Genomic DNA, 72,089 nt, shown 5'->3' with positions numbered 1-72,089 from the left:
ATATTGAGTTTGCATACACTTGGACTTCTTAAACAGTTAAACTTAGTCATATCAAACCCTCTCTCAGTACAGTGTTGTTGTTATTTATCTGCGCTAGTCCCATCAACACCAATTCTGTCACATTTATTGTACTCAGTAATTAAAGTGATTCTGATACTGAAATACGGTTCCCCTATCCATCTCATATAATTATCTGTGAAGCCTATTTTAAGTGCTGAGGTTATTAATCATGTCATGGTTGAAGTACCCCCGGGTCTCCGGCATGCTGGGAGATATTTCCATTGCTTTTCATAAGCAGGAGGCTGCAATAAATTGTCCATATCAAGACATCTCCAAAACACTTCACAGAAAGTTACCATCTGGCTTTTGTTGTCATGATTGAAAGGAGATCAAATCTTTCCAGCAAACTATTGTAATAACTTTGCATGAAAATTTATTCTGTGGCTCTTTTATGGAGAATTTTAGAGGGAGGAAGCGCAAATCAAAAGCGTTCCGGTGTTGAATTTGCAAGCCTGTGTTCAGGGGACGTTTTGCAGGAATGGCTCCTGCTTGAACCTTTTTCAAGATGACTTTTCCCTCTCTCATCTCCAGTATCAATCTGACACCTCAAACACCTCCGGCAATCATCTCTCCCGTCCTCAGAATGTCTTCACCGCGGCTCTTCCCTCGTGAAATGAAATCATCTCTCTTCATTCGCCTATCATTTGCACCCAAGCCGAAAGATGATAGAACTTGGTGTGTGACCCGGATCTCGCTTCATCAAATCCCCAGACTGGCTCTAAGAGGAAATCTGGATGCGGAAAGTGGATGGATAAAGGCTGTGTTCTCCCCCTTACTTCTGCATTTCCTGTTGTGGCAAAAGAGGCTCAGGCTGTAGCCACACCAATCCATCACGTCCGTCCATCAGCGCCTCTTTTTAATTGTTTGTCATTGATGTGTCTGTTTGATAACAGCATGTCCGTCTCCGTTGGGTTTGTGTCAGTTTTGACGGACAGAAACATACAGAGAGGCTGAACTTTTTGGAGCTGACAGAGGTGTCACCATCATTTGTCAACGGCTAGAAGTTCAGTGTGATCGCATTCTGACCACATCAAAGCTATTCCAAAACAAATAGACAGAGAGAAGGACTCTCAGATATTTATAATCAAATACACTACTCACAAAAAGTTAGGGATATTTGGCTTTTGGGTGAAATTTATGGAAAATGTAAAATGTTCACGCTACAGTGATGTTATATCATGAAAGTAGGGCATTTAAGTAGAAGCATACACTGGTGATTTCCTCATCTCAAACAGTTTCTTGAAACAAAAGCCAACAACAGTGGTGGATATACCACAACAAAAAATGTCAGTGTCAATAACTTGTCATGTGCCCTTGAGCATCAATTACAGCTTGACAATGACGTCTCATGCTGTTCACAAGTCGACTTATTGTCTGCTGAGGCATGGCATCCCACTCTTCTTGAAGGGCGGCCCTCAGGACATTGAGGTTCTGGGGTACAGAGCTCCGAGCCTCTACACGGCGACTCAGCTGATCCCATAGGTTTTCTATGGGATTCAGGTCTGAGAAAGTGCAGGCCACTCCATCTGAGGTAACCCAGTCTCCAGCAGCCGTTCCCTAATGATACGACCTCGATGAGCTGGAGCATCAAACACCTGATGTGAATTTTGCCGTTAAACTCCTTGTTAGAGAACAGCAACTTGTGCAAAAAGTACTGAAACATTGAACAGTTGGACATGTGCATTCAAAAGTTTACAGAAGGTCACATTAAGTTCACCTGTAAAGGTTATAATGCATTTTAGGTTCATCCTGAAATTTCACCCGAAAGCCGAATATCCCTAACTTTTTGTGAGTAGTATATGTATCCGTAAAGGGAGCCATGTCCGTGACTTGCAATGACGTCACTGTTTTGTTGACAGCATCACATTCCAAACAGCGTTCCATTATAACCGCACATTATTCTGCAAACGACCATGAACACACGCACGTCTCGCTCAGCTCTGAAAGGAAAGGGAAGCTATTTAAAAGAAAATATACGTCCTTGTAGGATGCAACCTTTACCGTCTGCCAGCAACTTTGCTGACACCACTGAAGTCTGCAGACAAACTCCATGACCGGACTTTTTCATGATATACACCTTTTATTTTATGCACAACCCATCTCTTTAGCTCATTGAACGGTGCACAAAAGCACTGATGCTGATTGGTGTTTGACCTTATGATCGATGAACTATCCAACACCGCCTCATTTTCAAATGAAAAAGTTGTTTCTGATTGCCAAGCAAATCAGATAATCTTGGCTTTATCAGTTGTACTCACTCTGTCTCATCTCTCTTTATCAGCGAGGCCAACTGAAATTTCAACCCCTCGATCCTGACAGGATTATTCCAGCCAACGGCACAGCGTATGACAGGCATTTTAATTGGTAAGTGAGCTATTTAATAAAGACGTGAGGCTAGAAACAACAGTGGCATCGCTACAAGTCATGGATAAAAACAATTCACCCCTAACCTTAACCCTAACCCCTGAAAATAAAGAAAAAAAAAAGTCAAGATGATGAACAAAGACAGGTGAAGTGGGCAGTAGAGAACAATCAAAACCCAACGTAGGAGAGAAAGATGCACAAACAAAAAAGTGCTCCCCTCCCTCAATTACTACCACTGAATGAGGCACAAAGCCTGCACGGGAATGAAAAATCTTGCTATGTTGTTAGCAAAGATCATAAAGACAGGTACAAACTTGGAAGCATTTTGTCAATGATCTCTACTTGAATGCCAGAAATCATCAACCAAAACATTTTTTTTTTTTTCAAATAGACATTGCAGAAAGAGAGGGACTTAGTGTCTGGAAAAAAAGTGGAATGACCACACCCACACTTTTATTGAGGAACTCAAAGCAATTTAATAGAACGCTGCGGCAAAATTACAATAACAAAAGGAATGAGCAGAACAAAGACATTGCAGTTTACTATTGTCAGTTTTTATTGTTTTTTTGTCGCTGCAGTTTTGTCCCTTCAGCACTCTAATTAAAATTCTGTGTGGACAATCTTTTTTTTTCTCTAACAGTATGTGGCTTCCTCTCCATTTTTCTGAAACATAAAATGAGATCCCTACCATTGGGATGACCTGCCCACACTGACAGTTATTGCACTTGGCACAAAGACAAAACTTAGTCCCTTTTTTTTTTTTGTCAGAGTGTGAAGCTTTCTGTCCTGTATTGAAACTGTGCACCGGTGGCTGAAAATTATATCGACTTTTGATGCGACAGTGTGCACTCCATCATTTCCGATGTCTAATTTTTGTATGAAACAATTTTTTTTTGGTCTCTGGCTTCATTCATTGCGTTTCATCGCTTAAAAGCCTCACGGTGATGTTTGCTGTCACCGTGTCCGAGACCCTCAGCGATGGATCTCATGACACAGGCTTAATGAGGGCAGTAGTTTTGCCACTTTGCCGCTCTGACAGAAGAGGTTGCCCTTCAAACAGATAGCGCCTCATCATCAGACCTCTGCGGTGCATGTTCGCCGTGGGAGGCTCGTCTCCGCCAGCTGACACGCCATGTTGTCCAAAGAGGGGAGCATGACGCAAATCACAATAAGTGGGTGGCGGAGTGGCCGGGTCGAGAAACAGCTTTAATTAAAGGGCTCCAGGTTTGATCACCTCCAATTCCTGTGTTTTTTTTTTTTTTTTCTAACAGCAAGTCTGGCTGTAGTGCAAACCAGGCTGTTTGCCCAGTTATAAAATCAGCTTTAAAGGACTATAACAGTGACTCTGCTTGTTTATCGTATCGTAATATCTATAAAAAGGTTTGTCCTTCATGTTTCTGCTCATCTTTTCCCAAAGCAAGCCGTTGTATTTTAGAACTGCTATATCATTTTTCCCCCCTTTTCCTCAACTGCTGGTTTCCATTCATTCCACTATGATATGATGATGAACTTTCAGAGACTTCAAACTTTCTTGAAATTGGGTGAAACAGTCCCTCCGCCGGTGAAAATAGTCCCCTGGGAAACATTTGATTCATACAGCCAATCATCAGCTCTGCAGAACAAGCAGAATATTGTAAGGCCAATGTTTCAACCCAAGACTCAAATTTGAAAAGTGAGTTATTTCTCCTATTGTTTTTAGTTTAATTTATTGTTTATTGTAGTGTCATGCATCACAAATGACTCCCAGCCCACTTGAGCTTACAAGACACTAACAAACATAATCGCGGGAAGTGTGAGGCCACAACATCCAGTAAACATTTCTTGCATTGATGACAAAAAACGTTTTGTGTGATTAGGAGGAAACCTTTGACTCTTTCGAATGCTGAACATGAATCTGTTCGAAATCTAACAAGCCACTAAAAGACAGAGCCATGCCAAAATTTGGATGCCGTGCTTCTTCGTGCTTGTCGTACATCTCAGTAGCCGCTGCCATCCTCAGTTTTACAGACACACAACCATCTAAACCTTACACAAACTGTATAAACCCATAAACAAGACAAGTGAATAAATTAAATGTTAAGCAAAGGCATTTAAAGAGCATAGCTTGCCGTCCTTTCAGGCTTTAGATAATTAGCAGTCTTGAAAGGATCGAGCTGAAAAAGCCGTTCAAGCTTAACAATGACCCCTGCCGCTTCACTCAAATTGGATAAACACAAGAATCAAACAGCTGAGTGTCGGTAGCACAGCCCTTACATACTTTGACCTTATTTATTATCATCTCTAATATGTTGCCAAAATAGTTGTAGCTTTTTATATGCTGTGAAATCTTTAGTACGTGCACATAATTTGCAAAACGGTTTGTAAAATGTGGGTAAATTGTAGCAGATGGGTTAAACAAACCAGGTACATGGTGACACCCACACACTGTGCACTTTGGGAGGAAATAATTCTCTTGATAGAGGTTCACATTAAAAAAAAAAAAAAAAAAAAAAGGTTTATTAAATCAGGAACACGCTCAAAGAATGGAGAGCAGTGTTGGACCATTTAAGTGTTCCAAACTTCGTTATGAAAAGTCACAGAGAAAATGTAATGGAAAATATCAGGACCACGGTGAGAATTATGTGCCCTGTGAACTCAAGTATCCACCCTGCTTAAACGTCATTGAAAAAATAAATCCCTGAATCCCTATCAGCTCCAAGCAGACGCTGCTGTGTGGGCGATCCTGACCTCTGACCTCCCCAGTGAGGAGATGAATGCCCTCTTCAGAGATCAATACAGCCTCCCAAGTACACCGAGCGGACACCGGGCTGCAAAAGTGTCTCTTATTAGGAAGGTTCATTGCAACTGGCCACGTCAGCCACTCAGGCCAATGCGAGATCCTTTTCATCGACATCATGATGATTAGCAGGTCAGGGCGTAGAAGAGGATTTTCCTTTAATCGGTAAAGGCCACAGTGGTCGCCTGAAGTGCAGGTGAGCTGGCATGTAGTGGGAAGAGAAGGAGAAAAGTCAGTTCAAGAGTTATTGAGCATGTAGCTCCTCTCTGTCTACAACTGCTGTCAGAGTGCTCTTGAATAAAGCAATGAACTTTAAAAAAAAAAAAAAAAAAAAAAAAAACAGTACCTAGCAGTATGGCTTGTAAGTGATTCAATATTATTACCTCTGTCTAGGTGGTAATCTGTTTGACTGTGAGTGAGATATCTCAAAAACTTTTGAACAGGTTTACATGAAACTTTGTAGAAAGTTTGGTCCTGAGCCAAGGACGGGTTGATTAAATTTTCAAAGATAAAGACAAACAGAAACGCAGCCATGACCTTGTTGCAATTCACCTCATTCACCTCGGCATCACGTTTGGTGACTGACATCATGCGGCGGATTGGAAGCACCATCGACTCCAATGTTAAAACTCTGCTGTAAAAATACTATTTCAGCAGCACTGGATGAAATGACATACAGGTGACACTTAAGTAATTTCAAACTCCTCATTAAAAGACTTCAAATGTGTTTAATCGTTGTTATTCCGTGATATAAAATGACTGGAGGTGAATAGCTGCTCTGCTGAGTGCACGAGCAAGCCCAAGCAAAATTGACAAGGGTGAGTTTTGAGATTTATCAGCAGATGAAGATTTTACAGGACCACTAATCATAGGTGTATAATCATAAATAATAACATACTGTGATACAAAATTCTTCTGTTTAAATTAATGATTAAAAATAATTAGCCTATGTCTTAAAATCTCTTATGAGAAAGATCCGAAGCAAAAAAGGAAATATTATTATAAAATCAAATGTGGTTCAATGCCGTGGCTGACAATTTATTTAACAGGATTTTGCACATTAGCAGGTGTTGTTATATCCTGTTCCAAAATCACAAGGTTTCCTCCTCTAGCTTTCATGAATTTGCACAACTAATAAGACTATATCCTCACACTTACATATCACCTTTTCTTTGATAATGGATGATGCAGAAGAATTGATAACACACCAGAGGTTTTCACAGATCCAGAAATTTGTGCCAGAAGCAAAAAAGATCTGTAAATCTACTACCCATAACCAAACGTGTCTGTGATTTTAAAGCTGGGATCAGGACCCATGCAGATCCGAGAAATGAACCCGAACCCGGCTGGGAGACATAGACCTGATCGACACCAATTTCACAGCTGATTGCTATAAAAAAGGTAATGTTAATTTACAAGTTGTCAAAGCAAAACTTTGTGTCTTTTACCTAATGTGAGATTAGTAGCCCTCTCGCCTGTGCCTGGCTGTGACACATATAATCCGTCCTCCCTGATGAGAAAGTTGGTAAAATTACATCCCTCAGGTTTTCTGTGATTCCTCTCTTCCTGCTTGCAACAGCGTGGCTAATCCACTTGTTATTTCAGATTAAAAGCCCACTTGTTGTCACGGTGATGGATGACAAACGCGACTCGTTTAGGATCAGCTTTACGGTTTTGTTGCGTCTAGTATAATAAGGATAGACTGTTAGACTTACTGTGTGTTCAGACCAGACAAAGGTTTTAACGTGGCACAATTACATACAAAGTCAGTGCAAAGATGCAAATAGATGCAAATTTTTGCCGGGTGATGTGAAAGATGTGAATTTCCGTGTCACGAATGATGCAAACACGTAAAATTTGTTGCCTTATTTGAGCGAGATGAACATGAACACTCTTTTGAACTATAGCAATTGCTTATTCGATGCCACACACACACACACACACACACGTAGACACATACACAGACACATTTCCTTTTTTTTTTTTTTTTTTTTGGATAATTCTTTTTATTGCAGAAGGGTGATGTACATTGTATTCCAATATTTACATTATATTCTGCAAGTTTTCAAAAATTACAGAATAACAAAAACAAAAAATAATAAATAAATAAATAAAAAAATCGGGATAACAAAAACAGTAAGTGATAACAGCAAGAGTACCGAACTCGTATACAAGTACAATTTAACATATAAGTATACACAATAAGTGGGATAATACATAATAAGCTAAAAAATAAAAATAAATAACTAAATAAATAAAAGTATAATAAGTAAATAAATAAATAAGTCAATAAAAAACAAATAAAAAAACAAATAGTAATAAAAAAAAAATAATAATAATTTTTTTAAAAATTATATAGACACATTTCCTTTATGATCACTACTGTCTGATCACAGCTGGGTCTTCTCAGATCCACTTGGGCGTTACACTCAATATTAAACAGATCCAGGACCCGTGGCGATAGAATGGGACCCAACTGGACCCAATAAAATGTGGATCAGAACTCATGCAGGTCCTGAGTCGGGTCCTCGGGTCCGGGTGGACCTGTGAAGACACACCCCTGGGGTCTCCATCATCTTTCACCTCATCCACTAACACCTCTGACCACGCCCGCCTCTGAGACCACCCACAGTTTGGTGAAGCTCTGAAGGTCTTCATGTCCACTTCCAGACCCCTGCTCTTGCTCTCAAGGCCCTCAGGGGGGTCGACCTCAGAAAGTCCACTTGAGTTATCAAAGTAAAGGAACGGCACTTAAGATGGCAGCAGGGATTCCCCCCATGAGGGCAAGAGTCAAGGGGAAGCCAACGAGGGCGAGTTAAAACGACAAGCGAAATGGTATCTGTGAGATAAAAAGAGAAAGAGAGAGAGGGATCGATGACATGGGAAAATAATCCTCGACTAGATTCAAACCCACAATGCTGCGTCCACATGGCAGACGTCTCCTTGAGCTGAGTCACCAGAACCCCCCACCAGCACCACCACCACCACCACCCGGTCCTGCTGTGTCATATTCACAGAGGAATCGTCTTCGGGATTAATGCAGGATAGATGCGAGATAAATTCACCGAGAGGGACTTGTACATTGACTTGCATACAGTACTAATGCAAGATAGCTACAGGACAAATGCATGAAGAGGGACTTGTGTTGGCTACTGCTGCTCTCCATCTGCCGTCTCATCCTCCAGCGAGACTCAGTAAAGTCTCTGAAGAGCCATCATTATCCATCATCTGGAATAAGCGAGGCTGAGAATGGCTGTGTCACCGGCTTTTTTTTTTTTTTTTTTCCAGCCCTCCCTCGTTTCTGTTTTTTTTTTCTCTCTCTCTGAGAGCATCTGTCAAAATAAGAAAACATTTCTCATGATAACTAGTCCAGTTTTGCCATTTCATTTTTCATAATTCATCAGCCGTCTAGTTTCATTCCACATAGAGAGCCTAGTTTCTATTATTTTAGCCTGTCATGTTTTATGTTTTATTTATTTATTTATTTTTTATTTTTTTATTTGAAAGATGCTGACACAGAGCTGCAAACGTGACTCTTGTCTTAATTCATTTCTTGCAGTCTGCTGCCCTCTTGTGTGACTGAGCGTCTCTGCAGAACTGAACAGCAGGACTCGAATAGGAAGGAGGAGCAGGGAGGGAGATTACCACAAACCACGAGCCAAATGCTTCTAAATCTCGAGTGACGCTGATTTATTTGTCTGGATTTGCCGGCTGCTGTGGTCGGTGCAGTGAGAGGAGGCTCCGGTTGTGGATCGGGCAGGAAGTGAGGGGAGGAAGACACTGACTGGCCTGATAAGACAACAAATGATGCGTGAACCTGTTATCCTTCCTCTTCCTGGACCTCCATGTTTGTTGTCATGTTGGAGAGACTGGGAGATGTGAAAAGCAGCAAGAAAACCACTGTAGGACTGGAGAAAGACTTTTGTTTCATGTGAATTGGTGGTGCAGTGTCATCTTGTTTATTCTTATTCTCCTTTTTTTGGGAGGAAGAGCTACCAGGTTGTTATCATCATAATTATTTTTTTATTTTTTATTTTTTATGAGCAGTGGTTTTCACAGTCTTGGAAGCCCCTCAAGGGTTCTCAGCAAAATGAGAAATAGTTTTATTCTACCACATTTTAATTCACTAGACGTTTTTACAATACAAGTGATTATTTTAGCATTATGTTGCAGTCTCGCCAGTTTGAATGTATTTGACTTGGTTCAAGTGCGACATAAACAATTTAATATTTAAATAACAGAAACCGTAATATTTTCTCATATGGTGGTCCCTATGGGGCAAAATTACTTCAAATGGTCAGACTGTGGTTTAATGAAAGCCATGTTGGGGATCTGGGACATGAAAACATTTTAAAAAAAAAAACCCTTGCCTAGGGATTAGTTAGTTACTTAGTATATTATTATTATCATTATCATTTTACTGTGTGGTTGCTAGTTTGAATTCAGGACCAGTTGGAAAAAAAACTGGGAAGGAAAAGTAAATAATAGATGCTCTCGTCAGCATCAGCAACAACTGTCAAAGTGCCAAAGCAAAGCACTTCACCAGCAGCTGCTGCCTCAGTGAAGCTCGCTGAAATCTGTGGCTGTACTTGGCAGCTCCCGGAGACAAACAGTGCTGGCCTGTGGTCGAGCTGTGCAGCTCCCGCCTAGGAAACAAACCCAGTACATTTAAAACAGGAAGCTGCTGTACAACACGATGGGGCTCAGTCAGCCTACCCTCAAGAGGTCAGAGGTCAAGGTCGGCTACAGAGCAGCTCTCCTGGAGCCTGTGAGGATTCATTTAATTAATGATCCTGTTTACTAAGAGGCACACTAATCACTACAGTGCACTAAAATGTAGCAGGCACGGCGCCCTGCAGCTTTATTCAGGCTGCATGTTCACACCGCGCCCACCGCAGCTTTCCACTTAGAGTACGCCGAGTGCAGCTGAGGTGCTCACGTCTGGCAGGTGATGCTGCTCCGCATGCCGCCTTAACTCCAAGCAGCGGGAGGAGCAGGGCTCATTCTCCGGTGAGGCCGAGAGAAGTTTTGTCAGTGCAGATGTGGCGTGACTCCTCTCAGCCGAGCTTCTGTAATAATGATACATGCAACATGTTTGTTTTGAACTTATTGTCTGACTCACTGAAAGAGAAATATTCTCAAACGGCTCGCTCTTATTTGTCATCCCGTCCACCTGTTGTGGCTGTGAACAAACAACACAGCAGCTGCAGCTTTGTCAGGGGGGACACTGGCTTTGTGTGAATGTTAAAGGAGAAATTCACCCAAAATTGAAAAAAATACTATTTTTTTCCCCCTCTCCCTTTCAGTCTATTCATTCAGATATTTTCTTTATGATCTGGTGACTTTTCCAGTCTGCCACAATCTCCCCTTTCTTCCAGCAGCCTAGTACAATGGGGCTGCGTGAGTATTCGTCTGCAAACTGTGTCTTCTGGCCCCTGGATAGGATAGGAAGCCTTTGTTATCATTGTACATCAAAATTAGGACTGCTACTCCTGATCAGTGCAGTTAATAAGAGAGTTAAGTCAGACATCAAGCACACGTCCAGTAAGTATGAAACTAAAATAAATGCCTATTGCACTGAAAATGTTGTATGTTGCATTTAAAATGCTGAGATTGGTTTATACACGTGCACAGATACATTTTGCTGAAACTTGTTGCTCCTGAGGGCTGTGGATTTTGTCTGGTATTTGGACAGAGCTGTGGCTGTGTTTACTTTTGGCCCGCCTTACAATAGATACGAATTCTGCCAAACCAAAGCGTCTCCTGCCAGGTGTAAAATGCTTACACGCTCAGGTTAGTAGATGCGGATGGGCACATCTTACACGCCGAACAGAGTGCAGCCGCTGCTCGGTAAATACGGCCCTCGGTGTTATTTATCAAGGCTTTCTGTCATCCTCGTCTGCCTGAGCCGTTCGGTGTAAACCACCGAAGATCCCAGCGTGTTTGTCCACCTGTCACATAAGGATGCACAGATACACACAAGCTGGAATATACACAGTCGTGTTTGTATGCATACAGAATCCTTACCTACCCATACAGCCCGCTGTGTATTGTGCATGGTGCACTGCATGCGAGCTGTTAATTATTTCCTCCCACCAACGCCACCAAGACAAATTCCTTCGCCTTCACGGTGCCCGGGCCAATGAAGCGATTCCGTTTGACTGACAAACGGTTGCCGTGGAAACAGTGATGCGTATCGCTGGTCGGGGGAACCTTTTCATCAGCGTCTAAAAAAAAGGGTGGAACTAATGGATCTGGAGTGGCTCTTGCATCACCCAGGATGTGCTGTAACGCCGTGCACCCACTCAGCACCCAGGAGGGGCGAGATCAAAGCAGCAATGGGTGGCAGGCTGTATTGCAACATCTGTATTGGTGCTCTCAAATAGGGCAGATCCTCACACACACACACACACATACACGGCAGGACCACGAGCTTGTACAGTCCATGCATAACAAACATATACATCAGACATCACATACTCAGAGCAAAACCACAAACACAGGAAACACACACATGCATTCACACGGAAAACTCACACACACGTAGGAAATCTGCAACCTGCATCCTCAGTGAATAAGGTGTTATATTTCTATACATGGTAAGGAGTGACAGTTCTGTTTTTATTAAAGGGATAGTCCAAAGTTTTTCTGACTTAACCCAGACTGAGACAAGACATTCAATGCCATTTTCACCTCTGTATGTCCAGTGGTTCAGTTCCTAAGGGTGGCGTTTCACGTTAGCTTAGCATAAAGACTTGAAGTCTATAGGAGTCATTAGCCTAGCTCTGTCAACATGTGAAAAAATAAACATTACGTCATCTCTAAAGCTGTTTTAATTAACACAGGGCGTCATGGGGATTTGATGGACACTTCTTGGCATTAAAAAAAGAAAACTACAACGAGGGTCATTTTAAGAGAAGTTAAATAGATCACTGTGATAGACGGAAGTATAAATGTCTTCAGTGGTTACAGCTCCACCATCTAAATCTTTTTTTTTTTTTTTTTTTTTTTTTTTAATTCCAAGACGTGTATTTCAAATCCACACGATGCACTGTGTGAATCAGACAGCTTCGGAGGTGCTGTAAGGTTTATTTTTTCACATTTTGACAGAGCTAGGCTAACGACTCCCATAGACTTCAAGTGTTTATGCTAAGCTAACATGAAATGCTACCCACAGGAACCAAACTACAGGGTGTACAGAGGTGAAAATGGTATCGAACGTCTCAGTAAGATGGAGTATTCCTTTAAAATAAATAAAAACAGAAAATAAAACATTCATGTGTGTACAGGCTCACTCTTGGTGTATAATAATCCGCATTTGAGGCAGCATTAATGAGAGGGTGCTCCTTTAAATCTGGTTCTGACGTCTGATTTGTGAGAGCGAAGAGATGAAACGTGAAAAACTGGAAACAAACTGTCTTCAGAGGGTCAAGACGCCTGCACTTATCTTGCAAGTTGTTACTCCTGGCAGGGAGGAACACATCGTGTGCGCACATGACTGCTGCAGCTGGGTTCAGTTGAGGTCTAATTCATCGTTATTTGTTCCCACAGGGCGTCTGGCTGTGCCGCCGTGACAAAACACAACACACACACAGGCACGTGGCAAAAAAGTAAACCACAAAGTACACGTTATGAGTAGATGAGTCGCACCTGCCATCCAAACACACTGATTCTGGCTCTAATTTGGTTAAATACTTTTATATATCCCACTCAGTGTCCACTTCATCAGCTCCACCTGTACAGTCTAATACAGTTCAGTGCAACAGCTCTGCCATAAACTCTACCTTTTAACAAAGTTTATCATGTTCAGTTTGTGTTGACATTGTGGAGAATGTGTCAGTCTAATTCTGTGTTTATTACTGAGGTTGTAGTTTGCAGAGGTCTTGTACTGGACTGCATTATACTGAGAGGTGTTTCCGATTTTTTGTCCTCTTTATTGACATACAATGAGGGGGACAGAATATTGGAAACACCATTAAAATGCAGTTCAGTACAAACATAGAAGTGAATGAACACCTCTATCACTGTGACAGAAAGAAAAGCTGAGCATTATAGGCAGCAGAAAAGGAGATTTTATGGCACAACAGTTGGATTAGATTAGTATTAGGTTGTACAGGTGGAGCTGGTAAAGCGGCCACCGGGTGTTTATCAGAGTACGGGTCTTGTTCCTATGACAGACAATACAATGTGCTCGGTTTCTAATTTCATCTCATGTCTCGCGTCCCGTTTTGACTGATGTGCGGTTTGCCCCGTCCCTCATGGGGACGCCGACCTGCATGTTCTGCGTCTGAACAAGAATAGCTGCTGTCAGTAAAAGTGAACACTGCTTACAAATATCAATCCAGGCCTGTTGCAAGTGTCAGGTGAGGTTTGAGACATCACGTAAACACTTGAAACATAGCCATATGTTCTTTTCTCTGGACTAATACTGTAAATTCCTGTGTGCGTCACTCGTGTCAGAGGCAGGTTTGTATTAGGAGATTTTTTTTTTTTAATCTATGTATTTGTAACATGTAATTTAACTTGTGTGTCAGTCTGGCTGTCTGGCTTGGGCAAGTTTCCCAGTCTTTCGAAATGAACTTGTGCTTACACAAAACAAAAGTCCAGTCTCTCACACACACATAAGCCAACCACAGCGCAAATCCTGTAAATACCCAACTGACTGATGAGCGAGGAGCAGCCAGAAGTAATGCGCTGACTTGTTTGTGTGTCACAATATAATTATGGCCTGAAGGTTTGACGCCTCAAACCACGGAACAGCCTGCAGTCTGCCCCCGTGATGGTTTTGTTAGTGTGCTTTTCAAATTTAGTGCTGCGTGTGGGAGGACGCGGCCCCGCAAACTAGTCCTGTGAAACCGCTCGAAGGACTTAAATGCCACTGCAGGCGGTTGCATAACGGTAAAGAAGAAAACACGGGCAAACTCTGACCTCCAGACGGCAAAAAAATGTCTTATATCCTCAAGAAAGCAACGATACAACATTCATGTTTCTTGACATTTTATCTCAACCCTTTGATGCATGAATTATGAAAGCCTGAGTCAAGATTTTTTTTCTTATGTGGTTTTACTCTGAACATTTTTGTGAGTCTCCATACTTCTTTAAGAATGCAGGACTGGTATTACCATGTCATGATACTGGTATTAATATGTTTTCAGCAACAAGAATTGACAGTTTCTGCGTTCTAACAGCTGATATGCAATTCCACCATAGAAACCACTGCATTTAGGAGAAAATGACTTTAAAACAGCTGTCCACTGTAGTGACCGCTATGCGCCAAAGGGTTAATATTTTTGTTTCACTCTCTATTCATTTACACACACTTTCTTTAAATGTTTCAAGCTGCTTTACTGGCATTGGGAAAGCATGAGTAGTGCAGTGCTGAAGGAAACATTAACATGAAAAAACTTGATCTGTCTCTCACGGGGTCACATCAGGCAACTTTTTCCAGGGAGGAATGTCTGTGCTCGCAGGGTTTGGGCCACATTTCACTGCTGTGGTCAGGTTGTTATATAATGACACCTCATGTCTTATTAAAGAGGGCGGCGGCCTCGGCAGGCCAGTCCAAGCTGGTAGAAGTTTCCGTCGGCGTGCTCCTGCCGCTTCCTCTTGGCTTTATTCATCGCTTGCCTCTCGTCTCCCGCCTGTTGAAATCACAGGGAGATGACTATGAATCAGCGTCCGTTCCTCTGTTCGTCAGATATTTGCATAAGCTACAAATGGATGCTTGGATTCCTAACTAAACCGGGGGGAAGTTTGGAAACAGTGCCTGACTTTACTTACTTTTCATGCTCTTCGGGCCAAACGGAGCGCGGCAGCGGGTGTGGCACATTTTAGAAAAGCCTTGTGCCTTCTGGGCGGATTCCCTCCTCACATCACAAACCTTTGAGCAGGTATTTTAGAGGCTACAGGTGAACTTCTCAGGCGGTTCAGTCACAAGGAGGGCTGGTAGTGGTCGTGGTATATCCCAAAAAGTCCCATGACTTCCCAACGGGTTAGTGCACACCAGCATTTTTTACTTGTTTGGTGATTTTTTTTTTTTTTCTTTTCCATAATTTGTTTGATTATATTAGATTTGATTTCATTTGGTTGACTGGATTTTATTGGAGCTGATCATCATCCCGTTACAGCACACATTACACTCCTCCTCTCTTTGATCCCTCCCAAGATTTCTTCTGTTTCTTTCCAGTTAGGTCTTGTTTGGGTTTCTTGTCTGCCATGAGGGTTCAGGTCAGGCGGTATCATTTGTGAAGCCCTTTGAGACTGTAAACCACATGTGTCCAACTCAAAGTCCCAATTATATCCAACCCCAGAGGTGACATTTGATTTTCTAGTTCTATTTCTGGGAGGTCCAGCACCTGTGTGTTTGCAGTAAGGATGAACCTGTCTGTCTCCTGTGCAGCTGCCGGGGCTGTAATGAAAGAAACATAACCTCAGGAGACATCATGAGACAGTTATTCTTAGGTATTCTTGTTTTTTGCTTTTTTTTTTTTTGTCATCACAGGTCAACCTGCTCATATTTTGATGTTCCACTTTTGAAACGCTTCTGACCAAATTACTCTTGTGAGTTATCATGTTGAGATTAGATTATTTGTAGTTGGTTTTGCGATCAGTTATCTGGGTATTTTTGATTCCATGTGGTGAAATTATTTGTCATTTGAAAGGATTCGGGGTCGGCTGGCAGATACAATATGCCAGAAAAAATAAAGGTTTGACACAGTGGACTCTTGTTATTTTGGCACAGGATATATTTTGATCCAAAGCATGACCACTTTGGGTCAAAAGTAGTAAAAAATAAATGCCATATTTGGTGAGTTTGACCTCCCTGCTGTAAACAGCGATTAAAGTCTACACATGAACTTGAACTGTCCTGGTAAAGCGGTTCTCACAAGCCATTTCCTGGTTTACCTTTATTTCGAGCCACTTTGATATTTGTCTCCGTGAACTCAACGCAACCTCAATTGCAACTTTTGTTTTGCTGCGTCATTTATCACCTTTTTGTTTCAGCTCGCAGACTGTGTGCGGAGCGAATTCCTCCAGGCGTGGCGGACACAGCGACTGTTTTCTTGTCTGCTGTTGTGACCAAACCTGGAAACTTTGGTCACTTCGGATGCACCAGAAACTGTCTGATCCTGTGTCTGTCTGGCCTTGGGAGAAGACAGTGTTTATACAATTTATTCTGCACAAGCTGAAGTGTTGCATTGATGAAACTTCACTGTCTTTCAGGCATTAATAAATGTTTTCATAGGTCTTGTGAAGATGCTGGGCCTGGACAGTGATCATAACACGCCTGAGAAATGAGTGCATGTCTCAGAAATGACTCAAGAATGACATTTCAGGGGTAAAATCTGCACTGTGGGGCTTTCTTTGTATTTGAATGCAGCTTAAAGGTGGGCTCTGTCAGTCACACTGTTGTTGATGTTGCCTTTTTTAGTTTGTGTGTGTGTGTGTGTGTTTAGTTATCTTGGCTAGAATACACTGTCCCTACTCATTTTCAGATGATGGGTCATTAAGCGAAGAGCATGAGGAGCCAGAGTCTCTGTGGCTCTGCTGTGTTGTGTGTCTGAACAGCCAGTGTGCCTTCTCTCCCCTGCATGTAGCGTCAGTTTGCACGGTGGGTTTCTCAGATACAGATCTCGGTGGTCTATGGAAAAACCACCCTAGAGCTATTTTAGGCCCCACCGGCAGATTTTCAGAGGCGTTGCTATTTCAGCAGCAGCCCTCATCTCCATCTCTCTGTCTGTCTGTGTGTCTCTTTTCCTGTGGTCGCGGTGAGGATGTGCGTCAAAAAGCCCCCTGCACACACGCCACAGTGTGTAGTTTTTGTTAAACAGTGTTTAAAATGTGCAAAAGGCACTTTAAAAAGGCGGAGACTACACGAACACTTTTTTTTTTTTTTGAGATTAAAAAAAAAATCAAATCGTCCCTGGTTTCCTCCCTCACACTTCCACAGGCGCCCTTGCGTTAAACTCTCTCTCTCTCTCTCTCTCTCTCTCTCTCTCTCTCTCTCTCTCTCTCTCTCTCTCTCTCTCTCTCTCTCTCTCTCTCTCTCTCACTCACACACAGTGTAGTTGAACGTGTGCGTCAGGCGCGCAGCCTCCAGCATGTACTGTGGGTAGGGCTGGTCTTAATTATTCTTATTAATTCTCACCACATAAAAACAAAAAACAAAACAGGAGACGACGGGGAGAGGACAAAGATCCCGGCGGGTCATGTGAGAGAAAACGCCTCAGCAGCAGTCACCGTGCCCGGCTTCCACCTCGAGTCTTTGGCGCTCCGTGGAGAGATGGGAGCGCTGCGCCCGGTGCGGAGCGCCCTGCCGCGGCTCTGCCTCTGCCTCTGCGTCCTGGACTTCTCCATCCTCACCTCGGCAAACTGGGACCTGGTTCTGCTCCACACCAACGACGTGCACGCCAGGGTGGAGGAGACCAACGCGCAGTCCGGCAAGTGCACCAAGGGGAACTGTTTCGCCGGGGTGGCCAGAAGAGCCACCAAAATCAAGGAGATCCGGGCTGCGGAGAAGAACGTCCTGCTGCTGGACGCCGGAGACCAGTTCCAGGGAACCGTCTGGTTCAATTACTACAAGGGCGCTGAGGCTGCGCATTTCATGAATAAACTCAATTATGATGCCATGGTAAGAAGCCTAATTAACTCTTTAATTAGTGGTAATGAAATGTTACTAACCAGCAGCAGCCAAGCGATCATATGTCTTGTCCCGTCTAAAACAGCAGAGGAAAACAGAAACAGAATTAGAAAACAAAATAGAAAAGGCTGGGAAAAAACACGTGAGGATTTACAGTGTGTCCAACTCTCAGTGGTGTATTCATACGGACCTTTTTATACTTAATGGTGGTTTTTTTTTTTTTTTTTTTTTTTTTTTTAAACTCCTGTGATTCTACTATATCGCCATTGGGGGTTTATAGTGTCTGTGATACAAAACAGTGAGTCTATACTGGTATTTGATGTGTTTTTTCTTATTACTGTACTGTTCCTAAAGGGATTTAAAGTGTATCTGTAGCACTTCAGCTAACTTAAAAGTCCTTTATCTGCTATAGTATCACTACATCATTCCTATAATATACATCTGCTAGCCTATAGTTGATTATTTGTTTAAAATCTCCTATGATATGACTAATATTCCTATAATACTTCTATTAGAACTTAATGTTTTGCTGTGATATTTGTGTTTACAAATCACTACAGTAGTGCTCGAGTTCTTTTTTATGAAAGAGCACAAAATAATAAAATGTTAAGAGGGTAGTGGACTTGCATCTTTTTTCTTTTGATTTGCGCGGTTAAAGTTGCTTTATATAATTACAGTTTTGTTAATTTATCACCCAACCATTTTGCCTACCCCTTACAATGAAGAATTACAGGAATGATGTGATGAATTTACTGTACTGTGTCACAGCAAATGTCACAGCAAATAGGTCATTTCAGGGGCTTTTTAGAGATATTGTTGTGATACCATAGGAGAAAAGAAAAAAATTACAGCAGGGAAGCAATAAACTCACATTTGACCACCACAGACACATTGTGCATCTTTATATTAAAGGGATATGGATTTTTTTAATTAGGGAATCTAAGTGAGGGCCTGTAATCCTGCCAGTTGGACCTGATGGTGATCCTAGGTTCAGATTTTGTGCCTTAGACAAATCAAACATCACTAAAACTGCTGTAGGAAAAAGGGTTATGGTGTCACTAGCAGGTGAGTCAGACCTTCCCAACATGTGATTTATAGACTCGGGTCTCCAGGCCTCAGTAGATTTTAATTATCTTAACAGGAGGGAGTCAGATAGAAACGGCTAATGGATCGGCTCTTGTGCCAGCCATGAATCTGCCCTCTGTACCGTTTCTGTGCCTTTACATCAGCTTTATGTTAATGGCCTCTGATTTAAATTTCCAATCCTGAACGCAGCAAATGAGAACAAATGCTGTTTTGTTGTCTGTCAGGGAGTTTGACCCCAAAATGACAGATCCTCCATGTGACAAACATACCTCCAGCTGTTGTCAGTTTAGGAAAGCATGATGTCTCTGCCTTTTGTTGTAATTTACATTCTCTGGCGTTCATTTAAGGACACAAATGACGAAACAGCTGAGTGTGAGGTTCAGTTCAGGCTGCAGCTCACTTTCCCACCCAAGCATGCAGAGCTGCTCACAGTGTGACATCCACATCTGTCTCCTCTACCCAGAAAGCCTCGTGTGATTTCCTGTATTTGGCGTGGATTACGCTCTCACATCTAACAAACCTCACTGCAGCTCATATGTCGTGGTTACCTCAGTGCAGCTGTTTCGATGCCAGACCAAAGGAGGAAACGCTCCACAGTTCAGATAAACTGCTTTGAGTTACGAGACTCGGCCAGACCTCTTTAATTGAGCGGGATGATAAGTCTTCCTGTGAACTCCTGGAAAAGCTCTCTGGAATTTTTCCTTATCGCAAAGTTAAAAAAAAATATCAAACAATTGGTCATTGTTTGCTAAATGTTCTTTTTTTCCCGACTTTCCTCCACAGGAAGAGTCAGAGGCCGGGATCACTGGAGACTTGAACCTTTATCTTACATTTTAGTCTTTTCCAACCACCCCGCCTCTAAAATATGCAGAGCTGTTATCTACAATAATGTTCAGCTCCAGAATGAGATGGTTCAAAAAATCATTCTGTGCTAAAGTTTACAGATACTGCAGTTTCGATATGTTATTCACAATTTTAGTACAAATGAAAAACCTGATAAAATGACGATAATGTGATTTTGGCTGACGTCAGTACCATACAGATGTGTTTTCTTAAATCTGGATAATACATTTTGCAGGCCAGAGCGTCTCTTTAGCAGCATAATACTTTATTTACAACAAAGTTTATTGTCACACCTTTATCACCTTTATCAAAAAAATTTGCAGCTCCTGCCGTTAGGGTATTGCACTTGGCCCTATTGCGATTTTGATCATTTGAGTATTTTAATGCTCGGTAATTTTATCTTTACTTAAACGTGTAGTTACTGAAGGATTGTAACTCATTTCATTGCTAGGAAAGACTAATCTGGCTCTTTGTGCGTTTTATGTTGCAGTTTCAAGAGTGAGGTTTGATCTCCGTGCTCGTCCTTAAAAAATTACATGGGAAAAAAAATCACATGTAACACTGGTTGTTTCTCTAAAAAGTTACTTGGTAGCTTTCACTGTGAGGCTGCTTTTTACTTGAGTTTTTCAGAGGTACTTTGACTTCTACTTGTAGAAGTAATCTACCAGTATTCATTTCAACCACTGATCATACTGAGCGCCGTCCTCAATATTTAATCCAGATTATACAAAACCAATGTCTGAGGAAAGAAATCTGATATTCTGAAAAGAAAAATGTGGAGGAACCCCATCAAAGATCACTCGATGGGAAAGCCTTTTTGGTTGTCCGAGACAAAAACACTCATGTACGTGCTCTTTGTCTCCCACATACAAATGCCCTGTTAGCAGAGATTAGTTATCAAGGTTTACGTCAAAGGATGGATCTTGCAAAATAAGTCTTGAGTCTGTAAATGTGTCAGTTTGTGAGCAAACGCCAAGCCTTTGAAAGGTTCCGTATGTGTTTGTGTGCTCTCTATCGCAGTGTGAAGACATTTTTTTACAGAACTATTATGTGATGCAAATCCAGTTTTGGGACCAAATTCCTTACTTGCCTTTTTTCTGCGTTTCAGGCCTTTGGGAACCACGAGTTTGACAACGAGGTGGACGGGCTCATCAGTCCGTTCCTAGGCGATGTCAGATGTGCGGTTCTCGGCGCAAATATCAAGCCGGACCAAACTCTGACCTCAAAGTTTGGCGGCCTTTATTCACCGTTTAAGATATTTGATATAGACAATCAGAAGGTGGGCGTGGTGGGATACACGTCCCAGGAAACTCCTGCACTCTCACAGTCTGGTAACGTGAACTGGATGGTCTCTCTCTCTCTCTCTCTTTGTCATGTTTTTGTCATGTTTTTCACTTGCACATTATAAATATTGCAGCATATGAACCAGTTCGCTCTCTCGCTTTCTCACTCCTGTTTTCATGGCTCACTGCTTTTTAGCATAAGCTGCTGTTTTGACCTAAATGTCAAGCACATTTTCCAGTTGTGAGATGTTGCAGTGATATATTTGCATCCGCACGGTTGTTTGGACTAAACAGCCTCCCGGAATCCTGTTTGTCCCTGAGAGATTTCAATCGTTTTAATTCATGAAAATATTGATTTGAAGAAGTTGTTGGAGCGTGCAGCTGGAAAAATCACACTTTACAACCTCTGGGGGGGGGCTTCCCATTGGTTTAGAGATGCAGGCTAATGAACAGGCTGCAGCGGTCAGCCAGTCTCCGGGGTTGTTTGCTGCATTTTAATCATGGAAAGATTTAGATCATCTGAATAAATAAAAAGTGTAAGTGAAAATAAGAGACTAACTTTAGCACTGACCCCATCAAGCACAGACATTTTTAAAGGAAATGAAAACATCTCATATCCTCCTCAAGAAAGAAGTAACTCACCCACAATCAGTTACGGCACCAAGTAGATAAATAGAAAGAAATGTTTGAGCAGTACACAATTTAATTGCGTCAAATCAAATCCTGCTATTGTTGCAATAAGGTTTCAAAGTGCTGAGATGGCATGCTGATATCTGTATGCAAATTCAGAATTCATGACTTGGCATGCTGCTGCCATGAAATCATAAAGGTATGTAAAGCTGCAAAGCCTGAGAGTGATTGATTTATACAGCTAATAAATTGATGCAGTATTAGATGTTAACAGCTCCTGCATTACATTAATAAAATCAAATCATGATGGATTAATAGAGTACTGAATTTCTAGGTTTTCTACCAGATGACAGCCATGATTTGTGCAGCTGAAGATTGACCTTTTTTAGTTATACTGAATGCCGCTTCATTGGATACTGCTGCAACATACTACTGTGTACTTTTGACCCCATATTGCACATACCATATGGTCGGATCCTCAACGGGGTGGATCATTTCCAAGCCTCTGAGTCCAGAAGTCCTCCTGGTCACTGACTCTGAAAAAAAGACTCCCAGAATAAAAAAATAAACCTCCAAATCCCACCGAACATAAAACAGGGGCTGAAGCGAGGCTAAAACCATCTGTGATGTCTGCCTAGCACAGCCTGTGCAGCAACTCCAATCAAATTAATGGCATGATCAATAGCTGAAAAGAGAGAATTGCACTGGAATGAGACTGTTAGTGCTGACTTGTGGACTTAGCGGAGATGGTGGGCGGTGGTTATTGTGTGCACTGTAGATGTAAAGAAAAACGCAATTAGGAAAATGTTTCAGTAAAGTTGTCGTGTATGGGGACTGAACATTTAAACCTTTTAAACCCAGAGGTCAAAAGCAGGAAAACGTAGCTTTATCCGCTTGACTTGCAGCAGAATCGGTGGTGCGGTGATTGGAGATTACAAGGCAAAAAGGCAGTGTTGAATTTATTTTCTGAGATCTGATGAGTCCCCGAACATATGACAGTCTTCATATGATATGACCAGAAACTCTGCGTTGAGTTCAGGCCAGTTAAGATGTTCAATACATTGAAATGGAGGGAGGCTTTTGAGTGGAATAGGGTCCTTCTCCATGTGAGACTTAGATGTCCCATTAACCGAGGAACAGATGTCTAATTGTTTCCTCCTCTCGAAAAAGACACCAAGTAGCCCAGCTTGGCGTGCATTAAAGGCAACGGGGAATTGACCAATAGGTAAAGAGCTCTGAAGGCATGGGTCATATGATTAAATTATAATTACATCCTCACAACCAAGGACTTTTTTGTCAGAGCTTGGTGATGGCAGCGAGAAGCTAACAAAATTATCCTCTGCCTTGTAGAATGGGGGTCTTGAGATATAGATGTGTTATTTGCTGCAGTAGAGATGTGCAGCTGAATTGGATTTGCATGCACCTCTGGATGAGGGTATGTGTCGGCCCAGGCTGTGGGGGAAAATCATGTCCCTTGAGACTGCGTATGCGTGCAGGAGCAGCATCATTGGAAATAAGCCGGCCGAGAGCAGAAAACCAAACAGGCGGAACCAGAGGCTTGGGTCTCGGTTCATCTAGTATCTATCCTCTGTCCTCCGTCCATCCTAATGCAAAGAGGAGAGGAGGGTGCATACCTTTCTCTGTCTTTTGTTGAGGTTTCTGAGGCATCGTGCCGGGTTGCCTTCAGCAGAATAAATCACTAAAGCAGCGCAGCAATGAGAATGGAGCAGGAGTTTGAAGCTGCTGGAGAAATTTTCTTTAGATTTTGGACAGGAGCATCTCCCCTCCCGCTCACCCTCCCATGTTCATGCTCATGGCCCACAACAGAGACACATGTAAGACGACCAATGTCCTGAAATAAACAGTCAACTGATGTAGAACAAGTCGGTTTACCTCAGTGTCACTTTTGGAGACATTCAAGTCCCGTAGCTCTCAGCGTCACTCAAAAATACACCCAGTATTCACAGTTTTATCCTTCACTTGATCTAATAACTTTTCTGTAGCTTTTGTTCCTTCAGTCTGCCTTTGTTTTGGCTGTGTGACTGTGTAAGTTGTCTTTGGCAGTGAACGAATAGAAAATTTCTCATTGTCTAATGGCCTTTCTGTGTGTACTTAACCTTCTCCCAGGCCTTTTCCTCCATGCACAGTACCTTTTACAAATGAACACTACTCCAACTTTGAATTTTACCACATAAGATAAAACTGTGTTGAAAGAAACTTGCCTACATTAGCTTAAGACTTTGCCAAACAAGCACTTCTCCAAGGTCCTCCTGATCTAGGGTGCTACTCAAATGAGGCCCCTGCCAGATCCAGTGGGGATCATAAAGCCCCCTGAATCGGACTTAATGCAAAGAAAGCAAACCACAGCTATGTTAAAACTACCGTATGCACATGTTGGAAGCAAAGCAACACTGATAGCCCAAGAGGAGAAAGCAGCGGTTAAAGGCCCTGAATCATATCCTTTGTCTAAGCTGCAGGACTGTATCAGGAAACACCTTCATAAGAGAAACATATGGTTGTCAGCTAATGTGGGTCATACCTCATGCTGATGAAGGTTAAACACTAACAAATGCATTTGGTCATATTTGGTCAGCAACTCATGGCCAGCTTATAAATGTTATAGACAGTTATACACAGTTATAGACAGTGTGTTTCTGGAGGTTTTGGTGGATAGATCGTTCACAGACAAGACGCTTTTCAGCTGTTGTGCACTCAGAAGGAACCATCTATTGGCTCAGTTGTGTTAAGCCAGCATACTTATTTATTCAGTTGTGTTCACATTTATTTATTGCACATTTCCTTTATTGAGAAGTAACATTTCTTCTGTACACAAGCCTAAAAACATCTATGCAAACTTAAGACATCGTAGAGAAATTTGCCTTTCCCATTCACCATTTCTAATTTGATGTATTATAATTTGTTTTAAAGTGCTCAGATGGAAAACCAGTTGCTAATTCAAAGTTCAGGCATCTTTGACATTTGTACCGATGATAATTGTCGTAAGTATTGACCCCATCCCCGTGTTCTCCAGGACCACACCTGAGGTTCGAGGACGAGGTGGAGGCACTGCAGCTGCAGGTGGACAAGATGCTCACGCTGGGGGTCAATAAGATCATCGCTCTTGGTCACTCCGGCTTCCCTGTGGACCAGGAGATCGCCAGAAGGGTCCGCGGTGTCGACGTTGTCATCGGTGGACACACCAACACGTTCCTCTATACAGGTAGAGACATGAATAACACTGCTACTAATTCCCTCTATCAGGGTTTCTGATGAAAATCCTGGAGAAGTCATGGGATTTGAAAATGTGTTTCCCATGCCTGGTATTGTTTTGGAAAATTATGAAATGGAAACGAAACGATTATGATCTTGATAAGGGAGGCAAACACAAAGAGATTAAGGGAAAACATTTAAGATTTTTTTTTAAATTTCCTGGAAATCAGTAGCCTGGCTCCAGACCTGTGAATCACACGTTCACACGGGTTCTGGGTATCCACATAGATTTGAATCGAGGGCAACTGGACTCGTTTGTAGATTCCCAAAGACGTTTCACTTCTCATCCAAGAAGCTTCGGACAGACCGGTGGGGAGTTCCAGGTATTTAACCTGTGTGGGTACATTATTTAGGTTGTGGGCTCATTAGTCCTCCTCCCTGTTGTGATGACCATCTTAGGTGTTGTTAGGATCACCTGACTCCAGGAGTGAATGAAGGTCGTTAGGGTCACCTGACTCTGGGAATGAAGTTAATTGTTGGGGTCACCTGACTCCAGGAGTGAATGAAGGTCGTTAGGGTCACCTGACTCTGGGAATGAAGGTAATTTTTGGGGTCACCTGACTCCAGGAGGGGTCAAGAGTGAATGGTCAGCTTCCTGGGACCGGATGACAGGCCAGCGTTGAAGACAAATGGTAACCTTGCACCTGAAAGAAAACAGACACTATGTCAATATGTTGTTGAAATATAAAGAACCAAAATTTCAAGGAGGGACACTCCTGCGACGACCATAACGTTCACATGTTGGTTTATTGGATGAGAAGTGAAATGTCCTTGAGAGTCTACATACAAGTCCAGCTGCCCTCAATTCAACTCTGTGTGATTTCCACCTTCTGTTTCACACTCTGAATTACGTACCATGCCAACCTTTGCTAGACTGTTAGTTAATCATGCAAAGGGGAAAAAGCACATGGACAACGAAACACTCGCCAGACAAACAAACAGAATGGAGATCTGTTATGTAGCTATGGAAAAGTCATGGAAAACTTTTATAATGAATTGGCAAGTAAGTGTAGAAACCCTGCTCTGTACAGCTTTTGTGGTAACTAATAGTCTCCTTAAAGCAGTACTCAAACATTGAAATGACACCACACACACAAACTCATATGCACTAATCATCCACCATGTATCCAGCATGAATTACTAATTCAATCGTTCACACGGTAAATCTTCTGACAAATAGAACATCAGGCTCATTTCTTTCTACACTGTGTAAAATTACAGAGTGTACTGCCAAACACCTCAGCAGATGCCACAACCTGTCAAATCTGACTTGATTTGCATTTGTAGACTTCATGCAGGTTTCATAAGAGGCACGTGGAGCGAGTCATGAGCAGGTGACAGCACAAATCGTATTCCAAGAGTCAACATAATCCAGCAGTGGTAGATGCAGTCCTACTTCATGGCGTCTGGTTGTTGGCGTTTGTCCTAAAGGCCAAACGTTTCTCTTGGCAAAGTTGTTGATGATGATGCTCCAATTTGGTTGTGAACACCTGGCACTACAATTAGCCCGCTTCCTTTTTTTGTTTTTGTTTTCTCTTTAAAGTCTGATTGTTGTTGGACCTTCATGCTGCAGGTCCAGCCAACCTGTTTTTACTAAAATGGGTTATTTTTAATGAACAATTTTTACAAAATGGGTTAAGATTAATTGGTCACACTTCCTTTGGATAGACCCAACCTGAACCCTAACCTCCACCCTGTGAGCGGAGCTTGCCCAGAACTCTGGTGGGTTTCATAATGGCCCTCCTGCAGTGAGCTAGGCCAACACATTTGTTGATAGTCAGCCAACACATTCAACAGAATCTCCATAGATATGTCAGTGCTGTTGGAATATAGCAATAACAAAGAACCCGAATTTCAAGACTGACTGCCTTTGATTGCCTTCAGTCAAATTCCGACTGTGTGGATATAGACTGATGATTTTGTGAAAATGTACAATATCAATCAAAATACAAACCTATAGGGTTCAAACGGGGCAATTACTGGTGGGATAATTAAGCTTTTAAAGGGTAGTTGACCCATTTTGAGAAATGATATGCAGTAGCCACCAATATGGAAGTGGATTGCATGAGTTTACTATTGTTTGTTTTCTTCATTGGACACATGACCGCATGTTGTCATTTTGTTAAAAACTTCAAACTATGTTTCTTCAGCCGTTTGAATGAATGAAGGCAGGTATTGTTTAGGAATGGTAGCCGGGGGGAAAGAGGCTAACGGTGAGCATAGTTTTTTCAGAATGGGTGGACTGTCCCTTTAAACTAAGCCTAAGTACCCTAAAAGCAAAGGAAAACACTGCTTACTACACCTGTTAATCTACTGCTACAATGACTATTTGCACTATTGCCAGTACTAGTGGTACTACTGCAACTATTATGACTAATGACAGTAATAATGTAAAGGGTTCCTCACAGTTTTCAGGTTTTGTAATGGTGGCTCTTGTCAGTGTATTTTGTTCAAAGGCTTGCAGCGCTGTCTGCTAAGCTGCTTCATATTTTGGGGAGGTTCGGTGAGGGGGGTTTGGCAGGAAACTTTGAGTCTTTGTACTGCATATTTGACTCGTGGTCTTCTCCAGAGTAAACATGCTCTCGGTGCTGTTGGGCCTCATAAATAAAACTATAGTGATGCATATGTAAACAGCGCAGAACAGTCGCTGGCCAAGCAAAAGAAGTGTACGTTTCATACATGTCAGCTCCATGGAAAGTTCAGGAAAATAAAGAGTGTTTCTCCAGAGCAAGGAGCGCACAGTCTGTCGGTCTGTTAAAGAGACCATAAAGGCTCAAAATCGGTGAGTTCATTTTCTTCAAAATCTCACTGGTGACTCAAGTAGACATGGAAGGCTTTGTGTGGTGTTGTCATCAATAAAACAAATGCCAGTGTTGAAAGACTTATCCCAAAGTGTTGTGAGACTTGCGCCATTCATTTCCAGCTATGGTTCAAAGACACATGTTCCAGCAAGCAATGATGACAAAATTCTGTGAAATTCTATTGTAGGAAAACAAAAATAACTGCATGTTCACACTGTGATGAGCACGTTGAACAAGTCACTGGAAGCCAATTGATTTCCCACAGAGCCGAGCAACCAGTTGTGGGAGAAGTTTGCCTGTAGGGCTTTCTACTAGAAAGCCTCTCTATTTCCACCAAAAGCCGCTCTATTTCTAAGGGATAGGGTTAGGGTTAGAAAACCTCTCTGCCAGAAAGCCCTGAAGGTAAATATCTACCACATGCTGAGCAACCAGGGAAAATCATCGGACTTGTGGAGACTCAACAAGCTTGCCGGTGAACATTACACAGTCACAGTTTGTTTGCTTCCTTGTTTTCCGACTGATGTAATTTCCTTCTGTGGCTACCGCAAAATTAACGAGAGCTTTTTAGCCAACTAGCACTTAGACTTCAAAGATTGCAAGCATAAGCGTCTCAGTTGCATCTATCACTGGCGTTGAAAGAGATTTTAGAGACATTTTAAATGTTCAATTACACTACATAATTAGCACTTGTGCCATCTAATTAATGTGTTAAAATTTTATGTTTTGGCTGACAGTACCAGAGTAGCAAAACCTACATTACATGCTTTGTTTGTTCAAAACTTTGTAGCTGCAGACTGCTACATAGATAATTTGAGGCTCCCACCCATATACAGTCAGACCAAAGCAACTATCAACCAAGCCAAGTGTTTTGTAAATCGCCCTGTAGGGTTTGAACTGGTTTCAAGGGGCCGGAGAAGAAAGAACAGAGCCCCGATGGAGGCCACATGCTGAGCTATCTTGGCTTCATCAAAATGTTTGTTATCAGAACTGCAGCTCTGGTAACAAAAACATCTTGTTTCACAGTGTTCCTGCCATGCCTATGACCTTTCACCCGCACAGGGCAATGGGTCAGGAGAGACATATTACTGTAAATGACCAAATGAGCTCATGAACTAATGAACAAAACCTACGCAAGCAAGAAGTAAGCCACCAAAATTGCAACAGCAGTGTTATTTAAAACCCTTGAGACTTACATCGCCTGGTACTGGTGGTTTTAATCCCATTTGAATCTTTCATCTTTGTAATTTGATAAAAAAAAATGCCAGTGCAAATTCCTGATGATATTTTAATGAAGACAGTGTTTCCCAAATAGTGATAATAAGCCTGTGCATATTGAATTGTCTGTAATTACAGCACTCATTAATTTTTTGGCAGGAAATTGTAAAGACCCTGAGCCTGGTGTTACGTAACAAATCATCAGCGGCTGAGAGGAATAATGAAATGCAAGGACGCAGATCTAGCAGGACATAGTGAGCCCAGCTCTTCTAAATATAAAGCCACCTCCAAACATAAACCCTCAGATTAAAGGAAATTACAGCTCAAGAAAGAAAGCCTCATTAGAAAATAAAAACAGAAGGAGGAATTAGAGGCGTTAGTGGAATCTGTGCAGGAAAGTTTGAAGTCTCTAAATCAGAAAGTGAACATTTTGTGTAATCTGAAAATCCCAAATCCATACAGCACAAAACCTTTGTGGTAAAGCAAAGCACAGAGGTTCGGGGGATAATTAAATATAACATAATATGATACATGATGTAAACCGGTTCTGTGCGACTTATCAAATCAAAAGCAATTTGTGGTGAAATCTGCAGCTGGCGGGCCTGTTTCTGAGTCTGGGTAATGACTGAACCGCTCAGGGGCGTAACAAAGGTACAGACATTCGGGGGGCGGGCCGGGTAAAAATGAGAGTCGTCCTCCAAAGATGTTTTTAAAAGTGCTTTTCCATACAACTCTCTGATATATATACGTAGGAAAAGCCCATCTTGGAGGAAGCTGACAGTCTCTCAGCAAGGTCGACGCATCCGATGGACCACCATTAGTCTCAGAACGTCCCCCGTCAGATTAGATTAGAATGTTTAATAGACGCTGCATCCTTCCTGAAAGGAGATTGCCTGTGTGGTTCTTGTTCAGTTCAATTCAATTCAATTTTATTTATTTATATTGCCCAGAATCACAAATTACAAATTTGTCGTAAAGGGCTTTACAGGAAATACAACATCCTCTGTCCTTGGACCCTCACATCGGATGAGGAACAACTCCCTTACAAAAAAAAAAAAAAAAAAAAAAAAAAAACATGCCATACATTTGGAAAACACAGAGGAAACGGCCCCCTAAGGCAATAATAACAATTATGCCTTTTCCAGTATTAGCAGATATGATAACTCCAAATGGGGAAAAATAGGCTACATACCCAATGCATGTTTAAGTAAATATGTAAAAAAAATGGAGGTGCTGTCTGGTAAAGAAAACATCTCCCACAATGAAGGGTCTAATGGGTCCATATCTGCAGAAGCCAGTCAGATTGGTATCCGCCCAGCCCCTCCAGAAAAATGTGTGGTTATGATCTAGGAATGATTAGAGGCTTTTGTAGTTACGTGGTTTGTTTTCCCACTTTCTCTCCTCTCTCTGGCCAGGATCGCCTCCCTCCAACGAGACCCCGGCAGGATCTTACCCCTTCATGGTGAAATCGGACGATGGGCGGGACGTTCCCGTCGTGCAGGCGTACGCCTTCGGGAAATATTTGGGTAAACTCAAGGTGACCTTTGACGACGCGGGCAATGTGGTCAAGTCTGAGGGCAACCCCATCCTGCTGGACAGCTCTGTGGCTCAGGGTAAGGAGGAAAAAACAAACGGTGGAGCAGCGCTTTCACTTTCATCTTCACAGGGTTCGGCTCCAGTTTAGTCTTTTCCCTCACTTGTTCTTTGTGTGTTTCTGTTTTTTCTCCTTTCTCTTCCTTGTTGAGTTTTTGGGGGTAGCTTTGTTTGTTTCTAAATTTACCTCCTGACCCCAATTTATATCTTCTTTTTTCCCATTTTCTATTATGGGAAAATGTGTTTTTAAGACTGTTAAGAAGGGGGACGGCAAGCATTTTTTTTTTCAATCAAACTACATTAATATCCATTGTATCAGAGTTAGATGACATCAACAGGCCATATATTATTATTTTTTTTATTATCTTCAGTCTAATGCTTGTCCTGTTTCTTGGACTTTGTGATGTTTTTGTTCTAGTTCTTGTGTTTAATCATCCCTGTTTCGTTTTTTCTGTCTGCTTTTATTTGTGATTGTGTCTTTTTTTTTTTTTCTTCTAAGTTGCTGTGTCGCCATCCTCTTTGTGAGAAGTGCTCTAGAAATCAAATTCGGTCAAATCAGGTTTGACTCTCGGTGACAACGCCTTTTTTTTTTTTTTCCTCCATGATTGTTGCTAAGCGCTCACTGTTTACCGCTATAATATAATAAATAGTGGAGGTGGGGCTTCGGTTTTCTGATGATGAAGTTTGTTCTTTATTTATGTGTTAACTTCTTCTATTTATTCCAAACAAACTACAAATACATTAATAAATAGGTTGAGTCATGATGGTGGTGCATCAACTATCAATAGCACACAGCCAGATGGATGTCGATTTATTTGAAAATGTTAATTATTACGTAAGATCTTTGGGAAACTGAACGACGTCCGCTCTTGAATTCTCTGTAGATGCAGACATTCTTGCCGATGTGGAGGAGTGGAAGAAGAACCTGGCCAACTACTCGGCCCAGTACGTGGGACAGACGCTGGTCTACCTCAACGGGACTTCCGACGAGTGTCGATCCCGGGAGTGCAACCTGGGAAACCTGATCTGCGACGCCATGGTGAGCGCTTTATTCTGAAGATCTCTGAAGGTCTCATGGGTCAACAGCATGGCACTGCTCCACGATAATGAACCTTTTAGACGAAGGCTGATTGAGTTCATTTTTCATTTCATTTCATTTCATTTTATCTGCTGTTATTGTCTTATTGTCTTGCCTCGGGCTCAGCGTTACAGGCAGACATAGACACTGAACATAACATCATTAACACAGACATTAATGAGTGTAAACTTACAACAAGAGCACACTTCATACAGTTTAAAACCAATCAACCATATTAATTAAAACCAGCCAAACAAGCCATTAATACCATAAAAAAGATAAGATAACACTTTATTTAAAATTCAGGGAAAAAAACATATCAACATGGTAAAATATGAGGCGCTAAAAATGAAAAATGCCAGAAATGCCAAAGAATGCCAAAACGCCTTCAGGCCCAGCTGCTCAGTGTCCAGCGAAAAAAAAAAAAAAAAAAAAAAAAAAAACTGTATTGCTGCACTGTTAGCTTCAAAATTTCTAACATTTTTTATCAGTTGAGGTCAATTTCACCCGGAAATTTAAACCTCCAGAATAAAAAGTGTCAGAGCGGCGTGGCTCAGGAGGCAGAGCGGGCGTCTGGTAACCGGACGGTTCCTGGTTTGATCCTCCAGGGTGTGGTGAAGTGTCCTTGAGCAAGACACTGAACCCCTAACCCTGCTCCTGGTGGGCGGCGTGGCACCTTGCACGGTAGCCTCTGGCATCAGTGTGTGAATGTGTGTGTGAACGTGAGGCAAAACACTCTGAAGCGCTTTGAGTCGTCGGTAGGCTAATAAAGCTCTTTAGGAATGTCGTCCAAACTGAACTGAGAGCAGAGCCTGTTGGACAAGTAAAGATTATTAGAAAAACCATGTTTGACCGACTGAACTTGGTTGCAGGTCCACAACAACATCAGACACGCCGATGAGCTGCAGTGGAACCACGTCAGCTCCTGCATCAACAACGGAGGAGGCATCCGAGCACCGATCGATGAGCGCGGCAAGAACGGTGCGTCGGCCATTTTTGACTGGAAGTGCAGGGAAAAATATACGACATGAGGACTTGGAGAAATCAGGACAAAAACAGGAAAAATGTGGCTTGGGAACAGGACAGACGACCTGTTTTTAATTTCTCTGGCCTCTTTCTTTGTTATCTTAATATTAAAGCACTTAAGTTTTTTTTTTTTTTTCATTGTAAAGCACTTAAAGCTACATGTTTTGTATGAAAGGTGCCAGGGATCGTTAGTATTATTATTATTAATGTTTTTACAAAAACATTGAATAAGAGGTTATTTAACGGTAAAGTTTGCGGCCGGCACAATTTGCAGCTAAATTTTATTTGAAATTATCTTCATCGTGTTTGTCAGTTGAGTCTAAATGGGTGTTGTTTTCTCTGATTTTGATTATTGTGGCTTTAAGACCTTCAAAGTATTAAAATGTTATGAAGTAAATGAAGTAATATGGCCTTTAAATATTGACCAGAGTTCCTATATTTTCCGTTCAGTCGCTCCCTACACTGTTGTTCTTTGGCTCCGCCCACTGAGGTTTAACTCAACCAATGAGATTATTTCTAGTCAGTTTGCCCGCTCAGATTCCCTGTCCTTGTTTTTTCCATCTTGCCTCGATGTGGTGCCGCAGGTTCGATCACCATGGAGGACCTGATCACTGTCATGCCGTTCGGAGGGACCTTCGACCTGCTGCAGCTCCGCGGCTCGACGCTCCGGAAGGCCTTCGAGCACTCAGTGAGGAGATACGGCCTCAACAGCGGAGAGTTCCTGCAAGTGTCCGGTACCGGCATTTCACACCCCTTTCCATCTGTGTGTGTTTGTGTGTGTGTGTGTGTGTGTGTGTGTGCGAATATTTTTAGCACAAAAAAAATCTCAAATTTTCCTGACTTATGCATGAAGTTTGAAAATCATCAATTTTCTCCTGTTAGTCATGGTTTTTCTTATTTTTTTAATTTAATGCAGGCAAATTACACACATAAAAAAACAATTAGTGGGAAAAAAGAGAGTAAAATTGAATCCCTTTAGTTGCACAAATAATTAGACAAAACCATTATGTTTAAATTTGGGCAAGTAAAACAACTTGGTGGCACTTTATTTTATGGCCTTCAAATTATAATGTAGCTATATTAGAATTATGGGGAATTTATGGGGAAATAAAAGCAGTTTTGGGGAATTAAGAGGTAAAAAGTTTGTAATTGGCATTGCTGTTAAGGAGTTATGGTATGATCGCCTGTAATGGGCAACAAGCATCACTTTATTTTACAAATCGTCCATTTGTAGTTGCAGAATGGTTACTGGGGAGTTTCTCACTGTTCAGTAAAGAGCTACCAAACAACTCTGGTGTAAATGGCTAGATGAGAAAAATCCCTTCTGTAAATGTCACTTTCAACTCGACGTCGTGAGTCTGCAGCTGAGGGAAGGTGTGCCGGTTCCTCCTGCAGGGTTCCAGGTGGAGTTTGACCTGTCCAGGCCTCCGTACCAGCGGCTCCGGAGCCTCAGCGCCTTGTGCACGACCTGCCGGGTTCCTCGCTACGAGCCCGTCCAGGACGACGGCGTCTACAGGGTGGTGCTGCCGTCCTACCTGGTGGACGGGGGGGACGGTTTCACCATGCTCAAGGACGAGCACCTCAAACACGACAGCGGTGAGTTTCCTGCCGCTGCTCGGGCGAGACGGGGGTGTGTTTGTTTGTTTATTGTTTGTTTGGCTCTGCAGCGTGTGGAGACGGGAGGAAATACAGAGTGATGTTTGTTTTTTACTGTAAGACCCAGACTGATACTGTTTTTTTTTGTTTGTTTGTTTGTTTTTCTTTATTTGATGAGATCAAATTTTACTCTGATATTCAGGATATTAGAAGTTACTATGGAAAAAAAATATTTTAATGGCAGGTTTGAACAAAATGAGCAAAGAGAAACTGCAAATACACAATAAAAAAGATGAGAGAGATACTGGCAAACAGTATTAAAAATATATATGTTAAATCAAAGGGCGAGAGGATATTTGATATGTAGAAAAAGAAAAAATATACCAGTAAACCAGTGTGAGCCTAATAAATGAGGCCCTGTACAGAAAAGTGAGACCTGTCTGTCTGTCTGTCTGTCTGTCTGTCTGTCTGCCTGTCTGTCTGTTCGAAGGGAATTAATTGAGGAAGTAAACTTTCTTTAAAACTCAAAATGCAATCTGTAATTTTCAGATTTCATCAAATTTTTCTATCAAAATAGATTTTTTTCTTATGTTGTAGTTCTGCAAATGTAGCTGTAGTTTATTTTTTATTATTATTATTATTAATTAATTATTTAGTATTTTTATTTTGTTTTTATTTATTTTATTATTATTTTTTAAAAATATTTATTTGTGGATGTCGGAACAGAAACTGCTGCGCTGTATCGTCTCACGGGCTCAGATGCTGTGTGAGTGTGTGTGTGTGTGTGTGTGTGTGTGTGTGTGTTCACCTGCTGGTTGTGACCGTCAGGTTGGGTTTGCTGCCCAGGAATAAATCTGTTTGAAAGTCAGTTTTTTGTGATGTGGTTTCCTGTTGGAGTTGAGCCTGCAGGCAGATGTGTGCTGATTTACATGATGAGGTGAGAAGGACGAACAACGTTTTATCCACAGGAAACTGACGTGGTTTGTGTAAAAAGAACTAAAAAAAAAACACAACCATCAAACCATGAACACATGTGTTCGATGCTTTTATCCAAAGTGCAGAACAGCGCAGGTTTTCGAACGTAAATGAAATATAACCGAGCCTTGACCCTGACAATGCCTCGCTGTATATTAGCAGCAACATCACTGACCCCAGAAAAATGTTCAAGAATGTTGCTTTTTTAACCTATAAAAAAAATATTGTAATTTCTTGACAAACAATAGTCAAACAATTACAAGTTTGTGTTGCTTTCCAAAAAAATCCCAAATAATTCTCTGGAGGAGTTTAGTTAAGCTACCTCAGGTTAAAACATGATACAATTTGCTTTAAATTTTTGCCAGCAACTATTTTGTAAAGTAAGTAAAGTTGTAAGTATACGGATTACTTTTTTCCAAATTGTAAAGATCTGATTTTGGATCTAAAAACTTAAATTTTTGTCTGTGTGTCTCTCCTGCAGGGGATTTGGACATTTCCGTTTTGGCAAACTACATCAAGGAGAGGCAGAAGGTGCATCCGGCTGTGGAGGGACGCATCAAGATCTTCAACTCAGCCTGCGGGGGGCAGCGACGAGCCGCTCCGCTGCTGCTCCTGGCTTCAGCGGCGCTGCTCTGGACTTTGGGTGGGAGCGTTTAGCGCTGAAATTTACAGACGACAAAAAAAAAAAAAAAAAAAAAAAAAGCACTTGTTGATGTCGTTTTACCTACTGAGCCCCGGAGAAGCCATGAAAACCTTTTTTTTTAATTGTTTCATGCACACAAATAAATCGTAAATCACGCCCACAAAATACTAAAATGAGGTAAAAAAAAAAAAAAAAAAAAACAATTCTAATTTGTGCTTACTATTTGCTGTTTTGTGCTCTAAAATTGTCTTTTCAAGCTCTCAAATTCATATAACTTAATCGACATTTTAGTCTCTCTGTTTTCCCGGCTGATGACCATCTGTGATGTCAGGGTTATATGAATAAGGTGTATTTTTAACACGGGGATGCAATGATTGTTTTTAAATTTCATAATAATAGGTCTAATTTATTTTGAATTTTTGGGCTAACTGGACACAGACCTCTCAGGGTGCAACAGTGGAGCTCCAGTCTGTGACATTGTGGGCAGAGGAGAGACTAAACTGACATACTGGACGTGCACACCCCGCCCCGGCCAGCTCTGATTGGACAGTAATCCTTGCTTTTGGTTAAGGTTAGGATTAGGGTTGGGTTTAGCCAATCTGAGGCAGAGTAATTTGGGAGTATCAGCTCAAAATAAGTAAGTTGTGTGCACAAACTAGGATTTTGTGACCCCGGTTTAGCGTCTCGTGAGCATGATTTAGTGCATTGTGCGTATGAAAAAGAAAAAAAAAAAAAAACGATCTCGTGGCCGGCCCGTGGTCTGATGTTGCAGGTGAACTTGAAGCAGCTTGTAATGAGGTGCGTAATAAACTGTGAGCAGCTGCGTTTTGGCTCGATTCCTGATTCGGCCAAACAAACAGAAGTGTGGACGGCGGTGAAGTCGGGCACGGCGATCTGCTCTTACTGTAATCACCTCCCTCTCGTCGTTATTATTATTATTTTTTTTTACCTGTGTCTCGATTTCCCACATCCATCATTTGGCTGAGAAGGTAATTCTTCATCAGTTTGGTAAGAACAAGAAGGGAAAATGGAGTTTGAACCTACTTTGATTGCCAGTTGTGCCGTGAGCCGGCCGCCGCTCGCCTGCTGGGTTTTGGACGATGACTCCACAGGATTAATTATCAACTGGTAACTGTCAGTGAATGGTTTCTCGGTTAGATCACCGTGACATGAGTAGATAAATATATAGTTGAAGGTCGATGGGCACTGAAGTTTTTTTTAAAGATTTTTTTTTTTGTGTGTGTGTGTGTGTGTGTCAGACAGAGTGACTTATTGAGCTGCTGGTTGGAGCTGAGAATGAACGGCCCCGGAAGATACACACAGCTGAAAATCCTCCTTCATTAAAATGAGCTTTTACTCTAGGAAAAACAAAACAAACAAAAAAAAGAGGGTGCGACTAAAGGGACCAAGGCGGCAACTCTTAAAAACATCCGAAATATTAGACTTAAGTTAGTTCAAATTAGTAAACAGCCATTAAAACCACCTGTAACCCCCCACACACTCCGGGTGTGACCGTCTTTTACTGAGTTAAGTCAAATCCTGTATTTTTGATGCTTTGATGAGGAGTTGTCTTGGCTCATTTTTCTTTTTTACTTTTTACTTTATATTCTGTTCTGCCTAATATTCTCACAGCATCATGTAGAAAATGAAGGAAAGCGATAGCTATGGAAGATTGTGATGATGTTGCAAGTCCAAAATATGGAATATGGTGCGTATGAAACTACTGTAAACAAGGCCTCGGAGTCTGTTTGTTGTCTTGTTGCCTCGTCGGGAGGCTTTTGAAACTCCGTCGGGGAAGTTTGGTTCCAAAACACAAAGCGAAAGTCGTCATGTCTCCGGAAATGTCAGCAGCCGGGGAGTTAATCACCGACTCGCTGCTGACGCTCAACCTGTCCCACCGGTCACATAATCATGATGATGGTCATTTTGAGCTGCCTGGGCAATGAAAATTAAATTAGTTTCCCCCACAAGGTAAAAAAAAAAAAAAAACAAGTTTAAAAGAACTTTAGCCGTCCAAATGTCCTTAATGTGGCTGCAGCTGAGCCTTTTAAATGTTTTTTGTAAGAAAAGAAACATAAAAAACCTAATAAAAAAAAAAAAAGTTGGGAGTTTGTATAAAATATGACTGAAAACCCGCTCAGAAGGAACTTTAATTCCTCATAAATAAAAATAAATCACTTTTTCTGTTAGTGTCCACTCTCCATAATCATAGGTGAACTGTTGTTGACTCACAAAATTATAGACTGTATTTTGTACTTATTTTATAATTAAGATAATGGTTAATGACAGGTAGTGTGTTTGTTGTCTTCCAGCGTGGACAGTGTGTTTTTTGACATTCAGACTGTTAGTCCAGGTTAGATAATCTCTATGTTACACAGAAGCCTTAAGAGCAGTAAATATTCCTCCAGGTCATTTTGGCGGCTTCATGCCCGGCTGTGACGGCTCTGCCACTGAAGTGCAACATAAATATTCTGGTGTTGCTTTAAACACGAGCAACATTTGAGCGGGTCCAAGCAAACAAGAGCCTTTCAATCCGTCCATGTCATTTTTGTCTGAATGTATCTTAAAGAACAGATTTTTTTCTTTTTTTGTAATTTTTGTAATTTATTTTTTTGGAAGCTCTTTAAATTCTGAAGATGATGTCACTATTTTGAATCTGTGGAAAATTAAAATTTTGGAATAAACTCTTAATGCTTCAATGTTCACGTCGAACTGTTGCATAATTTGTAGTTTCCAATTTTTGCTGGTGATGAAATTTGTCCTCAGATGTTCTTCATAGACAGACAACAAAATATTGCCAAAAGGTCAAATAAATATAATGTTTGGCAGAAGTATTTATTCACAATGTCATTAATTAAGAAAAAAGAGCACTTTTTTTATATATATAATGAACTGAACTGCACAGATTTGAACACAAAGGCTGTAACATCAACGTCAAATTTTGTCTAATGTTCAACATGGAATCCAATATTATCCATGGGTGCCCAGTAGATCATTGGTTTTTGTGCTCATCTTCAGGAGATGGGGCTCTGGTAATTAAAAAAAAAAAAAAAAAAAAAAAACATGTAAGCAGTGTGAGGAAGTCACTGATTGTAGTTGGTGTTCCCTAATGATTCAAATTTTGTTCACAAACTTAAATATTAAATTAAGGAAAAGATCAAAACTCACAAAATACATAATATACATTCCACACAGCCACAGGATTTTATCAGAAAGCCCGTTCATATTTTCCCACAGGGGTTTTGGACTACACACCAGATGGATGGAGATGCTTTACTACTGAATACAAAACGATGCAAACTTTCACATTGGTTTTCTGCTGGGACTACAGAGGATTGCCCTTCACGCTCGGCCAGACTGAGTGATAACCAGAGAAAAAAAAATGAACATGAAGATCCACAGTTGTGAAGGTTCTCACTTATTCAGGTCATGGTTATCTGCAGAGTTGAATCAAGGGAACTGGAGGTGTTTGTAGGTATTTATCCTGTGTGGAGACATTATCCAGGACGATGGCTCGTTACTGCTCCTCTCTGATGTGACGACCTTCGTTAGTGTCGGGGTAGTCACCTGACTCCAGGAGTGAACAACAGTCATTAGGGTCACCTGACTCCAGGAATTAACGATGGTTTTTAGAGTCACCTGAGTCCAGGATGATCATTAGGGTCACCTGACTCCAGGAGTGAACTGCAGTCGTTAAGGCCACATTTCCAGGAGTGCGCAGCAGTCGTTAAAGTCACGTTTCCAGGATGAACGACAGTCGTTAAGGCCGCATTTCCATGAGTGAACTGCAGTCGTTAAGGTCACGTTTCCAGGAGTGAACTACAGTCGTTAAGGTCATGTTTCCAGGAGTGAACTACAGTCGTTAAGGTCATGTTTCCAGGAGTGACCGGCAGTCGTTAAGGTCACGTTTCCAGGAGTGAACTACAGTCGTTACGGCCACATTTCCAGGAGTGAACGGCAGTCGTTAGGGTCACGTTTCCAGGGTGGGCGGCAGTCGTTAAGGTCACGTTTCCAGGAGTGAACGGCGGTCATTAAGGTCACGTTTCCAGGGTGGGCGGCAGTCGTTAAGGTTGCGTTTCCAGGAGTGAACCACAGTCGTTAAGGTCACGTTTCCAGGAGTGAACGACAGTCGTTAAGGCCGTGTTTCCAGGAGTGAACGACAGTCGTTAAGGTCACGTTTTCAGGGTGGGCGGCCGTCGTTAAGGTCGCGTTTCCAGGAGTGCACGACAGTCGTTAAGATCATGTTTCCAGGGGTGAGCGACAATCGTTGAGGTCACCTGGTTCCAGGGGCTAATGACAGTTGATAGGGTCACCTGACTCCAGGAGTAAACGTTGGATGTTAGGGTCACAAGGGGTCAAGAGTGAATGGGTCAACTTCCTGGGAAGGGATGACAGGCCAGTGTTGTAGGATGAAGACAGACGTGTGAGAGCTCCTCCTCTGTTACGAGATTCTCTGTCTTCGATCACTTCCTTCACTCCTCTTTTGAACCATCTGTCCTCCCTAAGATCCATGTGAGCGTCATTGGCAGAGAGTTTGCTGGAAGGCTGTTCAGCTCTCAGCCGGGTTAACTTGAGTTTATGGTTGAATCGCTCTGACCCAAGGGAACAAGGGCTTCTCTGTTTTGGGGGTGTCCCAAACAACGCTGCCTTTTTTCTCCTCAGGAACTACCGATTACTCGCTCCGTTGGCCTCCAAAACAACTGGCATCTGCAGCATGAAGAAGTGTTGCCAAATGTCCCAAAACACCCACGTAACTCTTGATGGAAAGTATTCGCCTTCCACTCTTCTCTGCTTCATTTATTTATGGAGTGCTGCCAAGAGTTTACAAGGGCATGCACTCAGAAAGTACGATACACAGAAACCACTGCAGGTCATTTTTGTCCCACTGGAATGAGAAACAGGCATGGCATAAAAACAGCAGGTGGCTGATCTGTAAACAAAAACACGTCTCTCTCAGTGCAAGCTGTTTCCTTTTGCCATTCTCACCCTGCATTCACGTGGTGTCAGATTTATCAGGTATAGAAAAGTCCCACCACACAGCGACATCTGGACTTTCCAACTTGACTAGACAGAGCACAGCGACATAAATTTAATATAACACAGAAAATGAACCACATGGAGAAATTTTACATGGTGTTCCTTGATGACTACAGTGCTTCAACATCCAATTTCCAGTGTTGTTAACATTTTCTTCTGAAATAGCAAAGTGTTTGCGTACTAGGCTATCACTAGCTTGATTTATAACATTATATTGGACGTTGACAGCTGGTAGCAAATAATTTATATGTGAGATCACCTGAATGCAGCATTACCTCTGGGCTATACAAACATGTTGCTGATGTCTGATGATACTATGGTATTGAAACAACCGCCGAAATCTGAGGTCTACATAAGTATCATCGCATTTTTATTGACTGGATCTCCTATATTTTCACAATATGGACTCAAACTTCTCAGCTATCAACCGTCAATCTTGAAAGGAAGGAGGACAGACACCAGAGAACTGCAGTAACAATAAATATATATCTTTATTAGTGCATTAATATACATTGGAATGCTGAGATAGTCCCAGAGACAGTGGAGTTCATAGTATTGCACTTCCATAAGCCGGGTTATGGGACAGCTGGTATTTAGTGTGGTGTCTTGTGGTTTACGTGGGCGACTCCCTCGGTCCCTGCTGGAGAGAAAACACATTACCATAAATCCTCTGACCTCGTCACTTTACATTTGTATTTCCATCTGCAAATGTGACAGCATGCTTGTGTGACCAGATGAGCATGTTGGCCATCAGATTTCACAGCCTTGTTTATCTGATCTGATCTGATTTGGCCCGTTTGAGTGTCATGTGCTGCCCTCACACTAGTTTCTTGATGGTGAGGATTTCTGGGATCGTTAAAGACATAAAAATCCTCCCTTGTGCATTGGAAAGCTGCGTTTATATTCAAGTCATCGTGCCTGAACTGCACACACTCTCACTCTGGTCAGGGGAAATTTAACAGCAGCGAGTCCAGAGCTCCACTGCTGTATAACAAACAAATAAATAAAGAGGTGTACACTTGTGGACTTGACCTCTAAGAGGGCTCTCACACTCACACTTGAGAAACAAATTCACAGACTCTTCAATGACTTTCAGTGCCTTTTTTGGTCAAATTCAATCACTTTTTTTTTTTTGGTGCAATATAAACATAAATCTCCATCCTGGGGCTTTTCTCAGGATGTGAAGTATTCAGGCGTAATGACTCAGGATGCTTCCAAGCATAATGAGTCTGGGTGATTCAAGGCCAATCATTCATATTCCAAAACTTTTTAAAAAGGTCTTGTTTGGTTTTTCTGAAATTGACAAATTTTAATGGATTTCTGAGGCTTGTGGGAACTCTGTGTTAAGAATAGCAGCGGTTTAGGAAATGACCAGCAGGCACTTTCTGCAGACAGACTGAGTTACCAGACAGAGAAAATCTGTTCTGCCAGCCACTCTGGCAAGAAACCAACCACTGGGAGGATTTCTTACTCTGTCCTAAAACTACTTGGCTGCTCAAAGAGTGAATTCTGGTATTTAGAAGCCACTGTGCTCTGCAGAGCCATGAAGCAGATTCCTGCACAAAGCAAGAGGTAAGCTAAAAGTGTTATACAGCAGTAGTGTGTTGTGCAGTAAATATTTAATATTTTTAATAACCCTAAGGGGCAAGCTGCTTTCAGACAGAATCTGCTCAGAGCAAACAGCTACTACAACCTCAATTACCACTAATACTCAAGATCAAAGGCTGCTAGAAACACAGAAACAGTGGGGCAAAGCTCATTCTCAACATGCTGCATGGGTGTAAATGTGTTGAACAAGCTGTTACATGGGCAAACTACAGCTAATGACATTGAGCAGCAATTAAGTTCACAGGATTATGTACATTTGCAGCCCTTGGGCTTACAACTGTTTTACAGAAATGTGTAAACTTAAAGGGAAGTTCAAGGTCATATATAAACAGTTATTCTTCTTCCTCCTGTGCTTCACAATAACTGCAGAGCCCTAAATATTTTAAGACAACCTGAAAAAGATGTGATCAGAAACCCCTTCCTGTGAACTATGAGTACAGTGAATCCAGCTTTAGTTCTGTTTGCTGAACAAGAGCTTGAGGCAAAGTAATTCTCAGAATAAAGTCAGTTTGTTCCAGTAACAAGAAACTACAGTGAGATGCAGCAGGAGTTTCCATTTCACTCTGTTTAACAGGCTGCGGCTTATGGTTATTTTAACTGTCAGCTGATCTAATCGTTAGTTTTTAAAGGAACTGACCAATCCTTTAGTCTCAAGTGTGAAAACTAAAGAAAAATGCTCAATGCGACTGATCAGAGCCCTAAGTGATGTCTGGTCAGAGTGCTTCCTCTGAAACAGAAAAGTAAGACAATCTCATCATCTTAGTGATGCCTGGCATTTTTACTTAATCAGTTACTAAAACTAATAATTATAACCAATTGATTTTCTGTCAAGTGACTACACAAATTGTTTCAACACTATTAATCTCAACGTGTATGCATAGTCATAAACCCTCTCACCTGCATGAGCTGAATAATTTGATTTTAAAAATATTTGTGAATATTTTTCAACCCTTTAAAATCTGCTTCTGGTTGTAAGTCACACACACTCACACACATGTATATGCAAACATGTTTAAGTATGTTTGCTGCAGACATATGCACTCATACATAACCAAACAACACACACAAGCCTCTCTTCCTGTGTGGTTTCTGAATATTCCCCCGTCTTGTTTACCTTGCTGAGTTCAGGGAACAGCTCCTGCATGGCGATGTCCAGCAGGACGTAGGTCACCTGAGGAGAAACCACAACGCAAAATTCAGCTCTCAGAGTCACCGTGAACCAAAGGGCTGCTAGTTTGATCCCCCATGCTCAATACAGTCCATGTGTAGAAGAGTCATTCCAAAATTATTATCTGATTAAGTCTTTGAAGGCTGATAACCAACTTTTTGGATTGAAGCTAATGACAACTGATATTTTGAGCTAATTTACAGTATTTTTTTTTTTTTTTTTTTTACACATGACTGGTTTCTAAAGGTATTATTATATAGGAATATGATCGGTTATTAACTAGATGAGTCCATGAATTGTTACTATAAGTTTCCTTTAATGTGCGGCTGGAATAAATCTAACCAGGACTTTATTCTCCACAGAGCTTGGGACAGGTAAGCACAAGGATTGTCTTTGTTTTTCTCTGCAGGTAAATATTACAGGTGAGTATAAGAGTGTTGGGTCATTTTTCCAGCAGGTAGGTGTTTTAATTAAAGAAAAAAGGGGGTTTAAATTAAGACCTCATGAATTCAAACTATTTTAATGAAGCCTAATATTCATAAAAGAAAGCATTTTAAGGCTTTTTAAGGGGTGTGCACACACCCTGTAAAAAACTGTCACTCTATACATTTCTGATGCTGCGTTGCATCTTTTCATCCTCAGGGCTTAACAGTATCAAGAGCAATCATTTAAAGCATATGAGTTCAACAGTGTCATACTCTCATGACGGTGCTGAATAAAAACATTTCTGGTATGCAGTTTACCTGCTTGTTGAGAAGCGGCTGCTGGAAACCGTCAAACAGGAGCCGAATGCCCTCGTACTTCGCCTCCTCACCAATGCACTTTCCCACAAAGTCTGCAATGAGACATATGCACACACACACATACATACCTATCATCCACTTGTTGAACATATCAGTGTAGGACTGTTCCTATGTGAGGTGATTCATCTCTCTTTGGATGTTTAAATTCTTGGATGGAGATGTTTGGATGTACAGTAAGCATACAGCTGAGGTCAGACAGACGGGGACGACAAACTGTTTAGGTGTCTGGATGCACACCAGACCCAATCCAGTGTACTGAATTATGTTTGCACTTAAAGCTGAAGTAAGCAACCTTTTTTCACATTAAAAGGAAAATTCTGGTATTTCTCAACCTGGGCCCTATTTTTACAAAATCGAGAGCGCTTCAGGCAGCAACTGCAAAACGGGCTGCAACAGAATCTAACGGGGCAAGCTCGCAGGTCATATTACCGCCACTAGTAGAATTTTTTCCACTGACAGGTTCAGATCGTTCAGGACTCTTCTGGGCGTCGGCCTTTGGGCAGATTTTTGCCAGATCTCTAGCACCACGTTTGCTGCTGGCGGTCCGCTTGGCCAGGAAGGAGGGGCCGACTTGAATGTTGTGTTTACAAACTGCAACCAACAAATCCTACTCATCCTGCCTTTAAATGATGGGAACACGTTGCCTGTGGGTGTGTCATATGGGTGAGGCCGGCGGTAAGAAGGAAGTCACAGAAACAAAAACACCAGAGAAAACCAAAGATAAAAGAAACAACAGTGAAGCTAAACATTCAAAAACAACACACATTAGTGCTGTTTTTATTGCAGATTGGCAGCGACGTTCTGTATACATTTCTGTTGTGGTTTTTCTCAGGCCTGTTACTTTGGTCTCAGGCAATGAGCCATTCTCTGTTACAATCTTCCATCCACACTAAGTGGGTGAAATAGGCTTTTTGAACACGCTATCTAAAGTGTGCTCAAAAATTTCAAAACAGCAGTCTGGTGTTTTGAGTGTGTATGAAGAAAACAGAGCCCATCAGAATAAGTGACAAGTGCTGAAATAGAAACACCAACCTTTTTTTTTTTTTTTTCAAGTGAAGCGAGACTAATTGAGCCAGCATGTACCATTTAATAATCGCTCTCTGTCTTGACAGTGATGTTCAGATTAATCTTATGATTCATGCTATATGTGACAGTGAGTTAGCGACCTTTTCTAGCGTTTGTTCTTCATCGGGACACATTCATGGATGGCTGTTGTATACTATACACAACAACTGTATAAATGCCATAATTCCCCTGAGGACATTGTTTACTGTCACAAATGGTAATTTAGTGCTGCTAACTTTACTTGGCTTTGTCTTGTCCCTGTTTCACCATCATTCGCGTCATCACCACGAAGAATGACCTTCTTGTGGGTATTATTGCCATATGAAAGAATACATGAGAGAGAGTCAAAGATGTATTTAACCGCTTATCCTAACCAAAAAAGGGATCAGCCTTCATTTAAGTAGTGCATGTATGTAAATCCCTTCACTAATACTGTACACAAACAGATCTTTTTACCTCTGCAATAAAGGATTGGTTTTTGCCTGCTTACAGGAAACATGTTTATCAGGTAGACAAATTAAAAGAAACAAGAAGTGTATTTCTGAAAGAACACAGAGTGAAACGTGGGTCTAGTGGGAGCCTTATGGTGGCCACATGTTTGAATTCACTTTCTGGAAGTGCGATTCAAGGTGGTGGGAAATGAAAAGAGGAATGCACTCCCCTTGCGTAACCAATACTCAGATAAATAGTCAACAGTTGGAATGATGTACATTTCCTGTGAGTAAGCATAAATTTACCTTCCAGCCAGGAAGGTAAATGGTTCCAAATGAGAATATAATCCAACCAAACTAAATCGAAACACTGTGCATTGTGGGTTGAAGACACTAGTGTGGTGTAGCATGGAAGGGACACTAAAATATCATGTTGACCCGAGAAGCTGCCAGCCAGAGCTGCTAGAGCTGACAAAATAAATTCGAACAAACTTGGAGTAACTAAGAGCTGAGGCTGTTCTAGAAATATAAGCCGAAAACAAAATTTCACAACTGCATGTGTGAAAACAGAAAATAAAATATCGAGGTCTATGCCGTTACGTTATTGTTGCTCCATTATTCTGGTGTTGCTGTGTTGTTGCAGTGCACTGCTCTGTTTTTGCCCAATAAATGATTGACCCATTCAACTGAATTCATGTAATTTGTTTACAAGTTTGTGTTTGCTTGACACCTGATGAAAAATAAATCAGCCATGGCAAAAGAAGGGAAACTATGGCAACCCATATTTTGTGTCTGAAGGAAATTCGCATTTACTAATCAGTGTGCTCAACAGATGGATAAATGGTTATTTAGAGTGGGCTGAATACACAAGTACACAAAAGTACAGTTAACATACACAGGGCCTGGCTATGGGATGATGAGGTGTTTGGTGTTGAAACCGACCTGGTAAATACTTCATCATTTCCTCAAACGTCTGCTTGGCTCTGATTTGTTTGTCCTCTGGAGTTCGCTCCTCGCAGGTCTCGCAGAAAACAGCATCTAGAGGCAGGAAGGACAATATGAAGACTAATGGGTAAAAGTATTACAGGTCAAGTCCCTTCACAGCTTTGATTTTTTTATTTCTCCTCGTTAACCCTGAATCTGGCAGGCAAACAGTGTTTTTACATGAACATTAATATTCACATGTTTTCAATGGTACTCGAGCAGTTTGTTGTGAGCTCGCACTCATAACCAGGGCAGAGGTAAAGTAGAGGAGGGAACATGCACATAGACAAATAAACCAAGCCCTATGTATGTACATTAACAACTTGGATCAATGGAGAGTGTATTATTAGGTATACAGATGCTGTCTTCATGATTATTGATGTTGCTTTTTCAGCATCCTATTCTGATGATTGGTAGAATACACAACTTGGTTTAATGGACGCTCTGCTAACTTTTGTGTTTCACAACGGTCTTCTGATTAGACGAACTAATCTATAGCTGTGTCCCAGTTCAGAAACAGTTAGTATCCTTTCCGCACAGTTGGCAAGTGAGGTGGAAAGTGAAAACTTTCATTTCTATAACAAAGATAATAGAAATGAAAGTGCAAGTTCTTGTTTTTAATCTTATCTACTTTGATTTAGAATAAATGCAAACTTGACCTCATATTTTCATTGTTTAGCTGGCATAACAAAGAGTCAAGTATAGTGATTTAAAATGAGGATTAGCATCTTTTCAATTTCAGCTACAGCCCTTTATTGAATGTCAGAGTACCTTCTTGTAAAGGTTTATGAGTAATGGGTAACAGCTGTTTCATCTTGTGAGGCCAGGCTAGGGGGAACCTTCACTGACAAGAGGAATCCTCAGTACATCGTCCCAATTAGCATTTGTTAGCCAACTAGAACGTCTAACCTTCAGTCCTCTGATGACCACACATTCACATCGGCTCGTCTGAGGCAGGCGGCCCCTGAATTGGCACACAGTTCTAAAAAGGTTTCCCTAAAACCACTGTCATTTCTTGGCTCTGAAGATGCAGTCAGCAGGAAAACGTTAGCCTTGTCCACCTTACTTGAGAGAGGCTGAAAGAGATCGTGTTGCTGTGGTGTGAGCTGACTTTTTCTCCTGTAGAGCTGTGCCTACCTCTGAGCTGGGTGATGAGGGAGACCATGCGGTGTTCCTGCAGGATCTGGTCCAGTCTCGACTGCATGTAGTGGTCCATGTACGTATCAAACGTGTTCCTGAACAGGATTCTCCCGGCAGCCATGACATGATGCAGCCAGTCCGGCATGTGGAAAACCACCCGGCCTGTTGGTGAAAAGCACCACTGATGCTGGGGAAGCTTTAACATCAAACAAACAGCCAGCACTCTTGGAAAATGAATCAAAAGTGTTTGCATCTGAAAAAAACTTGTAACTGCTGACATGTTACAAGGTGCTGGAAATTTGTAGTACAGTGATAAAAAAAAAAAAATAATAATAATAATATAAAAAAGACAAGATGGGTGCAGAAATATCTTTAACATTACAATATATGTATATCAAATGAAAGGGCCACAGTCTTCAGAACAGCTTAAATGCATTTTGATTATTTTGGAAGCTGGACTGTTCTCAGGGAGGAAGATTTTTTGAAGCCACATTTCACAACCCAGGGAACAGATTTACATGGGTCTTTTTTCCTCAACTGACCCCAACTGATGAGTCCCTTACAAGAAATGTAAGTCAAGGGTGATGACAGGAAACTGTTCCTTGACACTGACATCACCAGTGTGTTACATTTCAGCTGAATCTGATCATATTGATGATTCTCCTTTTTTGGTTTTGTCACCCCCACTTACCGACATACATCATGCAATCATACATGCCGTCAACAGTCATCATTTCCATGAAGTAGTTCTGGTTGTGTCTCCTCTCTGGGCCCTCTGAGAGGTTAGCGTTGTTCTTAAAAAGATTGCTGAGGAGCTGCAGATTGAAACCAGATGATCAGTTTGATCCCATGAAAATCTAGTGTCACGGAAAATTTGAATCATACCAGTAAAACTTGGAAAAAAAAGTCACCTACTCTCACAAAATTAAAGTAAAGCACATTACTGGACACAGATGAAGGACTCATTTAATTTGTTCTGAATCAGACTGAAACTTCTATCCTTTAGTTCCACACGGCACAAAGTGGACCAGAAAACAGAAAACATTTATTGTGGGGTATGTGAGAAGGGGCTGGACATTGGAGAGCACTGTTTCATTTCCCAAACAAGTTTTTGGATTAGAAAAGGCAACCTGGACACAAAGCTACCCTTCCCGAAACCATAGGCGGAGTTTGAAATTTGCGCTGGGGGGGGCAAACATTTTTTTTTTTTTTTATTTTATTTATTACAATACCAAACATAATGTAATTCAGATTTATTTCTGAAAATAATCTTATTTTACTGCATTGCTTAAATGTTTATAGATATGTATAAAGGAAAAAAAATATTGGACCTATTTTTGACTCAATGTAGTGACACATTTCAGACACTAGGGGGGGCAATGCCCCCCCTGCCCCCCCGCAAACTCCGCCTATGCCCGAAACTGATGAAAATAATCATGTGCTGACTGAAACTGCAGCCTCAGTACACCTGCTAACATTTTATTTTGTTCTTTTACCTGCCAGCCACAAACAAAAATGCTGAGAAACAGCGACTGGTAAGTTTGCCTCCTCTACAGTCCAATTTGTCACGTAAATCCTAACTGAGTAGCTGGCATTGGCAAATGAATCTGTAATCGGTGTCTCAGGCTACCCGTGTATGTGGGTTTTAAAAACGGAGACATTTCCCTTCGTTTGTGCCCTTCTTTTACATGCAAACGGCAAATTCGCCTCTGAAAACGATTCTTTCTAAAATCTCCCGCCAGAGTGAATATTTAGGAAAACTCCCATTTCACATTTGCATGTAAACAAAAAACATAGTTCTAGGCAGCCGACGTCACATTATGCACCAAAAGTGCACGCCATGTTTACATTTGGCTATGGTGATCAATGACATGATATACGCATATTATGTCTATGATGGTGATGATCATGGATGCATTCAGAGTAGCAGTCGCATTTCTGTTGGTACAAACACTTTCCATATGTTTGTATTTGCAAATCAAGCTGCTTTTTTATATCGAGAAGCAGAGACGAATGAGGGCTCGGAGGTCAGCAATTCTGCAAATTCTCCTCCCTCCAACACAAAGAGCCAGTCCGCGGCACCGCCAGCGTCACCAGTTTTGGGTCCGACCTGGGCGGACTGCTGTCTGATTGGTTTGCATGGCTTTCTCCTTCTTCCTACACTGCTGCCCATAGGCTTGGCTTAGTTATGATGGTGCTCGATGGCATATTTATGCGGGTTGATGTAAACGAAAACTTTTTTGAAAACTATGCTGTGTGCACGATGTTATTTTGGAAAACAGAGGGAGGGAAGTATTCGTTTCTCAAAATACCCAACTATGTGTAAACGTAGACTCAAACAGGAACTCAAAACAGCATTAATTAATACAGTGAGAACAGCCTGACATGAGTGTGAGTGTGTGTGTGTGTGTGTGTGTGTGTTAGTGTGTGAGGACCTGGTCCAGCATGCTACTGCATGAGAAGAGAAAGCATAATTACCCAACAGGTAACACCTGCGCCAATTAGCCCACCCTGGCCCTGCTCCCATGAGCCACTCCCGCCTAAGTCTCCCCTGCAGCTGAGCCCAGACCACACAACACACACCATCACCGCAGTGGGATTTATCAGCCACTGTGGTCTGTAGGCACAATACTGATTTCCTGCCTGGGTCAAGTCAACACAATCAACAACCCTCAGATCACTGGAACTACATAAAAACAATAAGATTTATCACACTAACACACACGATGCAGACTCCTGACACAGACGAGTGCTGCGGAAACAAAAACTTCCTTTTCTCTTAAACCTGATGAGTTCATGCTGACTAAACTGTAATGGCAGTTATGTAGGATGACTGTACTGTTCCATACAAAAGAAAAAAACCCTCATCTAATGCCAAGTGCAATAAAAAATCCAGAATGTACTTTCTGGACCAACTATCAAAAGCTGATATATACATATTTACTTGTCAAAATAATCAAATTACATTCTTCATAGAAAAGTGTAACCAGACATTCAGTTTTAATTTAAATAAGCCCACTGAAGACACAATGGATTTTTTTCATATAATCTTTGTTTTTTCCTTTTGTCATCCTCCAGCTGCTATGAGGAATGTTTAACACATTGTTTTGCTTTGCTTGGTCAAAGAGAGCGCATGGGGACCAGTTGGGACAAAGTTTGGAACAGCTTTATCCTCTCAAAGAAAGATTTACTGGTACTTGGCACTTAGGGCCCTATCTTGCGCCAGACTCCCTAAACCTGCTATTTGCGGATTTAGGATTTAGGAAGAGGCGTTCCCCCGCAAAAGTTGCTATCTTGTGCACCTCCCGCTATCCGCAAAACACCTGCGCTACCCGCTATATTATGCATAGGCGTGTTTTGGGCGTTACGCCAGCTAAACCAACCAGTGTGCCAGGTGCCATTGCCTTTAAGGGCAGGATGCGCTATCCTAAATCCTAAATCCTAAACCCGCGATGGAGAGAGGGAGGTAGATTTCTCAGTAATCCCTCTGGACTCTGCACATCCCTTTAAGATTACTTTTAACACTAAGGTCCCGTTTACACGACAACAGTTCTGATGAAAACGGAAAATTCATTCCTTTGCGTTTTTAAAAAGTTCCATGTTTATACGATAACGCTGTGAGAACGATCCTCGTTCACACGGATCCGCAAATACAACTGAAAACGCTGTCGTGTGCATGCCAGGCCAGTAGGTGGTGGTGAACTTTGCAATGTAACACCACAGAGTAGCACCGCACGCCTGCGCACAAACAGCTCGATAGTCGACCATTGTTGTTGTTTTCCTGTTCGCACATGGCTGAAAACGTCATAGTCACGCCAGAAGTGGGGCCGTGTCGTCATCGTTTTCACAAGAATTGCGTTTTGCCAGTTTACACGGTGGTGGGGAGAGCGGTGTTTTCAAAAAATTCCACCCTGGAACCCAGTTTCAAAAGCTTGTGTTTTCAAGCACCTAAAACGCCGTTGTTGTGTAAATGAAAGGCCAAACCTCAACAAAAGTTTACCGTTTTTGTGAAAATCGTTGTTGTGTCAACGGCACCTAAATATCTTTGTTTGAGCGGTAAACAGAGCCCAAGGTCCACATATGTCCTTAAATTAAGAGCCATTCTATGTTATTGTGTAAAATGAAAACTGCAGTAATCCACATGGTTTGCACTGTGGATTGCACTATTAGAACACAAAACTGTTCCCTGAGGTCCTGCAGGCCTCTGTTAGGCTGAATGTGTAATTTCTAAATGGGCTGATGGACTCGTGCTGATATTTTCCTGCACGCTGCTGCACAAAGCTGACTGAGGTTTTTGTCCTTGTTTGTCGTCAGCATAAGTAAAACAAAGTTTTTCATTTGGCCACTTTGTGGAAATGAAACATTTCCATTCAGTCTGGGCAACTAATCTCAATCACTCACTGCAGTGGGAGATATTAGTTCAAAAAAAGCAATGGACCAGATATTCATGACATGTCAAATTACAGCTGTTTTGTTTTTTTAACACATTGGACAGAGTTCACTTATGGCTTGCAACCAGTTCAGATCCACGCCATACCAGTGACTTTAGCAGAGACCCACTTTTCTCTTACACACTGAGCTGTTTGGTAAAATGAGTGTCTGTGATTTGTGATTTGTGATTTAACAGCCATTGTGTCTAGTGGGCAAAAATATAAAATATACCTTCTTGTTGTTCTCGGCTGTGGGACTGATGATGGTCAGCTCCGGGCGGCTGGGTTTGGGTTTAGGCGATTCGCACGAATTGAAGAAGGACTGTATGAACGGCTCCAGGTTCTGTCCTTTCTGGAACACAGAGGTCAGTGGGGCGCGGAGGTCAGCACAGCCAGCACAATGTATATTATATAACATCCTCATCCTGTTAAACTCGGGGGAGTATCAACACAAAACCTGGCTAGGATGTTAGAGGAAGGGCGGGGGCGAGTGAGGGTAATGATATGGGGTTATCATGTTATCATATATGAACCAGAGAATGCGGAAATTCCAGACACAATAAGAACAGAAATGAAAAGGGGGGGAAAACATGAAATAAAGAGAATTCTGTCATGTGGAAATTCCCAGACCTTGATAATAATGGCACTTATCTGCAAACGGTGTAAAACACCGGGTAACTCACAATATGATACTATCACAATATTTTACCCATAATAATTGTGAACAAGTGTATCTATAAAGTATCACAAGAGGACATATAGCAATATATTTAATTATCAATGTATTATACCCCTACCATCCACATGGCACACTCCTGTGTTCTCTGCTTTTGTCTTTGCCTGCTGTTATCAACTCTCTCTTTTGGGAAACATTTCAGTCCACGATTGACTCACCTCTTTTATCAGTTTCCCAGGAACAGACTTGAAAATTTTACCTGAGAAGAGAGGGATAGTATGCAAATCAGCTGCACGGTAATGCTTCTCTGGGAAGATAGGGAGATGGTGCAACATATAACAGGCCTTGAAATTATGTAATCTATTTATTTTATTTGACCTTTTTTATTTAATCAGAAAGTCACTTTAATCTCTTTTTCAAGAGTCCTGTGCTATGTTGTAGAAAAGGTTGCAAAAGCAAAAGTGGTAATATTACTGCTTGAAATCAGAAAAGTCAGATAGTAATGATCTGTTGGTTTTCCTATGGAGAGGTCACAAACAAATGCACACTGCCACCGAGTGGGGAATTCACTGATGTTCCCTGTATTGTCTCTGTCTGATGGTGATGCACAGGTTAATCTACAAGCCACAGGTCCTGCAGGTTTGGGTGAGCTCACAACAAAATATCACAGGTTCAGGCGGGCGGGTCAAAAAGTGAAAAAGCAGCGTTCTGAGTAAGTTATAGATAACTTACAGAAACACTGTGAAAGTAGGCTGGGCTCTGCATTTCTAGTCTACCTTTCTAGTCCACCCTCTCTTCCCCTCTTTCTGTCACTCGCTCTCAAACACATACACACACACACACACACATACACACACACACACACACACACACACTCTTTTTGAATTTAATTACAGAGAAAAATGAACTTTTCCATGATATTCAAATTTTTTAGATGCACCTGTATATGCAAGCAGCTTTGTCATCAATTTATGACGTGGTTTTGGTTACGGCAGACTTAATCAAAGAAAAGTTAAAACCGGATGGTGCTAAAGTTTCATGTAAAAAGAACCAAAATATAAGGCGTGGGAGAGATTTGTGCAGATTGTCCTGTCAAATGACACTGTAACAGACCATGTTATCTGCTTGAGTTATGAGGCACTGCACAAATATGATGGCCATAAGTAGGGATGGGCCGATCCGATCCACTGGATCGGTATCGGGTCCGATCCAGGCCAAAATGACTGGATCGGGTATCGGATTTTTTTATTAGACCCGTCCGATCCGATCCATAAGCCCAAGCTATCTCATATATCCTCAACTTCACTTTGCGCGACATGCCGTAACACAGACGAGCTGTCGCCATGGTTGCCATGTGCCTGTGTTTTCGTCACGTGAGCAGAAGCCTGCAATCATGCCCTCCGTACGGAGGACAAAAGCGCAACGTTTGCCATATGAGTGTCTCAGGGGGTGGTAGCAAAACCGGACGTTTTAACACAACGGACTTAATAAAGCATCTGAAGAAGCATCATGGAAAGGAGTACAGAGACTTTTTACAGGCGAGTGCAAAGAAAAGTGAACTGTTTTTGTTTTTGGTGCAGAAAATCTTGGGCCCGTTTCACAAAGCAGGTTTAGTGAAAACTCTTCAGTCTGTTAACCCTGAAAAGAGGGAAACTCTGAGTTTTCTGTTTCACAAAGGAAGGTAACTCAAAGCAGAGAAAGAGGGGTAACTCTAGCCTGTTTCACAGAGGGAGGTAACTTAAGCTCTCGGTCAGTTACCGCAGTAACAGACTCCATGAAACTAACCTGGTCGGGACCAGGTTTTTCTCATGAAACCTCGAGTTTCTCTCTGTGTCCGCCCTCTTTCAGCCACACACGGTATTTAACTTCCTCATTCATTCAGTCAGCAGGCGAGTTTTGGCGTGGCATATTAGTTCTGCCGTCTGTTACTTAAAAAAAAAAAAAGTCAGTAAGCCTTTATTAGAAGTCCATTAGTAGATGGCGTCTTTTTTTTCACGAACATGGCATGTCCTTTCGACAACGATCCCGTGGATGAAGGTGCACTGTTACTGCGCAGAGAATTAAATATTCGTCGGGAGATGGTTATAAGACCGCGCATAGATGTTTTAGCATTTCCAGACAATTATCTTTTTGAGCGTTACCGTTCCACGTCACCTAAATGAAATAAATTAATATTATTGATTGCAACGGACTACATTTAAACTTACGTATTGACCCGAGCAGCAATGTTCTCAATCGCCGTCTCCCTCTGCTTTGCCGCTGCAGCGGTGTTGCACTTTCTTTAAAAACATGTTCAAACTCGCTGTATGAATGCATTAAGAAACTGGGGTGAAAAACGCAGCCCGGCGCTTCCCCGTTGCCATGGTGACTCGTCTTATAGTTGTTGTGCACGTGCTTAACTCCAGGTGAAACTACTCCGAGTTGATGAAACTAACTCAAATGCAAAATTTGCACCAAGTTGTACTTTTATTTAGTGTTACACATGACTTCAGTTGTTGTCACATATTTTCCTTCTTTCTTTAGGGGACCAGAATAGTTGTTGTACAGTGAATGTGGTGTTTTTAGATGTCAGTATCAAGCAAATTACATCCACGTATTATTAACAACTTTTTGAGTGACAAAAAGAATCGGATCGGTATCGGTATCGGCCGATCCTCAAGGCTGCAGTATCAGTATCGGTATCGGATGTAAAAAAGTGGTATCGAGCCATCCCTAGCCATAAGACAGGTGCATCAAATGTGCTAAATCTGCACATCAGAGGGTCAAGCTGAGTGTGGGTGAAATTGCACTGTGCAACTTTATTAATGTATATCAGGCCAGAGCTAGAAAACCAAATCCATGCTCTCCAGCCAGATGAATAATGATTAGAACAGGTTTGTCATGTAAGAGTGGTCTGTATGTACCCAGATTGACATCAGGCAGCATCTTGTCCAGGAACTGCGACTCCATGCTGTAAGGAGACAGGAAGTCAGCGAGCAGCTGGCTGTTACTCAGTTCTGGATGCTGCAGGAGCCTCTGGACACAAACACGAAAACATCACATAAGTTATTCAATGTAAAGCTTAGATATTTACCTGATGTTCTTATCCAAAGTGACTGAAAAATTGAATTAAGAGATGTCCAAAATTTCAAGCACGAGCACACAAGCATAAATACTTCCAAATCATCTGTAAATGTCATAGCGACCACTCTTATACCAGCTACAAATCTGAAACATGCTGCTCCCATAGACCCATATAAATATTTTTGCGAACTTTCCAGTTTCCCACTTGTTTATTTCATTTTCAAGTCAACAGTCATTAGTTCTGGTTTTTCTGCACAATGTAAAACTGTCATAACACACAAGTGATTTCAACTTATAGCCCCTTCCTTAAAGTTAAACTTACACTATATCAGCAGAAATTCATGTCTGACCTACACTGTTTGATTTGATTTGATCTCTAGGAAGTGCAGTGCAGCACTTCACAGAGAAGAAAAAACAAAAACAAATATATCTGTCACACAACTTGTAGCTATCACAGATATAACTACTATTATCCAGAGTAAATACCTTTAAATATTCCTCAAATTCTTCCCTTTTTGTCATCAGAAATTCATAGTTCTTTGGTCCAATAATTCTTTTGGATGGAAGCTGTGCATCTGCAAATGTGCCTGCAAAAAGAGGTGAAAAAACAGTAGTTCCTTACAGAGATACAATGAGAGAGAAACATATTAGTTGTCAATTTTTAATCATCCACAAACTTTGGTACATGGCACAATTCTTATATTAAAAACAAGTAGAAAAAGGCATCTCATTACCATGAAACTCAGTGAGTTTTGATTCTAGTACGTAGAACTCGAGGTATCTTCTGTAGACTGACCACTTTTCAGTCTCATGACCGACTGTACGAAGAAGAAGAAAAAGATCTTAGTCTGACATAAAAACTGTTCCAACAATTTTCCTTTCATGAACACATATATGACCGCTGGTGACTCTGATCTAGCTAAAATTAACTTCATACCTGGTGTGAACTCCCACATGAATCCTCACAATCTTCTAAGCTTTGAAAGCAATCTATTTGGTTTGACAGTTAATAAATCAGAGCCTTTGTGGTGTTGAACTTGGAGGAATAATTATTGTACACAGAATTATTGTTCAAGTGCCACTGGGAATGTCTGACATTCAGGACTTCCAAATCAGCTGCTAAACTGCATTGTGTCCATGTGCTCCTTTTGTCAGAAAATCAAACACAGGTGATAAATGATTAAGAAAGAAACATTACAGAGCCTGCAGTTTTGCAAATTGACTGTTAACTGTTGGCAGAGGTTTGTGCTCCGCTGAGTGTCCTCCAGTTTGAAATGAAGTCAAAGAAGTCAGGGTCCATTACCAACTCCCAAGTTCCTCACTGGTGTTTACAACCCGAGAGCTGAGGTGAAGGGTATTTATCACACTATGTCGAATGTAATATTCCCTAACTTTTCCATGGTCTGTATATATGGATTTTTTAAATAACTTGTTACAACTGATCAGTTATAACTAGTTACCCTGAACAGTTATAACTAGTTATAAAGTAAGTATAAATTTTAAAATTAGTCTGACAAAATTTCATGATAATCCATAACTTGTCCTAAGAATTTCATCTGAATCTGAGTTCTCTGAATGATCTGAATTCCACAACTTTCCCACGAGCACCCTGTGGTAGGTGGCCTGCATCTGCCATCTTTCTCGTGTAAAATGAATGGAGAGTAACATCAGTGGGAATCTACACTCACATGGCAAACAAACCAGTGTAGAACAGCCGCTGCTCGCTCACCTTCCTTCCTGTCGTTGCGCTCCACGTCGATGCAGAACACGGGGATCTTCTCCCTCTTGACCTCGTCTTCATAGAAGTCGATGTAAGGGATGGTGATGCTCCAGGCCGACAGGTTCCTCAGGGCACCCGGGGTGCTGGCCGGCTCGGCGGGGGAGTTGTCCTCCAACACAACCGTCGCCTCCTCCACCTGTAGAGACGTGGAGAACCAAACCAGGAGGTAACAATAATGATGTAAGACTCTCCAGATCCCGTCTCTATGGGTCTGAGACATGAATAAATTCTTCATGTGATGTTATAAGGTGTTAGTTTTTAGACATATTTACACGATTCTGATGTTTTCTGCATTGTTTGGATTTCTTTATTTCCATTGTTTCCTAACCCCATCTCCTCTTCACTCATGTCTGGGAACACATTTCAGGAAACAGTTTTTCTTTTCCATTTTTAGTGAGTACACTTGGTGTATGATAACTCAGATGTGCTTGTGTGTATCTGGTATATAGTATTGCAAGTGATATTTATGTGTATTTAATTTTTGATTTATTCATCAGTTCATCAGAGTGTGACTTGATTGTTTCAGGTCACCTAACAAACCAGCCTCTTTGTTTGTTATTACTTTGACTGCGTGAAACCTGACAATGCTCTGGAAACAGACGAGTCAGTAAATAATTAAAGGGTACATGTGTGTCACTTTCTCCTCTTCACTGCTAGTGACACTCTCAAATGTCATGTGGTGAAAACCTTGCTGTGCGATGTGATGATGGCAAAAGAAATTGTACTTTTTATTTCACTTTGTTTCATTCTTTAACACCCTGGTGAATAAGTTGTGCATTTTTATTTATATTAAATTTTCTCTGCATATTTCTGCTGACCTGGATTATAATATGCAGGGGTGTAAAATGAATGAATGTAGATGGACAGTTGAATTACACAGATGACAGGATGACATCCTGTCATCCATCCATCCTGTCATTTTCTCAACAGCAAGAGAGATGATCAAATAATGCAGTCACAGGAGATGATCTGTGCTCACAGAAATTATTTTCTCCATTAATTCTGTCCTCCTCCACTGAAAATTTAGTCTCTAGTAATGATCTAGCAAATCTTCAATATATGGGTACCATAGTGACTTCCACTGAGCATAAACGCATAAGAATATCACTGTACAGACAACAGGACTTAAAACTTTCTTGTTCAGGCAGGCGTTTTTAAGCTGTCCTTAGTTGCCCTTGTATTTTTATCCTGTGTTTCTTACTCTTCCTTTTAGCTGTTCTCTCTTTTTTGATGGTTTTTACTGTTTTACTGCTCTCTGTGTTTTTTATGTTATTTTAGGTTTTTGTAGCACTTTGAGATTCTTTTATGAAAAGCGCTTTACAAATAAAATCTATTATTATTATTATTATTATTATTATTATTAACAGCTTGTGACTCAGAACGTGGTAATACCACTGCCCTGGCTAATCAGTGATCTCTGAACGTTAATGGCTCCAGTAATCAAGACGAAACACTCACAAAATCCTCCTCAGCGTCGTTCATGGCACTGGGTGGGAGTAAGGACCCCTCCAAGGTCGTGCTCTTGAACACCCCCTTGATTTTGCTCCCAATTCTGCTGATTCCAAAGGACTCCCCTCGTTTTGACGTGTTTCTAGGACGAACAAAGAAATATGCTGGTACATGTAGGATAGATATGGTCGCTACCTATTAATCCTCTTGCTTAAATTCAGTGCTACTGATCTGAAAAAATGCTTCATGCCTCATGGTTTATCTATTTTCCTAACAGTTTGCTCTTCCATGATCATTTTCCGTGCTACTAGCTGCTTGCACTTAGCAATCTAAGAACTGAAGCTTATTCTACTGTTACATTTATTTTAAGTCCTCCAGGGTTAGAACATCCACCTAGATGCTTATAATTTTATGCAGATGCTGCCTATTCTCCCCAAAATGTTGTAACTGGTTGCCATATCGTTCTTTGTGCCATCTGATAGTCTGAAGAGACAAGAAAATATATTTTCCAAAACAATTTCTCTCCACAATGCAACAAGAGCAGCAGGCATGCAACAAAAAGAGAAACTTACATGAAACAATTACTTTACCCTCATATCATTTTCATCCAGTTGGCAGTTGGTAGTTTCTGAACTATTTACCAACTATTTCAAACTATTTAACCTGCCAGTTTGACATTTAGGATGGGAAGGAAACTTCTAACAATGACTGGATACTTGCCAAATGGTTGGTAGATCAGACAGGCTTATTAGCCACAACTCAAAATGGACCTGAAACAGACTGACTACTGCAATACAGTTGGTTGTCAAGAGGTTATATGAGGGCACTGGCCCAAACGTTTTTATGTGTGGGTATAAAACGTTTTATAGTAATCACTTTTCTGTCGCCATGCACAGCAACAGAAACCTTCCTGTTTAGAAAAGGGGAAAAAGGACTTTTACCTCCCCATCGCACAAAATGACCTAATGTATATGCAGGGAGTTTATAGGATTGTTAACCAGCACCAGATGCTGAGATGTCCTGCTTTCAAAATAACTTTCTGTCTCTTCTGCCTCCACCAACCAGTCAAGCTGCAGTTTACATCCATGTCTGTCCAGACTCATGATATTTGTAGTGAAAACTTTGATAGTCCATAGTCCGTAGTATCAATCAAAAGTAAGGTTAAAATCAAACACAAGCATTAGCATACAATGTATACAAAGACACAAGCCTAACAAGTTCTGGTTATTTTTTTTTTTAAACAAGGATATTTTTTTTTACCCGAGCAACATTTGCAACATCTGCATGCATGCCGTACATGGTTGCATATCTTGCATGCAAACAGACTCTGGGCAGCCAGGGGACATGCCAAAAAACTACTTACCTCATTTCTTCCAAATTGAGGCTATTTCTGGAATAACACGCACAGGGAATTTTATGCTGCTAGGTAACAAATGGTCTTTTAAGAAATATAAGTCTAATTGGCAGTACAGTATTTTTAGTGTATTCTATATTTCTTCTTCCAAAGATATAACTCACTTATTTTTAAAAACTATTTGACACATAATCATTCTAAATGTAGGAGATAATTATATGAGCTAACTGGTTGGTACATGTGAAACCAAATTCTACAAATTGTTATAGTAGTAACAAGAATAAAAGTATTATTTTACCCGACCAGGCTAATGCTCCTCATACTTGTCAACATCATTCAGGTTGTTACTGATGAAGAATAAACCCTGTAGCTCCAGTAAATTGCCATTTTCACAAGCTCTTTGAAGCATCTTTGTCACTACATTTCTTTCTCTTTTGTTTTCTATCACTACAATGAAAAATAAGTTAAAATCAAACTACTATTTTAAAAAAACTAAATTAAATGACAATCCATATCAGATACAAACCTGTTGATCCTTGAGTTCCTGGCTGGAGACTCTGCCCCCCTCAGCAGGTGTCTGAAGTACTGAACATAAAGCATTAAACATGTAACTCTGTCAGTATACACATTATAACCAATGACATGCCAATGATCTGAAGTGTGGCACCTCATACTGTGAGGGGTTCAGAACTATGACGACTTCAGATAATGACTTTTTCTAACATGCACATCATGATCACATACACAGTGAGTACAGACTCTCTATAGTCACAAGGCACATTTGTGTTTTTTTCAGCTGAAATTATTTCGAAACAGACTTTATATATGAAAATATAAGCCAAAATCCATGCTTAACCATCCCTGTGCTCTTTTACATAAAAGGTGCAGAGCACTGGGAAGGTTTTGTGCAAGGCTTAACTTGTATTAACAGAACTAAGTCACATTGATGGATGCACAGAAGCCTGATTAGCTTTTTAAGCCAAAAAAAAAAGGGATCAAGAAAATGCATCTTGATTCAATTCAAGTTCTGGAAACAAGCCAATTAGCACTGGGAACAAGTGGGATTATCTCATGTCACTGTTTTACCATTTTTGGAGAAAAATAAAATTTTAACACTGAGGATGACGCTAAAGTATTTGCTGAGATGGGGAAGTGGGGAACTTTTCTCTGCCACCATGTTTGAGCATCTGCAGACTTACTTACTGCAGACTTTCCCTGACTGCTTAGCTCTATTGCATAACAACAAATGTCTGCTGACTTGCATTTTAAGTGTACAGTTAATATCCATGTGGTTGAAAAAATGGCAGAATGGCAGAGCTCAGTCAGGTTTTACCTCATCACTGTGACAGAACATCGGGGTGAAGACCGCCTCCAGCAGAGACAGGACGTGCTCGTAGGCCTCAAACAGGCAGCGCATCGTCTGCAGCTTCACCACACCAGTGTACGGTCCTTTGGCAACTGAGAGGGGACGCAAGGTGTTTACTATAAGTGAAGAGAATATTGTTGGCTATGAGATGATTGTGTCATCTGGCGCCTTACTGTTCCTTATCTCCTCCACAATGAACGGGTCAAAGCTGATCTTGTCGATGCTCTCCTCCAGGCAGTAGGTCTCGTAGATGTGCACCACCTCGCTGTGCAAACGCTGCAGCTCAGAGTCGCTCAGCTCTGGACTCAGGATCTTGTCATTGAACTCCTCTGGGGGATGAAATGAAGAAGTTTCACACTGAATGGAAACACTGTAGTTATTATTTTGGTTTGAATACTGTTTCCGCAAATGACCTTGAAATATTGTGATATTATTTTAAGGCTGTATCACCCACTCCTGGTTACTTCTGCCAATTTTACAGTTAAGTATCGTAATGTACACCTAATGGGATCGAGGGTAAAATCATAGTTACAACTTCAGCCATGTCAACAGTTAAGGTTGTTGTTGTCAGTCACAAGCTTTGTGGGAAAGCGGGTGAAGTGGCACACGACCCAGGTGACTTTAGTGTTTGGTGGTTCTTACCCACAGTGAGGCAGAACTGAAGTACGTGCACGGCGCCCTCCTGCTTAAGGAAGTTCATGAAGCGGAAGAGGAGGTCCTGCTGCTCCCTGATCTCCTTCAGCTCCAACTTCAACACCTGGACATCCACAGACACACACACTTTGTGTCAGTTTCAGTAACACAAAGCAGATTAAAGTACATTTTGCTCTATGCTTCTTGCCTTCTTCTATTTAGTTGTTCTGACTTTTCATGACAGAATGAGTCAAAAGAAGAGATTTATGGTCACTGTCAGTGTACTGGCCTGGAAACTGACAGCCAGATACTTACAGATGGTTTCTTGTTGCTACATTCAGCATATTTCTGTAGAAAAGGAATCAGGGGAGATGGAGGTTCTGTGGCTGGCTCCGGCTGGAAAGACAACACAGAAAAGATTTACAGAAAGTGAAATAATCATTTCACAAGCCTGACTGTATTCAGGATACCTCAGATGAATTCAAATATTAATTTAATTTAAAATTAAGATATGTAACTAGTGATGCCTCTTGATGCAGTCTGCCTCCAAATGACTGTTAAATGCAGCTGAAGAGTTGTATTCCAGAGAGAAATATTCACAACTTGGTTAAAAGCGACACCTAGTGACATCTAGATGCCCTCACCATTTGTGGGTTACTACATCAATATTTTGATATCTGAATTTCTGTATCAGTGCTTCGCTTGGAATATAGCAGATAAATAAATGAATAAATAAATAAATAACTTACTGGAGTATCATCAACAAAGATGAGCACCATGAGATTCACAGTATCCTGAAAAAGAAAAGATTAATAATAAATGTATGGTCAAAGATATTTCTTGTTTCACTAGTAAAAAATCTTGACAGCATGATATTTTTGTATCAAATGAGCAATATCATTTGAGCCCAAACAGTAGATTTTGGGTCAAATAAGAAAATATCCAGCTACAGAATCTCAGCTTTGATGCCAAGATGAAAAACCTCCAATAATAGCCTGTTTATATTTATAGAGGAAAAATAAATATACTGGCAACTGGAAGTTTTATAGTTATAGGAGTGAGTCTTAAGCGTTATAAATTCACTTTGACTCACTATTTGCTTGCTGGCAATTCAGTTTGAGAACAATCTTTCTTTTTAGAACAATTCGATTCAATTTGAATACATAACCACAACTCAAGACAACTATTTGATTCAGCACTTGATGCCAAACATTTATATAAATTAAATAAATGTATGCAATCATGTATGACTTCCCTGAAATATGTTAAATCATACAACAGAATTAATTAAACATTATTTATTCTACAAAAATAAATATATTACAACCACTGCTACTACTACTACTACACAAACAACAATAATAATAATAATAATAACAATAAATGACAACAATAATAACAATGGAGTCAGAAATCAGAATGATTCATAGTTTATTTCTTTCCGCAGACTGATGCTGTTGACTCAGCAGAATCATTAGCTGATGCATCGATGTGGTGACTGAATGTTACATCTCTGTTTTACAGAATTTAAACACCTGAGACCTGCTGATTCATCTCATAGTTTGTCTTCTCATGCACACAAACACTATCTGACTTACAGGATCAGCCATGAAGTCCATGGTTGGTAGGATGACAGAGCCCGCCATCACCTCTCGCAGCAACAGAGCCAGAGACCTGAACAAAGATAGCACAGCCAGTCCCAGCTACTTTTACTATCTAATCAAATCCAGGAAATATCAAGTGGCAACCAAGGATGATGTTGTTATCAAATTTTCAAAACCAGACATGCAGGCCTGCACTGTGTTTCTCCTGGGATTTAGCCATTTTGGCATGAATACAAAATACAAAAATACAAAATACAGCTATTGCTTTTTAAATTCAGGGTTTCCACTCTCCCATGACTTTCCATGACTAAAATAAAACTGTAAAAAAATAAAATTGGCTTGACAGTCATTACAAATTGGAGCATAAAAAATTAAAGTATTTCCAAATATTTGATAAAATTACCCTGGTCATAATCAAAAATGTCCCTAAAACATCTTTTACAACTAGCCTGGATCCAGCTCACATGCCCACATTTTTTGGTTACGTGGCAGTTCCTGAGGTTTGAAACTGCTCTCACCCTCGGAGGTAGATTTGTTGAGAAGTAAGCAAACATGGCAGCAGCCATTTAGAGCTGTGATGCTACCGATGGCAGACAAAATTCTTGACAGAGACATCTACAGAACCCGCTGAGTTACAGTGTGATTCATGGTGAGGATATCAAGCTGGCTAACTGGGCCCACCTACCTGCACTCTGTTGCTTTCGGAGGCATGACAAAGTCAAACAACATCTCTGTCAGCTTCCTCAGGTAGAGCAGCTCATCTTTGCGGCTGTGTAGAGCAATGTGGAGGTCGGGCCCGTATTCGTCCAGCGCTGCCTGCTGTAAGCCCTCCTCGCTGTTCACTGGAGACAAGAACACAGAAATATCAACATCAATGGCTTTTTTGCACATTTTTGGTCAGCAATTTTTTGGCTATTTCCAGGGCAAGACCATGCGCAGTGCAACAGTGCAATTTACATCACTATTTGTCAGTGTCTGTGTTACCTTGCTGGATTTTTTATTGCACTGCCAAATTAAATGTTCAAGGTTTTCTTTTGAGCTGGTAAAACAAGTCACAACAAAAATAAAAAATATTACATCACATTCAAAATAAGAATTATTTTCTTACTGTTCCTGACCTGGAGAACACATTTTTTTTTACCTTCTAGCTTTCAATTTTCAAGCCTAAGTTTGTTATGCACTCGCAGTAGCAGCCGTAACAAAGTTTACTTAGAGGCCCAGATCACTGTTTTAAGTCTCAAAAGGCTTTACAGGCCCACAAACTTAGAGCAAACAAAACAGACAGTGTCTGACATAATCCATCTTCAGTGACCAGATGATCCCAGTATAATTTTGAAGTAGTCAACAAATTCTGCCAAAAGTTTTACGAGCCTTGTTAATTGCCAGATACAAACCTTTTTGTCGAGCTTTGGCGATAACTTCAATATGCTTCAATGCAGCTTTCATCACTTTGTCAGCAAATACGGTGGGGACGTCAACCTGCATGAATATTGAGACATGATTTGTGAAAAGCACAAACAGAAGCTCTTTGTGACTCTCTTTGTTCATTAGTCATTAAAAAGTACAAAAACCCTGGAATGTTGTACATCTATTATAAAACAACATGCATTAGTAATGCCCTCTGGCAGGTCATGTTGTTAGCTGATGATGAGTTACTTATCCGTCACCTTCTGAGCCCGGCGGACGAGCACCGACGCAAAGAAGCGGAAGGTCAACCTCAGTTCATCCACGCACGCCTCATCATCTGTGATGTCCCTGCCAACCAGAGGAGGGAGTTTATAAAACAAGCTCTCTGTATCTGCAGCAACTGACTCAAATCCTTTAAAGCACTTGTACATGTCCTCACCTGTACCAGGGATACACAAAGTTCTCAAGAACTAACTCGAACACCTGCAGGTCAAAGGCAACAGACAATTAATTAATTACATCTATTTGTAAACTTCATAAATTATATTGTATATGACTGAAGGTTTACAATCCAAAATGTTACATATACATCTTTTTTAGGAAGGAGAAGGACCTTGTGTACATAGTTTGATTTTAAAAACAAACAACTGCTGATTACATAATTTAAACTGTAACTCATTTGTATGTAAAGGTCACAATATAGCTAATAAATTCCATGGGCTAACAGTCAGTTGTATGTTTTAAAATCATTTTGCTAGAATAAGGGTCACATTGGTTAAACAACATCTCATTTTGGAACTGAGATGTTTAAATTTAACTATCCAGTGGGTTACCTCTGCTATCGAAGCGTCCACTTTTGAAAAGATTTTCAAGTCCAACCATGGCTGATAGTTTTCAAGCAGCAGGGTAGGCCTGTAAATAGGAGACAAAACACCAGTGTATGCCTCATCAATGCATCTGTGCTTGCTATACCTGAAACATATATCCAACATACATTCATGAAGAAAAAAAAAAAATCAGTAATTAGCCAAACATTGGGGAAAGCTTGTTGTGGCAATCTGAGGACTATTTTCTTGTATAAAAAAAAATCACATCAGTAATGTTGGTAGTGGCTGGGGAATTTTGGAACCCCATCACTCTTTGTGGCGACTGGATGAGAAAAAGTAGTTTGTTGCCCTATGCAACACTGCTTAACAATATCCACTAGGTGGCACACTAGTGTTTGTCCACAAAAAAACAGCAGAAAAGGCCCAGTGGCACCTCAGCCCTGACCTCAGACAGCATGGACCTCAGTGGTGTTTGGTTACCAGGAAAGAGATACTGAATGTACAACTGTGAGAGAGTGAAACGTTAACACGAATACAACCTGATGTGCCCCATATACCTCTGGGTCTACTAACTAACTAGTGTTGTGTTAGCTGTTCCTATTTTAAAGCAGTAAGAAAGCCCTTTGTTAAACTGAAAAATGCTGTAAAAATCAGACTAAATCCAGCTATGTTAAAGGTAAAACTCACACTGCTGGCTCAAGAGAAAAGACGTGGAACAGAAACAAATGTATTTAAAAGCTCCCAGTCTATCCATTAGTATTACATTAAGCGTTCATCCAAACAGTGGTGTATCTGCTGTGGGTTCAACATACCGGTGACGTTTGCACTTGACCTTCCCACACACGGCGCAGCTGTGGCCCAGAGGAAACAATTCCTGCTGCTGCTGCTGCTGGAAAAGAAAAAAAAACAAAAACAAAAAGCTTAAATCATCAATCAATGTTATCACTTTCACAATACATTCTGTGGCCACTTCATCAGGCCCAACTCTCCGTTTATGCAAACAGCTTACTCCTCCAGGCAGTGAGCTACTTAAAAATGAAGTATGAAGCCTGCAGAGAGTGCTGGGAAGTTCAGTTACTTCTCCACTAAAGCTTAAAATGGGCGAGACAACTGATTTGAGCGCCTGTAAATATGGCGTGAAGGCTGATCCCAGATGGACCAGTTAAAGGACCTCAAAAAACAGCCGAGTGCTCAGGATTTTCCACACTGAAGTGCCTGCAGTTTACAGACAACACTGTGAAAAGCAAATAAAAATGCAGTCAGCTGCAGTCTGTAAGGCAGCAGGAAGGGAATAAATGAACTCTAAAAAGATTCGATACATTTTTACAATGCACTGTCGGCTCAAGCTGACAGGCAGGCCACGGGTATACAAGAGAGCTGAGTACAACAACAACATGCACAAAGACAAACTGCAGCGGACATGCTAAAACAGCAGAAGATCAAACCGCTTTCCACCACTGGTTTTATCAACTGAATATTTAAAATAAGTGAAAAAACACTGCCTGATCAAATGAATCGTGGCTTCTGAAGTGACAAGCTGGTGGCTGGATGAGAATACAGCAAAGACAACATGAATCCTTTTGTCAGGCTGCTGGTCTTGGTGTAATCATGTGAGAGATATCTTCCTGGCACACATTAGACCCATGAAAACCAGTGCAGTATTGTTTGAACATCAACATTTGCTGCTGGCCAGCTGCATCTCTTCACGGCTGCAGCTAACACTCGTCAAATGGACACATCTGAGAGAATAACGTCACATGTCACAAAGCGAGCAGCAGCTCAGCGTGGTTTCAGCAGCATGACGGCGACTCCGGTTCAGTCCTGATGTCTCAGCTAAACAAAGACCTTTGTGTTTGAGTAATTTTTTAAATATAGACCTCAAAAAATGAAATGCATTTCACTCTGAATGTATAACACTACTGCCAAGGAAAAAAATGACAGCAACTTAACAATTAACATTTGAGTCATTCAGCTGAGTCTCTTACCCAGGGCAAATAACGGTAAAAGAAATTCTAGAGAGAATGCAAAAAGGTGATTGACTGGTGATTTATGGAAATTTTGAGCACAGCAGAGGAGAAAGATATGCAAGTGACGCAAGACGCTTCTCAAGACACATGTTTTTGCAGCCGATTGCAATATCTGGTATCTTCCCACCCATAACTGCTGATACTGCGACCAGAATTTATATCGGTATCAGCTGCTATATATATATATATTTTTTTTTAAGAGCAAGAATACAAAGCAAAACAGACAGGCCTGCCTTAAGGAAATGAAAAGACCATGTCAGTTTTATTGACTGAATTTAACAGTTGTATTAATGACACAACCCTGCAAAAATGGTCACAAAAATGCAATTTCACAATCATCCAAATATCGGAAGTAAAAATACTTTTTGCACAGATGCTGATGTTCTTTCTAAAGCTGATATCAGTAGATATTGATAGCCTACAGATATATTGGTCTATCCCTAAGATATCTGAATAAAAAACTGTCAAGGATAACACGAACAGATGTTACACTTGTGAAGTAGGATGACTCCAAATATCATGATTTTCATGCTACTGAAGTGGAGGTTCCAATGATACTTAAAAGGTAAATCAAGTTTTATGACCTCAGAGCCTTAAAAGTCCATTTAAAAACCATGACCTCACGTCATGAACATATAGTTATCAGTCAGAAAATAGATTTTTTTGCTGATTTCCAGGAAGGTTGACACACTGAAAACAAAAGATACACCACACTGCTCTTCCTCATTTATCTATTTCACAACTGGTATTTGTGTGCGTGCGTGCGTGTGTGTGTGTGTGTGTGTGTGTGTGTACTTGAACTTGGCTTACTTTGTTCCTTGGCTTTAAAGTGAAGAGAATATTTGGGAGAAGGGACTCTGGTCCAAGGGAGCAATAGAAAGTAATGATGCCAGCCAGGAAAGACCAAAACACCATCAGAATGTGGATATACCTGGAGGGAAATCATTTCTGAGTATTAAAACACAAGTATAGGAGCAAAAACAACAACAAAAAAGGGTTTACTCTGCATTTAATAAAATGAAGCTGCCACCATTGATTCAATAACATCAAGTTAAAAATCACTGCGCCAATTTCCCCTTGTAAAGATGGAGACATTTAGTCACGCTGGATTAAATGTAAACTTTTTATTTACTTTTAAAATAAACAAAATTTTAGCACCACACTGTAGGTACATCCAAAACAAGCAGTTCCTCTGGGAGACAGAAAATGTATAAAAATCTCAAACTGTAATTTTCTATCAAACATATTTGCATATTTCAAGAGTAAAATTTAAAAGAACTTTATCAATGTATTTGCATAAAAGTCATGCCTGCATCTAGTTCAAATGTGTTAAAAAAAAAAAAAAAAAATACGTTTTTGTTTTGTTTTGTTTTTTTTGGTCTGGCCAGATTTGAACATCTAAAAGACAAAAAAAAAAATAATATAAAATGAAATGAAAAAAAAAAAAAAAGTCTGTCTCAGATTGTTTTTGAACGTTAGAGGCATGCAAAAAGCTTCATATGTAAGAATAATAGGAATTTTTATTTTCTTGACCCTGCCCTGTAACTGTAACTTGTCCCAAATCAGGAATGGATGTGGAACCAAACGCATCCCATTTTCACGTGACAGACGCAAACTGATCTCTGGTGGTCAACTTGCTTTAACCCTTTATACTGTGTGCAGAAAACTCACAATTTTAGCTTTTAATTAACTAAAGGCATCTTCCACAAAAAACAAACAAACAAACAACAACAAAAAAAACTGTAGTGTCAGACTCAAACATCACATGACCCACACACAGATAATCTCCCGGCTTTATCTCCGCTGTCCCGGGACGGACTGCATTATTTACCTGTTGAGCAGGACAGTGAAGGAGAGCATAGACAGCAGCAGAAAGCAAAACACTGGATACTGACGGCTGGTTTCCCTCAGCACGTCAATCTTCAGCCCTTGCTTCAGATTCTCCAGATACGCCTGAATGCCTGCCATCCTTTTCGACGGGACCTGTTGACGGGAAGTTGAAACATTCCCAGTGATAATTTAACGCCACAAGTGACACTTAATCGCGAATCAAATGTTAAACATGACAAGAAGAAACTACTTAAAATATGATTTATGTCTCTGCCGGCGCTAGCTAACCTAACGTTAGGCGGTGTCAGTTAGCTAACACCAACTGTTATTTTGATGAACGACACAACTTCCAGCGACAAAAACACATCCTACCGAAGCTCTTCACATCATAAAACTCATTTTATCCACAGGCACTGCCCACGTCTGTCCTCCAAAGCCCAAATTCAAGCTCGTTTCTCGATTCCCAAAAGTTTTTACTTCATGTTTTCCATTATTTTTTTCAGTTAAACTCCCGTTGACTTCCTTGACAGATGGAATGTAATCCAACCGACGTCACTTCCCTTCCGTTATTATAGTGAGTGAGCGCCCGGTGGGGTTCGGCGCATCCGCAGCACGGCGTGTCCCGAGTGAGCGGAGCTAGACTGAAAAAAGGCTCATCTTTCAACCTTAAGAGTTAAAAATTTCCAGTTAAAGCCATTTTCTTTACACAGTTGTAACAGTGGTACTTATTTATGCATTACTATGACTTCTTATATGGATTGTAGATGTGTAAGCAGGCTGTTCACTATATTGATCGGGATTCCCCTTTAACATCAAAGGAGCCGTCGCTAATCCAAGTGTTGATAACAGACCCGCATTAACAGCTGGGACATTTTAATTGATTCATAATAACAGGTCAATTTACATTTATGTGATTTTGTAAAAAATAATTAAACTCCCACAATATTGCCCCAAATGATGTAACGGCAACACCGTTTTTTTTTTTTTTTTTTTTTTTTTTTTTAATAAAGAGCCCCATTAATGTTCCCTTTTACCCGCCCCTCTCTCTATTTAGATAATAGATACCATTTGTTACAAAATAAAGCCTGGCGTTTAAAAAAGAAATATCCCAAAAGCACACCAATAGCACATTTAAGACGACTATAAAACTTACCAGCTGTATCGATTTTGAGACCTTAAACGACCCCCCATGTTAATTAAGTCAAGATATTTTGAGGCTATGGAACTGCACAAACCCTGTCCACCATACACATTTATTAAAATAGATTTTTAAAAACACACATTCTTACAATCAAGAACACAATCCAGATTCAAGTCAACAACTTTATTAGAAAAATAAGTTTAACTCACCTCACTGTACAGTATAAAACAATTTATTTGCAAGAATGCAAACACACTTGTTAGCCACAAAAAAAAAAAAAGAAAAAGAAAAAGAAATGTGTTGACCAGTAACATCTTCAAATAATTGTGATGATACAGACAGAGGGAGTGGAACATACAAACTGACTAAAAAAAAAAAAAAAAAAAA

The 72,089-nt window shown here is 40.9% G+C and overlaps 2 protein-coding genes across 5 annotated transcripts; one reads left to right on the top strand and one right to left on the bottom strand.

Annotated features, from left to right (window-relative positions):
* The first annotated feature begins 17,283 nt into the window (after positions 1 to 17,283).
* On the top strand, positions 17,284 to 38,012 carry LOC115356518 (5'-nucleotidase-like). The gene is made up of 9 exons (XM_030047719.1): positions 17,284 to 17,831; positions 20,878 to 21,100; positions 24,714 to 24,902; positions 30,384 to 30,581; positions 31,446 to 31,600; positions 32,512 to 32,620; positions 33,250 to 33,399; positions 34,061 to 34,261; positions 35,718 to 38,012. The coding sequence occupies exons 1-9, from the start codon at positions 17,484 to 17,486 to the stop codon at positions 35,891 to 35,893; spliced, it is 1,749 nt and encodes a 582-aa protein (XP_029903579.1). The 5' UTR covers positions 17,284 to 17,483; the 3' UTR covers positions 35,894 to 38,012.
* Positions 38,013 to 41,383: 3,371 nt separating this feature from the next.
* Positions 41,384 to 71,126, bottom strand: LOC115356064 (sorting nexin-14-like). 4 transcript variants are annotated; one of them, XM_030047063.1, is made up of 29 exons: positions 70,934 to 71,126; positions 70,563 to 70,714; positions 69,542 to 69,662; positions 67,517 to 67,596; positions 66,711 to 66,789; positions 66,317 to 66,360; positions 66,138 to 66,225; positions 65,865 to 65,949; positions 65,156 to 65,312; positions 64,465 to 64,540; positions 63,616 to 63,660; positions 63,182 to 63,262; positions 62,876 to 62,990; positions 62,407 to 62,562; positions 62,201 to 62,325; positions 61,394 to 61,452; positions 59,523 to 59,655; positions 58,014 to 58,200; positions 57,019 to 57,102; positions 56,771 to 56,871; positions 56,125 to 56,236; positions 53,440 to 53,480; positions 52,778 to 52,897; positions 48,807 to 48,930; positions 48,113 to 48,277; positions 46,934 to 47,029; positions 44,436 to 44,527; positions 43,639 to 43,695; positions 41,384 to 41,553 (listed from the first exon to the last, which is right to left on the bottom strand). In XM_030047063.1, the coding sequence occupies exons 2-29, from the start codon at positions 70,697 to 70,699 to the stop codon at positions 41,530 to 41,532; spliced, it is 2,784 nt and encodes a 927-aa protein (XP_029902923.1). In that variant the 5' UTR covers positions 70,700 to 70,714; positions 70,934 to 71,126; the 3' UTR covers positions 41,384 to 41,529. The 4 variants fall into 4 exon arrangements, with proteins under 4 accessions (XP_029902923.1, XP_029902921.1, XP_029902922.1 ...); XM_030047061.1 differs by having other exon boundaries at positions 41,384 to 41,556; positions 70,934 to 71,125; XM_030047062.1 differs by having other exon boundaries at positions 41,384 to 41,556; positions 67,517 to 67,593; positions 70,934 to 71,125.
* Between the last annotated feature and the right edge of the window lie 963 nt (positions 71,127 to 72,089).

The sequence above is a fragment of the Myripristis murdjan genome, chromosome 24 (assembly GCF_902150065.1).
Source record: "Myripristis murdjan chromosome 24, fMyrMur1.1, whole genome shotgun sequence".
NCBI classification, from domain to species: Eukaryota; Metazoa; Chordata; class Actinopteri; order Holocentriformes; family Holocentridae; genus Myripristis; species Myripristis murdjan.
Note: the sequence above shows the minus strand (reverse complement) of the source record. Positions and strands in the feature narration are given on the sequence as shown.

Bases quoted from the DNA above. Each gene is read 5' to 3' on its own strand.
- LOC115356518 (XM_030047719.1), top strand. From the start codon at position 17,484: ATGGGAGCGCTGCGCCCGGTGCGGAGCGCCCTGCCGCGGCTCTGCCTC. The intron at 17,832-20,877 runs GTAAGAAGCCTA...TCTGCGTTTCAG, and splicing joins AACTCAATTATGATGCCATG to GCCTTTGGGAACCACGAGTT. The intron at 24,903-30,383 runs GTAGAGACATGA...CTCTCTGGCCAG, and splicing joins CAACACGTTCCTCTATACAG to GATCGCCTCCCTCCAACGAG.
- LOC115356064 (XM_030047061.1), bottom strand. From the start codon at position 70,699: ATGGCAGGCATTCAGGCGTATCTGGAGAATCTGAAGCAAGGGCTGAAG. The intron at 65,313-65,864 runs GTTTGTATCTGG...TCTTGTCTCCAG, and splicing joins CGCCAAAGCTCGACAAAAAG to TGAACAGCGAGGAGGGCTTA. The intron at 63,263-63,615 runs GTAAGTTATTTA...TTGTCTTTCCAG, and splicing joins TCTTTGTTGATGATACTCCA to CCGGAGCCAGCCACAGAACC.